At 44.2% G+C, this 72,089-nt stretch overlaps 2 protein-coding genes across 2 annotated transcripts; one reads left to right on the top strand and one right to left on the bottom strand.

Annotated features, from left to right (window-relative positions):
- Positions 1 to 39,746: 39,746 nt before the first annotated feature.
- LOC123103757 (exocyst complex component EXO70B1) lies at positions 39,747 to 42,383 on the top strand. Its single transcript, XM_044525433.1, has one exon. The coding sequence runs from the start codon at positions 40,071 to 40,073 to the stop codon at positions 41,970 to 41,972; it is 1,902 nt and encodes a 633-aa protein (XP_044381368.1). The 5' UTR covers positions 39,747 to 40,070; the 3' UTR covers positions 41,973 to 42,383.
- Positions 42,384 to 44,973: 2,590 nt separating this feature from the next.
- Positions 44,974 to 49,057, bottom strand: LOC123103758 (transmembrane protein 87B). Its single transcript, XM_044525435.1, has 5 exons — positions 48,689 to 49,057; positions 47,061 to 47,991; positions 46,816 to 46,911; positions 46,458 to 46,594; positions 44,974 to 45,492 (listed from the first exon to the last, which is right to left on the bottom strand). Exons 1-5 carry the CDS (start codon positions 48,928 to 48,930, stop codon positions 45,312 to 45,314), a joined length of 1,587 nt encoding a protein of 528 aa, XP_044381370.1. The 5' UTR covers positions 48,931 to 49,057; the 3' UTR covers positions 44,974 to 45,311.
- Positions 49,058 to 72,089: the final 23,032 nt, after the last annotated feature.

Genomic DNA, 72,089 nt, shown 5'->3' with positions numbered 1-72,089 from the left:
CTTCTTCTTCACTTTGTTCATCTTCACATACATGCTTAGCCTTCAATGCAAGATTGATCTTTGACGATGGAGTACCATGCATGGCAAGATGTTTTGTAGCATTTGCCTTTGACTCTTCAAATGGTTGGAAAGTGGATATGATGTCATCTGTAGTCATTTCCTTGAAGGCATGGTGTTGTCTTATGTCCCATAACATTTGATGGTGATATGGAGCAAGAGCATGGAGCTTAGTCATGTTGAATCCATCTTGTGTCTTGTCACACTCACACGACTCAATATCCGCGGTGAGAGTCATGAGACGCTCAAGGAGTTGATTGGGAGTTTCACCTTTCTCCATACAAAAGTTTTGCACTTGCCCCTTGGAAATTTCATATTGAGCACTCCGGAGGGTGGAGGTACCGGTCTGGGATCTTATAATACTTTCCCATAGTTCCTTGGCACTTGTGATGTGTATGAAAGGTCTCCTTTGCTTTTCAACCATACCTCTCCTTATACACATGGTTGCAGTGTCATTGAGATTCTTGTCATAAATTTCTCTTGGTGTAGGATTCTTTGGATCAACCACATGGTAACCATACTCCAAGATCCCAAGCATCTCATCATTTCCATATCGAAGATGATCCTGCATAGCAACTCTCCACAAGGCAAAATCGGAAGTGGCATCAAGTAAAGGAGGTTTCCCTTGAGGGTTATATTTCGGTTTCTCAACTTGGGGTCTTGCATAAAGTCAAGGAACACTAGAGTGTTCATTGCCTTGAGGTTGTTGACCAAGTGACGGAGTAGGCACAGTTGGCCTCGAAGCCGCACCACCCGAAAGTGGTGCAAGCACCGTGGACAACGTGGCTATCCTCATTTGGACCAAGGCCTCAAGAGAAGCATCATGCTCCTCCTTTTTCTTAGCAAGGGCCCGTTCCAGATCCTCAGAAGTAAAGGTCTTAACTTCAGAAGAAGCCTCGCCTTTATCCTTCGGATATACAACAAGGGGAGTCCCATCGGGGTTCATCTCGCTCTAGGGCGGTTAAGCCACAAGAATAGAGCATGAGGCTCTGATACCAATTGAAAGGATCGAGATGGACCTAGAGGGGGTGAATAGGTACAATTATAAAATTTTAATTATGACTTAGCAATTTTAGGCAATAATGTGGAATATGAAAGTGAGCCTAACAATTGTAAGAGTAGTACTAAGTGCTATGCAAGTAACACAAGTATGTAAGTAAGCAACCACAATATGATATAAGTAAGTGCTAAGAGACAAGTAACCACAAGTAGAGAGTTAGGGTTAGGAATAACCGCAACTCTGAGAGACGAGGATGTATGCCGATGTTCACTTCCTTGGAGGGAAGCTACGTCACCATTAGAGAGGTGGATGTCACCATTAAGGCACACCAACGCCACGAAGGCTCACCCTATTCTCCCTTTGAGACAACACCACAGAGGTGTTTCTACACCACTAGTGGTAGACCTTGGGGTGGTCTCCAAACCCTCACAAACTTATCCGGGGGTAATCACAACAGTCGATTCCTCTCCGAAAGACTCCTATCGCCTAGGAGTCTCCAACCTCCAAGAGTAACAAGATCCAAAGGGAAAAGCTCAAAACTTGCTCAACTCACGATTTGCTTCGGTCACAAGAAGGAGAGGGAAAAGATCTTTCTTTTGATTGGAACAACTCTTCGAAACTCACAAGAAGCAAATCAGGATCTAAGATTTAGTGTGTGAGCAGGGGAGAGGGAGCACTGGTGTTCTTGAGGTGTGTTTGAGTGAAGTGTCCACCTTATCTCGAAGAGGTACGGGACTATTTATACAACAAGAAAATTAGAGCCGTTTTAGACAGAGATTGACCTGCCCGGATGATCCGGAAGACCATCCGGATGATCTGGCTCAAAGGCCTGGATGATCTAGCTGAGGGCCCGGATGTAAGTGGCAGTAGAAGAGCTGCGAGGAGCCAGGATGATCCGGATGACTAGCCGGATGATCCGGCTACATCCACCATGGTTCTATGAAAATAGGGGCAAGATTACCCGGATGATCCGGGACAGGATCCGGACGATCCGGGCATAGCCCGGATGATCTGGGCAAAGCCCGGACGATCCGGCATCAATCATCATCGTTCTGTGATGGAGGGCGTACATTACCCGGATGATCTGGAGTAATGTCCGGACGATCCAGGCTTAGCCGGATGATCTGGGGCTCCGTCCGGATGATCCGGGAAAGAGTTTGTGTAGAGAAACAATAGTAGATTTTGGCTAGGGGTTTTGCTAGGGATTTATTTGGTCCTTTGTGAAAAATTCTTGTGAGACAAAGTATGAGCAAGCCTTGAACCTATACCTTAGATCCCCTCTTAATAGTGTGGGATTCCTATTACTCAAGAAATATAAAAAGAGCACAATGCTTCATCTTTGTTTGCTCCTTTCCTCATTGATAATTTGCTTGAGTAATATCTCATATGATGTGATCATGATGCACATTAGAAAAACCAGAGAACGAACAACTTGTGTATATACTTAGCAAACACGGATAGTCCCCTATATGTAAATTTGTCATCAATATCAAAAATAATCTTTAAGAGCAAGATTGCACTTTCACAGGTTCCAATCAGGTGCTTGAACAATAGGTGCAGAAATTAAGGCTTTCTTGAGTGTTTCAAAGACTTCTAAACAATCATCATAAAAAACAAAGGGAATATCATTTTGCAAAAGATTTGTAAGCGGCCTAGAAATTTTAGAAAAGTCTTTAATAAACCTCGTATAGAAACTAGCATGACCGAGGAAACTACGAATACCTTTGATATCTTTAGGACATGGCATTTTCTCAATTGCATCAACCTTAGCTTTGTACACCTCAATACCTCTTTCAGAAATTTTATGGCCCCAAACAATACCTTCATTAACCATAAAGTGACACTTCTCCCAATTCAAGACAAGATTTGTTTGCTCACATCTCTGCAAAACTCGATCAAGATTGCTTAAACAATCATCAAAAGACTTCCCATAAACAGAAAAATCATCCATGAAAACCTCAACAATCATTTCATAAAATTCAAAGAATATAGCAGTCATACATCTCTGAAAGGTAGCAGGTGCATTGCATAAACCAAAAGGCATATGTCTATAAGCATAAGTACCAAAAGGATAAGTAAAAGTGGTTTTTTTATCAGGTTGAGAAACAGGTATTTGTGAAAAACCAGAATATCCATCAAGGAAGCAAAAATGTGCGTGGTTAGATGATCTTTCTAGCATTTGATCAATAAAAGGCAGAGGGTAATAATTTTTTCTAGTTGCTTTGTTTAATTTTCTAAAATCAATTACCATTCTATAGCCTGTAACAATTCTTTGTGGAATAAGTTCATTCTTATCATTAGGAACAACAGTTGACGGTGTCCTGGACTAGGGGGTACTCACCATGTCGTCTCCCGATCTATTAGATTGGGCCGAGGCCCCCCATGGCCGTATACTCATGGGCCAGTTCGGACAGCTGCCGCATACAAGGAAGATTCCACAAAGACTTGGTGATCAAGACAAGGACTTCTCCCCACCGGTGTATTCGGCTAGGACTCTTGTTAACCTAGGCCTCTGGTGCATTATATAAACCAGGGCAAGGCTAGTCGATAGAATATACAACATACATATACAACAATCATACCATAGGCTAGCTTCTAGGGTTTAGCCTCCTTGATCTCGTGGTAGATCTACTCTTGTACTACTCATATCATCAATATTAATCAAACAGGACGTAGGGTTTTACCTCCATCAAGAGAGCCCGAACCTGGGTAAAACATCGTGTTTCTTGCCTCCTGTTACCATTCGGCCTAGACGCACAGTTCGGGACCCCCTACCCGAGATCCGCCAGTTTTGACACCGACATTGGTGCTTTCATTGAGAGTTCCGCTGTGTGATCGACAAAAGGATCGATGGCTCGCCTGCAGATCAACTCCGACTTCGGCATCTTCGTCACCAGCTCGACTGGTCACCTTGGTTCGACCAAGAATTGCGCCCCGTGTTCGGATCACCATGTTCGGATGAGGGCCTTCATCAAACATCAACTCCGATCTCTATCAAGATCACGGAGGAATCATCTATGGAGCTCGGGGCTCAACGTCAACATTGCCCTCAAGCGACCGTGCTGTTTTTTTTGGACAGCGAACTCGTATCCGCCGCCACCACCTCCTCGAGTATCTCTTTGACGATCGCTTTGGTGGAATTGTGCGGAATTGAGTCTATAACAACCCTGAAAAATTTCGCCGAGTTCCGATGAAGGAATCTCTGGCAATCCACGATATACCGGAGCCCTGTCGAATCTGGACGAGAATTTGGATGAGTTTAGGGCGTGGTGTCCATCTTCTAGCTCGGACGTTCTTTGGAAGATCCAACCGTTGATCGGCTGCGGAATTCCTATATCTACCACCTCTCAAAATTTCAGCTCGATCCGACCGTCCAAACTCGGGAACCTTCCGATTAGTGCATCCCTTTTCGGATTTGTTTTCTGCGCGAAAACAAATTTGACCCGTGTTCATCTTTTTTATGAACGGGATTTCGGACATCCCTTTTGAAGGAAGTTTTGTATGGGGTATTGTGTTTTGTTCCCGAACACATCCCACTAACTTTAAGATCTTTTGAACATGATCTTCAACATCATGCTGGTGTCATACCAGTCCGGCAATATTACTCCACGGCTGCCGACCTGCGCTAGACACGTCGTCACTTTAGCCGAGCTCAACTTCTTCGGATCATCATCTCAGCAAGCCGAACAAGAGTCCGGCATCGCGAAGGATAAATCATCACCAACATCGCCGCCCCATGGATTACACGGAGCGGGCATACCGGCATCGCCGCACGGTCGCTTCATCAAGCCGGCATCGACCACGTCACGACCTGCATCGACAGGGCCGCACTATTGCTTCTTCAAGCTGGTGTCCATCACGCCGACCTACTTCGACTCATCGGCTGACGTCGAGGCTTCGACATCTCGGCTGGACCGGGGGCTTCGCCATCTCTTCATCAACCTACTCCGGACACTTCGGCGTCACTAGCCGACCAGCTCCGTCACGTTAGCTGGGCCGAGGGCTTTCCCTCGGCGAGTCAACCTTTACCAGCATTGCCATGCCGTCGTTTTATCGCCCATCAGGCAATGGGTGTGCGGAGCGAGTCCCAATTTTGGGAATCACCTTCCTTCGAATTGCTACAACGAATAAACCAGGTGCTATTAATCCCAGTATTTTTTGCTTGTTTGGGTTCATTTTTCCAAGGAATTATTACTCTGGTTTGTCCATGATATGTACACAGGTCTATCAAATGGTGACCGCATTAACGACGGTCGCGTGGTGGTTCGATCAGTTTCCGTATATAGTCCGGCGAACGCCGCATCCGGAGCTCGGACCGACCTGTGAATTCAGGCTTTGCCACGCCTTTACTACATCACGCTGACGCCCTGCAGCAACATTGACTTCGGCGCCAGGCCATATTTCTTATATTCCTCACTTTGCATAAATTATTTATTATGCAACATTTATTTTAATTATCATTATTACTATTATCTCCGGTTTGCACTATTTTTTGTGCACAGGAAAATGATCCGGGGACTTCGGCGTCACTTTGCCGGTCTGCATTGACCGTGTTATGTCACCACTTCGGCGTGTCGAGCTCTCCGCTCCGCCACCTCGGGACCGGCTTGGGGGATGGAACCTTGCCCTGCATCAAGCTCGGACCGCGTCATCAATACCGAACACATTAACCAGCTAAGTCGCTTTCATGCTCAAAACTTTTATTTCTAACTTGTGTTCGGTTCGACCAAGAATTATACTTTTTTGGAAAAAAGTTGCTTGTAAAAAATTTCCTTGTCCAAACTTTGTTTGTGACGCATAAATTCAAATACCCCATTTACTTGGGGGCTCCCTTTATGAAGCTTTTCCTCTTGCATATGATTATACTTGTACGGCTTCGTTCCTTGTTCGTGTATTACGCCACAATATGCACCATATTAACTTAAGCGATTTGCAAGCTAGGTTGCCTCGCTCCTGTGTTTACCCCTACGTTCCCGATTGTTCGGCTAGGGAGTAAAGGGAGAACCTCTGCAATTGTCACGATCGGGTCACCCGAGCCGGACCTCAGACTGGGTGAAGCCGAAAGCTAGCGCTCTTATTGTTTTCAATGATGGTCGGCACACAACGGAACTCATGAGTACAAAAAATCTATTGCACAAATCTCATAATAACAATGAGCACCGAAGAAAGGTATCGGTGGGGGTACTATTTTTTTCGAAGATGCTTCTTACACTTTGCAGTAATATAGCATAAGTTCCCTGAGCGCGCTTTGTCTGTTACAGCCTTATGGCCTGATTGCCTGGTTATTGGAAACACCGTCGATATTCTCGACAGATGGAGTACATAACACTTTTCGCTCCTTAACCGAAGAGGGAGAAGCCGACGGTCGGTTAAGACGCGTTTAAAGTTCGGTTGAACATAGATATGATATAAGTACTTTGGTACATGGAATCATTCTTTTACTCAAGTCACTTGGGGGCTCTTAAGTTTATTTGAGCTGTTTTATAATAAGTGTTCTTCTTCTTAGTCGTTGCAAAGTTTTATTATTATTTATCACTCCTTTTTTCGACGCGAGTGTGCGGTCACTAGCCGGGGAGCCTAATTTCTCTCTCAAAGCCGCTAGAGTTTAGTTTGCTAAACTGGCCTAATGAGAAGTACTCCGCCCTTGGGATAGGAGGTTGAAGCCGTAGGCTGACCCGCTCAAAGTCTTGAGATAGGATGTATCATGTTAAAGCACGACAGAAGCACTTCTTTTTTCTAAGACCAATTTTTGGATTGGCACCGAACACTTGATCTTGTTCGGACGTCATGTTTTTACTGACGTTTCTTGGTTTTCCAAGCTTTTTGGCACTTTTAAACTATTTGTACTTTTCCAGCATTAGTCTCGCAGTGCAACGCCGGACACCTTTAGGGATTCGGCAAAACATTCTCAGATATTTCTATATATGCATCGGTTTCGAATTGTGTCTTCGGTCAATAGTTGGGTTGCCCGGCTCCTGCACTTGCTTCCTACGTTCCGTTTTGTTCGGCTAGGCGTGCAAAGGGAGAACCACTGCGATTGTGCTTCCAGCTCACATGGTTAAGCACCTTAGTGGAGAAAGCCGAAAACTGGCTGTCACAATAAGCGTAAACTGGTCAGCAATCCGATGACTATGTTACATGACGGGCCGTTCATAACATTGGCCGAAGTGTTTACGGCTTGACCCCGACTGTCGTCAAACACTATCGGAAGCTATTAACTGGCCTCCCAAACTAAATCCTCGATATTTTGCTCTTACATTAGAGCTGAGGTTAATGATCATGCTTAGCATGACAACCCAAAGAAAGGAACCGATAGCGGGACTATTTTCTTTGGAAGACATTTCTTCTGTTAAACAGTAATATAACTCTCTGCGTACCTTTGTTTATAAGGCCGTATGGCCAGATTGCCTTGTTTGTTATAAATCTTTGCCCTCATAAAGGTTTTATAAAGTAGGACAAACACTCCTCGGCTACTAGCCGAGGAGGTGGAAGCCGATGGTCGGTTAACAAAGTTTTGTACAATGCGGATCTGAGCATTAATGACGTAAAGTACTTGGATACATATAGTCATTACACATAATTTGTGATTTTACTATGGATATTGATCCTTAATTCGGCCACCCGTGCCCGCATTAAGGCTCGGGGGCTACTGGGCTTCGGGATTATTATTTACAAATATTACAGGGGCACATCGATCCCCTGATCTGGTGTTGCCACCCGACCAGTGTCTCGGGGGCTACTGCATTGCTTGTCCAATGCAGAAAATTTTATGTGCAATATAGTTTCCGAGGAGATTTTGATCCTCGGGTTGGTCGGCCGCACCCAACCTGAGTCTCGAGGACGGAGCACGCTGCTTTTAGTGTCCCGAAGTATTCTGCCGAGCTTGGACTTGATCCTCAGGCCGATGCAAATCAACCCGAGTCTCAGCGGCTACTAGGATCAGCGGTCTTACGTCATCCTTCAGGTGCATCTCGGGTTTTAGACCGATACACACCTTGAGGGCTACTGGCTATATATCTCGGTAGAGAATAAATTGCACCAAAAAAATATTCACAAAAATCGGCCCACATTCGGGATGGTGCACCACCTCGAAAGCAGTCCGGCATAAAGCTCGGGCGCTAGTGGCTGGCTCCGTAGAGGGCATTTCCGGTGTTAAGCTCGGCTAAACTCCTTCAAACTTTTTTGAACCAAGGTGATATGACACCTCGGATATAGTCCGGCATTGGAGCTCGGATAGATAGTCCGGCGTTGGAGCTCGGATACATTCCGGTGTTAGAGCTGGGAAGCGGTCCGGCATTGGTGCTCGGCTGCAAAAGATACCTCGAATACAGTCCAGGGTTAGAGCTCGGACGCAAGAGGACACTGCATCCCGGGAACAACTTCGAACCCGACGTGTGGCATAAAAATAATAAGGCATTGATAAAGGCCGGAAACTTAAAGGGGCTCCTCGGATACCCGGCGTATAAACTCGTTGAATGCATTTCGGCGATCCTCAAGATCGAAGATGAGAAGATTTGTTGAACCAGTTTTCAAGACCGACGACCGAAGATGAAGAATAGTTCGGAAGAATCGAGGAGCGTCCCTAACTTGAAGACCGGTTCAGGGGGCTACTGATGGTGTCCTGGACTAGGGGGTACTCACCATGTCGTCTCCCGATCTATTAGATTGGGCCGAGGCCCCCCATGGCCGTATACTCATGGGCCAGTTCGGACAGCTGCCGCATACAAGGAAGATTCCACAAAGACTTGGCGATCAAGACAAGGACTTCTCCCCACCAGCGTATTCGGCTAGGACTCTTGTTAACCTAGGCCTCTGGTGCATTATATAAACCAGGGCCAGGCTAGTCGATAGAATATACAACATACATATACAACAATCATACCATAGGCTAGCTTCTAGGGTTTAGCCTCCTTGATCTCGTGGTAGATGTACTCTTGTACTAACCATATCATCAGTATTAATCAAGCAGGATGTAGGGTTTTACCTCCATCAAGAGGGCCCGAACCTGGGTAAAACATCATGTTCCTTGCCTCCTGTTACCATTCGGCCTAGACGCACAGTTCGGGACCCCCTACCCGAGATCCGCTGGTTTTGACACCGACAATAGTAATACCTCCTTTCTTAGGGACACAATGAACATGACTTACCCATCTACTATCAGCTATAGCATAGATTATACCCTTAAGATCGTCAAGAGTATATCCAATATCAGCTTGGTGCTTCCTTAGGACTTTCAATAATCTTTCTTCTTCCTGTTCTGAAAGGTTAGCACTAATAATAATTGGATAAATCTTTTTCTCATCGAGATAAGCATATTTCAAAGTGTCGGGAAATTGTTTTAATTCAAACACAGGATCACCTTTACATGGAGGAGGACCTCCTAGAGTTTCAATAGGCAAATTGTGTTTAAGCAGAGGACGTTGTTCAAAGAAAATCTTATCTATTTCATTTCTTTCATGCATATGCATATCATTTTCATGGTCGAGCAAATATTGTTCTAAAGGATCAGTAGGAGGTTCAGCAATAGAAGCAAGACCAGTAATTTCATCCTTACTAGGCAATTCTTTTTTATGAGGTTTTCTACTAAACTTGGAAAAATTAAATTCATGAGACTCATCATGAAAGCTAACACCGACAGTTTGTTTCTCACAATCTATTTTAGCATTAATGGTGTTCAAGAAAGGTCAACCAAAGATAATGGGACAAAAGACATCTTGTGGGGAACCAAGAACAAGAAAATCAATGGGGTATTTTATCTTCCCACACAAGACATCAACATCTCTAACAATCCCAAGTGGTGTGATGGTGTCTCTATTAGCAAGTTTAATAGTAACATCTATGTCTTCTATTTCAGCGGGTGCTGCTATGTCATTCATAATTTCTTGATATAAGGTAAAATGAATAGCACTCACGCTAGCATCTATGTCACAAAAAACCATGATAACAGTGATCTCCTATTTTAACCGAGAGATCGGGCATGCCAACAACGGGTCTATGTTTATCTTTTTCATCGGGTTTGGCAATTCTAGCAGCTTCATCACAGAAGTAAATAACATGCATATCTATATTTTCAACCGGGTGATCCTTAGCCATAGCAACACTAGGTTGTACCTTGATTTGTTCAGGTGGTTTAGGCATTCTAATATAACCTTTATTGACCACAGTTGAAACTTTAGCATGTTCCTTCATCCTAACAGGGAAAGGTGGTTTTTCAATATAAGCAGTAGGAACAACTGGATCAACATTATGGATAATAGTTTCATCTTTTGCTATTGCTGGTTCTTTAATTTCTTCTTTAATAGGTGGGTGATATTTGAACCAGTACAAGAAGTATCAAGCATGGATCGATCATCATGAGAAAGCCGAGCATAAAAATTCTGAATGATAATTTCTCTTGAAAGCTCATGATTGGGGAATGAATATAACATTGACTTAAGCCTCCCCCAAGCTAGAGAGATACTTTCTCCTTCATGAGGCCAAAAATTATATATATAATTCCAATCACGATGAACTAGATGCATAGGATAATTTTTTTGATGGAACTCCAATTTCAATTGATTCCAAATCCAAGATCCAATATCATCGCATAGCATATACCATGCCAATGCTTTTCCCTTCAAAGATAAAGCGAACACCGTCTTCTTAGCTTCATCTCCGGGTAAACTTGTGATACATCTCCATTGTATCTATAATTTTTTATTGTTCCATGCCAATATTCTACAACTTTTACATACTTTTGGCAACTTTTTATACTATTTTTGGGACTAACATATTGATCCAGTGCCCAGTGCCAGTTCCTGTTTGTTGCATGTTTTTTGTTTCGCAGAAAATCCATATCAAACGGAGTCCAAACGGGATAAAAACTTACAGAGATTTTTTTGGAATATATGTGAATTTTGGGAAGTGGAATCAACGCGAGACGATGCCCGAGGGGCCCATGAGGGTGAGGGGCGCGCCCTGGGCCCTCTTGGCCACTTTTTAAGGAGGTTGGTGCCCTTCTTTCTCCGCAAGAAAGCCAATATCCGGATAAAAATCGTATCAAAATTTCAGCCCAATCGGAGTTATGGATCTCTGGGAATTTAAGAAACGGTGAAAGGGCAGAATCAGGGAGCGCAGAAACTGAAAGAAATAGAGAGAGAGAGAGAGAGAGATCCAATCTCGGAGGGGCTCTCGCCCCTCCGTCGCTATGAAGGCCATGGACCGGAGGGGAAACCCTTCTCCCATCTAGGGGGAAGGTCAAGTAAGAATAAGAAGAAGGGGGGCTCTCTCCCCCTCTCTCCCGGTGGTGCCGGAACGCCGCCGGGGCCATCATCGCGACAACGATCTACACCAACAACTTCACCGCCGTCATCACCAACTCTTCCCCCCTCTATGCAGTGGTGTAACCCCTCTTTTACCTGTTGTAATCTCTACTTAAACATGGTTCTCAACACTATATATTATTTCCCAATGATGTATGGCTATCCTATGATGTTTGAGTAGATCTGTTTTGTCCTATGGGTTAATTGATGATCGTGATTGGTTTGAGTTGCATGTTTTATTATTGGTGCTGTCCTATGGTGCTCTCCGTGTCACGCAAACGTGAGGGATCCCCTCTGTAGGGTTTGCAATATGTTCATGATTTGCTTATCGTGGGTGGCGTGAGTGACAGAAGCACAGACCCGGGTAAGTAGGTTGTTCGCGTATGGGAGTAAAGATGACTTGATGCCTTATAATGCTATGGTTGGGTTTTACCTTAATGATCTTTAGTAGTTGCAGATGCTTGCTAGAGTTCCAATCATAAGTGCATACGATCCAAGAATAGAAAGTATGTTAGCTTATGCCTCTCCCTGAAATAAGATTGCAATAATGATTACCGGTCTAGTTATTGATTGTCTAGAGACAAATAACTTTCTCATGAAAAAAAGCTCTCTACTAAAACTAAGTTAGTTGTGTCATTATCTAAATATCCCCTAGCTTTTATTACATGCTCTTTATTATCTTTCAAACCTATCCTATCACACCTACAAAGTACTTCTAGTTTCATACTTGTTCTAGGTAAAGCGAACGTAAAGCGTGCGTAGAGTTGTATCGGTGGTCGATAGAACTTGAGGGAATATTTGTTCTACCTTTAGCTCCTCGTTGGGTTCGACACTCTTACTTATCGAAAGAGGCTCCAATTGATCCCCTATACTTGTGGGTTATCAAGACCTTTTTCTGGCGCCGTTTCCGGGGAGCAATAGCGTGGGGTGAATATTCTCGTGTGTGCTTGTTTGCTTTATCACTAAGTGGATTTTATTTGCTGTTCTAAGTTGTTCTCTATCTTTAGTTATGGATATGGAACACGAAATACCAAAAAAATTAGGTTTACTTGCTACTTATGGAGATGGGGAACCTCTTAAAACCCTTGATGCTCATTATGTGAAAGATATTATGCACTACTTTAATAATATTGAGAACCCCATTAAAATATATAATGGGAGACACGTTGGATCAACGTGAATACTTTAGGGATTATCGCTTGACTCAAAAAGGGAAACTATTATGGGATCAAATTTATATGTTGCATTGGTATGCTCGGCAACTATGCTTGAGATATGATTATACTTGTTGCTCTAGGATGAAGGCTCCACACCTTCCCTTTTCATGCAAATTTAATGATAATGAAACCTTAGCTTCTTATGCTAATGGTATATATGATTACTATGATGTGGAACGAATAGAAGAATTTGTTGCTTTTAAGGGTGCTTGTGAAATTGAATCTTTGTTTAAAGAGTTTGAAGATTTTGATGATTCAGTTTACAGACCTGAAAATTTAGCTATCCTTAATTATTTCTATGAGAATTATAAATACAATTATGATATCGATGAATTTATTGAGAAAGTCTTCGTTGTCCGAGAAGAGAGTAATATTTTGCAGGAGTCTATGGAAAAAGAAATTGATGAAACTGTGAGCTCATTGGATGAAAAACATGATGAGGAGAGCGAAGAACAAAAGGAGGAAGATCGGATTAGCTACTCGTGCCCACCTTCTAATGAGAGTAACTCTCCAACTCGTGCATTATTTAATGTCCCTTCGTTCTTACCGAAGGATGAATGCCATGATAATTGCTATGATCCCGTTGATTCGTTTGAAATATCCCTTTTTGATGAACTTGATGCTTGCTATTCTTGTGGCCAAGATGCCAATATGAATTATGCTTATGGAGATGAACTTGCTATTGTTCCTTATGTTAAACATGAAATTGTTGCTATTGCACCCACACATGATAGTCCAATTATCTTTTTCAATTCTCGAAACTACACTATATCAAAGAAGTTTGCACTTATTAAGGATTATATTGATGGGTGGCCTTTTACTGTTGCACATGATAATTTTGATGAATATAATATGCATGTTCTTGCTGCTCCTACTTGCAATTATTATGAGAGAGGAACTACATCTCCGCCTCTCTATGTTTCCAACACGATAAAATAGCAAGAAACTTCTTATGCTATGCATTGGCCTTTACTTGATGTGCATGAATTATTCTTGTATGACATGCCGATGCATAGGAAGAGAGTTAGACTTTGTCATTGCTTGATATATGTTGCTTTGTGCTCACTACTAAATGCCAAATCATTGCTAATTCAAACTGGCTTCGATATACCTTGGGATCCGGGTGGATTCATTACTTGAGCACCTTATGCCTAGCTTAATGGCTTTAAAGAAAGCGCTACCGGGGAGACAACCCGGAAGTTTTAGAGATTCATTTATTTCTGTTGAGTTCTTTTAAGAGTTTAAAAACAAAAAAAATAAAGAGGGGAACTCAAAACTTTTCAAAAAGGAAAGTGAAAGTGAGAGAGACAAGCATTGTTGAAGTGAGGGAGTTCCTTGAACTTTGTTCATGCTCACGAAAACTTTGTGAATCTTGATTACAGAAACTTTTCAACAAAAATAATTATCCCCTTGTACAATTCCATTGTATTATAAAAATAATGTGCCAAGATTTGCCTTTAGGATGTTTACATTGCTTGTTGGTTTGTGCAGTGCAAAACAGAAATTTTGGCTGCAGTGCATGATTTTACATTTTTTAGTGGAACGTCAAACGGTTCTGAAACTTTTTGCACTGTATTTATATACAAATTTTTTATTTTTCCTAATTATTTCAGAATTGTTGGAGTACCATAAGTATGGTGAATGTTCAGATTACTACAGACTGTCCTGTTTAAGACAGATTCTGTTTTTGATGCATTGTTTGCTTGTTTTGATGAAACTATCGATTTCTATCAGTGGATTAAGCCATGTAAAAGTTATATTACAGTAGCTACAATTAAAAAACAAAATATGAATTGGTTTTCAACAGTACTTAAAGTAGTGATTTGCTTTATTATACTAACGGATCTTACCGAACTTTCTGTTGTGTTTTGTGTGGATGAGGTGATCAAGGATCAAGGAGGTCTCGATATAAGGAGAAGGGCGAGAGGCAAGAGCTCAAGCTTGGGGATGCCCAAGGAACCCCAAGTAAATATTCAAGGAGACTCAAGCGTCTAAGCTTGGGGATGCCTCGGAAGGCATCCCATCTTTCTTCAACAAGTATCGGTATGTTTTCGGTTTCTTTTCGTTCATGTGATATGTGCAAATCTTGGAGCGTCTTTTGCATTTAGTTTGCACTTTTCTTTGATGCACCATGCGGCTATGAGATAGTCCATGGTTGATTTATAGAATGCTCTTTGCACTTCACTTATATCTTTTGAGTATGGCTTTATAGAATGCTTCATGTGCTTCGCTTATATCATTTGAAGTTTGGATTGCCTGTTTCCCTACACATAGAAAACCGCCATTTGTAGAATGCTCTTTTGCTTCACTTATATTTGTTAGAGCATGGGCATATCTTTTGTATAAAGAATTAAACTCTCTTGCTTCACTTATATCTATTTAGAGAGTTGACAGGAATTGGTCATTCACATGGTTAGTCATAAAATCCTACATAAAACTTGTAGATCACTGAATATGATATGTTTGATTACTTGCAATAGTTTTGCGATATAAAGATGGTGATATTAGAGTCATGCTAGTGGGTAATTGTGGATTACAGAAATACTTGTGTTGAATTTTGTGATTCCCGTAGCATGCACGTATGGTGAACCATTATGTAACGAAGATGGAGCATGGTTTATTTATTTATTGTCTTCCTTATGAGTGGCGGTCGGCGACGAGCGATGGTCTTTTCCTACGAATCTATCCCCCTAGGGGCATGCGTCTAATACTTCATTTCGATAGCTTCTAGAATTTTGCAATAAGTATGTGAGTTCTTTATGACTAATGTTGAGTCCATGGATTATATGCACTCTCACCCTTCCATCATTGCTAGCCTCTTCGGTACCGTGCATTGCCCTTTCTCACCTCGAGTGTTGGTGCAAAATTTGCCGGTGCATCCAAACCCCGTGATACGATACGCTCTATCAAACATAAGCCTCCTTATATCTTCCTCAAAACAACCACCATACCTACCTATCATGGCATTTCCATAGCCATTCCGAGATATATTGCCATGCAACTTCCATCATCATCATAGACATGACTTGAGCATTTATTGTCATATTACTTTGCATGATCGTAAGATAGTTAGCATGATGTTTTCATGGCTTGTCCGTTTTTTGATTTCATTGCTACGCTAGATCATTGCACATCCCGATACACCGCCGGAGGCATTCATATAGAGTCATATCTTTGTTCTAGTATCGAGTTGTAATATCGAGTTGTAAGTAAATAAAAGTGTGATGATCAGCATTATTAGAACATTGTCCCATGTGAGGTTATCAAAATAAAAGTGGCCAAAGAAGCCCCCCCCCCAAAAAAAGAGAGAGAGGCCAAAGAAGCCTACAAAAAAAGAGTAAAAATAAAAAATGAGAGAAAAGAGAGGACAATGTTACTATCCTTTTACCACACTTGTGCTTCAGAGTGGCACCATGTTCTTCATATAGAGAGTCTCTTGAGTTATCACTTTCATATACTAGTGGGAATTTTCATTATAGAACTTGGCTTGTATATTCCAACGATGGGCTTCCTCAAATGCCATAGGTCTTCATGAGCAAGCAAGTTGGATGCACACCCACTTAGTTTCAGTTTGAGCTTTCATACACTTATAGCTCTAGTGCATCTGTTGCATGGTAATCCCTACTCCTTGCATTGACAACAATTGATGGGCATCTCCATAGCCCGTTGATTAGCTGCGTCAATGTGAGACTTCCTCCCTTTTTTGTCTTCTCCACACAACCTCCATCATCATATTCTATTCCACCTATAGTGCTATATCCATGGCTCACGCTCATGTATTGCGTGAAAGTTGAAAAGGTTTGAGAACATCAAAAGTATGAAAAAATTGCTTGGCTTGTCATCAGGGTTGTGCATGATTTGAATATTTTGTGTGATGAAGATGGAGCATAGCCAGACCATATGATTTTGTAGGGATAACTTTCTTTGGCCATGTTATTTTGAAAAGACATGATTGTTTTATTAGTATGCTTGAAGTATTATTTTCTTAATGTCAAATGATAGACTATTGCTTTGAATCACTCGCGTCTTAATATTCATGCCATGATTAGATTACATGATCAAGATTATGCTAGGTAGCATTCCACATCAAAAAAAATATTTTTTATCATTTACCTACTCGAGGACGAGCAGTAATTAAGCTTGGGGATGCTGATACGTCTCCGTCGTATCTATAATTTTTGATTGTTCCATGCCAATATTCTACAACTTTTACATACTTTTGGCAACTTTTTATACTATTTTTGGGACTAACATATTGATCCAGTGCATGCTACCTCTTGAGCACTGCGTTGGTTTTCCCTTGAAGAGGAAAGGGTGATGCAGTAGAGCAGCGTAAGTATTTCCCTCAGTTTTTGAGAACCAAGGTACCAATCCAGTAGGAGACCACGCGCAAGTCACCTCGTACCTACACACACAAATAAGAACCTCACAACCAACGCGATAAAGGGGTTGTCAATCCCTTCACGACCACTTGCAAGAGTGAGATCTGATAGAGATAATAATAATAAGATAAATATTTTTGGTATTTTTATGATATAGATTGAAATTAAAGATTGCAAAATAAAGTAGATAGGAAACTTATATGATGGAGAATAGACCCGGGGGCCATAGGTTTCACTAGTGGCTTCTCTCAAGATAGCATAAGTATTACGGTGGGTGAACAAATTATTGTCGAGCAATTGATAGAAAAGTGAATAATTATGAGAATATCTAGGCATGATCATGTATATAGGCATCACGTCCGTGACAAGTAGACCGAAACGATTCTGCATCTACTACTATTACTCCACACATCGACCGCTATCCAGCATGCATCTAGAGTATTAAGTTCATAAGAACAGAGTAACGCCTTAAGCAAGATGACATGATGTAGAGGGATAAACTCATGCAATATGATGTAAACCCCATCTTTTTATCCTCGATGGCAACAATACAACACGTGTCGTTTCCCTTTCTATCACTGGGATTGAGCACCGCAAGTTTGAACCCAAACCTAAACACTTCTCCCATTGCAAGAAAGATCAATCTAGTAGGCCAAACCAAACTGATAATTCGAAGAGACTTGCAAAGATAAACCAATCATGCATAAAAGAATTCAGAGAAGATTCAAATATTGTTCATAGATAAACTTGATCATAAACCCACAATTCATCGGATCTCGACAAACACACTGCAAAAGAAGATTACATTGAATAGATCTCCAAGATAATCGAGGAGAACTTTGTATTGAGATCCAAAGAGAGAGAAGAAGCCATATGGCTACTAGCTATGGACCCGAAGGTCTAAAGTAAACTACTCACACATCATCAGAGGGGCCATGGAGTTGATGTAGAGGCCCTCCGTGATCAATGCCCCCTCCGGCGGAGCTCTGGAAAAGGCCCCAAGATGGGATCTCTTGGGTACAGAAGGTTTTGGCGGTGGAAATAGGGCTTCGTGGTGCTCCTGGATGTTCTCAGGGTATATGGATATATATAGGAGGAAGAAGTACGTCGGTGGAGCAATGAGGGGCCCACGAGGGTGGAGGGCCCGCCCAGGGGGGTGAGCGCGCCCCCTGCCTCGTGGCCTCCATGATTGTTTCTTGACGTCCACTCCAAGTCTCCTGGATCACGTTTGTTCCAAAGTAACGCTCCCAAAGGTTTCATTCTGTTTGCACTCTGTTTGATATTCCTTTTCGGCGAAACTCTAAAATAGGCAAAAAAACAGCAATTTGGGCTGGGCCTCCGGTTAATAGGTTAGTCCCAAAAATAATATAAAAGTGTAAAAATAAGCCCATTAACATCCAAAGTAGATAATATAATAGCATGGAGCAATCAAAAATTATAGATACGTTGGAGACGTATCAGTGCCCAGTGCCAGTTCCTGTTTGTTGCATGTTTTTTGTTTCACAGAAAATCCATATCAAACAGAGTCCAAACGGGATAAAAAACTTACGAAGATTTTTTTTGGAATATATGTTAATTTTGGGAAGTGGAATCAACGCGAGACGATGTCCGAGGGGCCCACGAGGGTGAGGGGCGTGCCCTAGGGGGTAGGGCGCGCCCTGGGCCCTCTTGGCCACTCCGTAAGGCGGTTGGTGCCCTTCTTTCGCCGGAATAAAGCCAATATCTGTATAAAAATCGTGCCAAAATTTCAGCCCAATCGGAGTTACGGATCTCTGGGAATTTAAGTAACGGTGAAAGGGCAGAATCAGGGAGCGCAGAAACAGAAAGAAACAGAGAGAGAGATCCAATCTCGGAGGGGCTCTGGCCCCTCCGCCGCTATGGAGGCCATGGACCAAAGAGGAAACCCTTCTCCCATCAAGGGGTAAGGTCAAAGAAGAAGAAGAAGAAGAAGAAGAAGAAGAATAAGAAGAAGAATAAGAAGGGGGGCTCTCTCCCGGTGGTGCCGGAATGCTGCCGGGGCCATCATCGCGACAACGATCTACACCAACAACTTCACCGTCGTCATCACCAACTCTTCCCCCCCCCCCTCTATGCAGCGTTGTAACCCCTCTTTTACCCGCTATAATCTCTACTTAAACATGGTGCTCAACGCTATATATTATTTCCCTCTGATGTATGGCTATCCTATGATGTTTGAGTAGATCCGTTTTGTCCTATGGGTTAATTGATAATCGTGATTGGTTTGAGTTGCATGTTTTATTATTGGTGCTGTCCTATGGTGCTCTTCGTGTCGCGCAAGCATGAGGGATCCCCGCTGTAGGGTTTCCAATATGTTCATGATTTGCTTATGGTGGGTGGCGTGAGTGACAAAAGCACAGACCCGAGTAAGTAGGTTGTTTGCGTATGGGAGTAAAGGGGACTTGATGCCTTATAATGCTATGGTTGGGTTTTACCTTAATGATCTTTAGTAGTTGCAGATGCTTCCTAGAGTTCCAATCATAAGTGCATATGATCCAAGAAGAGAAAGTATGTTAGCTTATGCCTCTCCCTCAAATAAAATTGCAATAATGATTACTAGTCTAGTTATCGATTGTCTAGGGACAAATAACTTTCTCGTGACAAAAAGCTCTCTACTAAAACTAAGTTAGTTGTGTATTTATCTAAACAACCCCTAGCTTTTATTACATGCTCTTTATTATCTTTCAAACCTATCCTATCACACCTACAAAGTACTTCCAGTTTCATACTTGTTCTAGGTAAAGCGAACGTAAAGCGTGCGTAGAGTTGTATCGGTGGTCGATAGAACTTGAGGGAATATTTGTTCTATCTTTAGCTCCTCGTTGGGTTTGACACTCTTACTTATCGAAAGAGGCTACAATTTACCCCCTATACTTGTGGGTTATCAACCTGCAAGCTTAAACAATCCACAAATTTCTTTCACATATATCAAGTGCATATGAGGATGTTCGGTTCCATCTCCTACATAAGGATTAGCCAGCAGTTGTTCTATCATATCCGAAGGAATTTCATATTCAATATTTTCAGTAGGTGCAGTGGGTTGAGAGGTGACTAGTTGTGGTTCAGGTCGAGGTGAAGATACCCCGAACAAACCCCTCAAAGGATTGTTTTCCATAGTAACAAGTGACAATAAATTTCAGCACGTAGTAATAGTTTTTCCTTACCAAGAGCGCTTCACTCCCAGGCAACGGCGGCAGAAAAGAGCGTTGATGACTCACAAGTATAGGGGATCAATCGTAGTCCTTTCGATAAGTAAGAGTGTTGAACCCAACAAGGAGCAGAAGGAAATTACAAGTGGTTTTCAGCAAGGTAATGTCTACAAGCACTGAAATTGTAAGTAACGAGTAGTTTGATAGCAAGATAATTTGTAACGAGCAAGTAACATTAATAGTAACAAAAGTGCAGAAAGGTAGCCCCATCCTTTTGAGACAAAGGACAGGCCAAAACGGTCTCTTATGATAAGCAAAGTTTTCTTGAGGGTACACGGGAATTTCATCTAGTCACTTTCGTCATGTTGGTTTGATTTGTGTTTGCCACTTTGATAATTTGATATGTGGGTGGATCGGTGCTTAGGTGTTGTTCTTACTTGAACAAACCTCCTACTTATGATTAACCCCCTCGCAAGCATCCGCAACTACGAGAAAAGTATTAAGAATAAATTCTAACCATAGCATTAAACTTTTGGATCCAATCGGCCCCTTACGAAATAGCGCATAAACTAGGGTTTAAGCTTCTGTCACTCTCGCGACCCATCATCTAATAACTACTCCACAATGCATTCCCTTATACCCAAATATGGTGAAGTGTCATGTAGTCGACGCTCACATGACACCACTAAGGGAATCACAACATACATACCATCAAAATATCGAACACATATAAAATTAACATGATTACTTGCAACAAGATTTCTCTCGTGACCTCAAGAACAAAAGTAACTACTCACAAATGATAATCATGCTCAAGATCAGAGGGGTATTAAATAGCATATTGATCTGAACATATAATCTTCCACCAAATAAACCATATAGTAATCAACTATAAGATGTAATCAACACTACTGGTCACCCACACATACCAATCTATAGTTTCGGTACAAATATTGAACACAAGAGATGAACTAGGGTTTGAGAGGAGATGGTGCTATTGAAGAGGTTGATGGAGATTGCCCTCCCCGAGATGGGAGAGTTGTTGGTGATGATGATGACGATGATTGATACGTATTGAACGTATCTATAATTTTTGATTGTTTCATGCTGTTATATTATCAATCTTGGATGTTTTATAATCATTTTATAGTCATTTTATATCGTTTTTTGGTACTAACCTTTTGACATAGTGCCAAGTGCCAGTTCCTGTTTTTTCAGTGTTTTTTACATCGTAGAAAATCAATATCAGACGGAGTCCAAATGCCACGAAACTTTACGGAGATTTGTTATGGACTAGAAGGAACAAGTTGGGCCCTGGTAGCACCTGGGGGGAGCCCCGAGGAGGGGACAACCCACCAGGGTGCGTCAGGAGGCCCAAGCGCGCCCTGGTGGGTTGTGCCCACCTCGGGTGCCCCCAGGTGCTACCAGGGCCCAACTTGTTCGTCAGGAGGCCCAAGCGCGCCCTGGTGGGTTGTGCCCACCTCGGGTGCCCCCCGGACCGCCTCTTTGCTCTATAAATACCCAAATATTCCCAAAACCCTAGGGCAGTCAACGAAATATTCATCCAGCCACCACAGAGTCCAGAACCACCAGATCCAATCTAGACACCATCTCGGATGGGGTTCACCACCTCCATTGGTGCCTCTCTGATGATGCGTGAGTAGTTCTTTGTAGACCTTCGGGTATGTAGTTAGTATCTAGATGGCTTCATCTCTCTCTCTCTCTCTCTCTCTTGATTCTCAATACAATGGTCTCTTGGAGATCCATATGATGTAACTCTTTTGCGGTGTGTTTGTTGGGATCTGATGAAATTTGAGTTTATGAACAGTCATATCTTTTTATATCCATGAAAGTTATTTGAGTTTCTTTGATCTCTTATATGCATGATATCTTATAGCCCCATATTTCTTCTTCGATATTTGGGCTTTGTTTGGCCAACTTGATCTATTTATCTTGCAATGGGAAGAGGTGCCCGGTAGTGGGTTCGATCTTACGGTGCTTGATCCCAGTGATAGAAAAGGGATCCAACACATATGTATCATTGCTACTAAGGATAAAAATACGAGGTCTATATCTACGCAATAGATAAACAGATATTGTCTACATCATGTCATCGTTCTTATTGCATTACTCCATTTTTTCATGAACTTAATACACTAGATGCATGCTGGATAGCGGTCGATGTGTGGAGTAATAGTAGTAGATGCAGGCAGGAGTCGGTTTACTAATCTTGGACGTGATGCCTGTGTAATGATCATTGCCTGGATATCGTCATAATTATTTGAGGTTCTATTAATTTCCGAACAATAATTCGTTTACCCACCGTTTGCTATCTTTCTCGAGAGAAGCCTCTAGTGAAACCTACGGCCTCCGGGTCTTCTTCCTCATATATTTGCTTGCGATCCGCTTTTCCTTTGCATTTTTATTCATATATATTAAACCAAAAATACAAAAATACTTTGCTGCAATTTATTTTATTTGCGATCTATTATTTCAATCTACTACAATTTTCTGGCATCGTTACCCGAAAGGTATTGACAACCCCTTTAACACATCTGGTTGCGAGGTGTTCTTATTTGTGTGCAGGTGTTGTTTACGTTGTATTGCTTGGTTCTCCTACTGGTTCGATACCTTGGTTTCTTCACTGAGGGAAATACCTACCGTCTCTGTGTTGCATCATCCCTTCCTCTTTGGGGAAATACCGACGTAGTCCTAGCAGACAAGAGCTTTTCTGGCACTATAACCAGAGAGCGATCAAAAGGAATTTCTGGCGCCATTGCCGGGGAGGATCTTCAACATAGCCAGGTTCCTAATCACAAATCTCATCTCCTCATAATTTACATTATTTTCCATATTCCTCTCGTTTTCCTCTCCCCCACTTCACAAAATTTTCCGTTTTATTCGCCTCTCTTTCTCGTTCGCCAATTTCTTGTCAGATCTATCCTTTGCTTGCAATCATGAGTGATTTCGGTATGGCACCAAAAGATGATGGCCTTGCTCCTAAGATTGGGCGTACGTGCAATCTAGATGCTAAAACTTTTATCTTGGGGCAAGGGAACATTAGGGGAAAAGAACGTATCTAAGAATTTTTCAATTGTGTTGGGAAGCTTAGTCTCGATGATGCTCCTATACTTAAAACTACTAGATCTTATGCGGATGCTCTTTCAGCACTAGTTCTAAAACTTGAAAGTACATTTATTCGTACCCATCCTACCTTGCAAAGATTGTTTTTTGAGCTCCCCGTTATAAAGAATCATAGAGCTAAAAAGTTGGCCACTCTCGTTCTTATGAATGAGTTTGACTACATAATACGGGAAGCTAGGGAAATCTTTGACTTTTATGGTATGAATCGTGAAAAACCTGTGATAGATGAAATTATTTACAATAGTGACTATGCTTTAAGACATTTTCTTGGGGACAATAAAATCTTTGATGAGAATCTTAAAAAGGAAGCCCCAGTTCTAGATATAATCCAACAAGTCTTCAATAATGGTAATCAACATTACTCTTGGATTGTTGTGGGAAATCAAAAGGGGTATGATGAAAACCAACTTAGGATTGCAAAGGCCTCTATGGATAACATGTTCTATGTTGTGTTTACAAAGCCTCATGATGAAAATACCTCTAAGAAAGTCAAGAACAAGGATGAAAAAACTTAGATCCTTACTTTATGGATATCTAAGGGCGTAAAATTATAGCGCTTGTTGGGAAGCAACCCAATGAATAAATTTTATTTTTGCTTTTTGGTTAGCACAATTATGCTATTGTTATGATTGTGTTTTTTATGTTTTAATTAGTGTTTGTGCCAAGTAAAGCCTTTAGGATCTTCTTGGTGATAGTTGTTTGATCTTGTTGAAAAAACAAAAACTTTTACGCTCACGAAATTAATTTTCATATTTTACCAGAGAGCGATAAAATACCCACTCCACCTGCAGCAGATCAATATACAAGTTTCTCAGATCTTCCTAATTTTTCCAAATTTTTGGAGTTACAGAAGTATTCGAAATAGTCAGATTGCTACAGACTGTTCCGTTTTGACAGATTATGTTTTCTTTGTGTTGTGTGCTTATTTTGATGGCTCTATGGTTTTATTTGATGAGTTTTTGCCATAGAAATGTTGGAATACAATAGATATAATACAAAAACAAAATAAGAGTTGGTTTGATACAACACTTATAGTAGTGGTTTATTATTCTTATACTAACGGATCTCACGAAGGTTTTGTTGAGTTTTGTGTGATTGAAGTTCTTTAGTTTTGGGTTATCTTATGATGGGTGAAGGAAGGGTGGAAGAGTCTAAGCTTGGGGATACCTCGGCATCCCAAGCTATTATCCAAGAATGAGCAACCAACTAAGCTTGGGGATGCCCCGAGTGGCATCCCCGCTTTCTTCCAACAACTATCGGTATTTTACTCGAGACTATATTTTTATTCGTCACATGATATGTGTTTTGCTTGGAGCGTCTTGTATGATATGAGTCTTTGCTTGTTTTATTTTGTGATTTAAGTCATCAATCCTTGTTGGACACACCTATTTGAGAGAGCCAAAATTATGTCATGACTTATTAGAATTGCTCTCTATGCTTCACTTAAATCTTTTATGATCTAGGACTTGCTCTAGTTATTCACTTATATCTTTTTGAGCATGGTTTGCTTAGTATTTTTGAAGAAATGCTCTCTTGCTTCACTTAGATTTATTTGGAAGTTAGTAAAATTTTGAATAAATTCTCTCTTGCTTCACTTAGATTATTTTGAGAGAAAGAAATATTATGCTCATGATCTTCACTTATATTTTTTGGAGCTTGTCAAAAGTAACACATGAAAATTAGTCCCAAAGTGATAGATATCCAAGGAGGATAAAGAAAAGAAAATGTCATGAAGATCATTGGACAAAATAAACTTGATTCTTAGTAATAGTTTTGAGATATGATGATGTGATATGTGAGTTATGTTGATGAGTAATTATGCCCTAGTAGGAATATTGGTGTTAAGGTTTGTGATTCCCGAAGCATGCACGTGTAGTCTCATGTTATGCTATGATGTTGGAGCATGATTTATTTTTGATTATCTTCCTTATGAGTGGCGGCCGAGGACGAGCGATGGTCTTTTCCTACCAATGTATCCCCCTAGGGGCATGCGTAGTAGTACTTTGCTTTGAGGGCTAATAAACTTTTGCAATAAGTATATGAGTTCTTTATGACTAATGTGAGTCCATGGATTATACGCACTCTTACCTTTTCGCAATTTGCTAGCCTCTACGGCACCGTGCATTGCCCTTTCTCACATTGAGACGTGGTGCAAACTTCGCTGGTGCATCCAAACCCCGTGATATGATACGCTCTATCACACATAAGACTCATTATATCTTCCTCAAAACAGCCACCATACCTACCTATTATGGCTTTTCCATGGCCATTCTGAGATATATTGCCATGCAACTTCCACCGTTTTTGTTTGATGACTTGAGCATTTATTGTCATATTGCTTTGCATAATCATATAGCTAACATAGTGTTTGTGGCTCAGCCACCGTTCATCAATTTTCATACATGTTACGCTAGATCATCGCCAAAGGCATTTATATAGAGTCATATTTTGTCATAGGTATCGATTTGTAATTTTTATTTCTTTTGAGTTATAAGTAAAAAAGAAGTGTGATGATCATCATTATTCATTTTTAGAGCAGTGCCCCAGTAAGGAAAGGATGATGTAGACTATGATTTCCCCACAAGTCGGGATGAGACTCCGGACAATGAGAGAAAAAGAAAAATAAAAAATGAGAAAGAAAGAAAGAAAATAATAAACAAAGAGAGAAGGGGCATTGCTAGTATCCTTTACCACACTTGTGCTTCAAAGTAGCACCATGTTTTTCATATGGAGAGCCTCCTATGTTGTCACTTTCATATACTAGTGGGAATTTATCATTGTAGGACTAGATGCACACCCACTTAGTTTTCATATTGAGATTTCATACACTTATAGCTCTTAGTGCATTCATTGCATGGCAGTCCCTACTCCTCACGTTGATATCGATTGATGGACATCTCCATAGCCCGTTGGTTAGCCGCATCAATGTGATACTTTCTTACTTTTTTGTCTTATCTATATTTACCCCTATCATCATGCCCTATTTCACCCATAGTGCTATATCCATGGCTTGCGCTCATGTATTGCGTACGAGTTGAAAAAGTTAAAGCGCGTTAAAAGGAACGAACCAATTGCTCAGCCTGTCATCGGGGTTATGCATGATAAATACTTTGTGTTAAGAAGACAGAGCATGACAAGACTATATGATTTTGTAGGGATAACTTATTTTAGCATTGATATTTTGAAAGAAGTGGTTGCTTATTGATATGCTTGAGTATCTAAATTATTATGTCAACACTAGACTATTGCCTTGAATCACATAAAAGTCCGATTGTCCATATTATAAAGAAAATAATATGATATGACATGTTAAACAGCACTCCACATCAAAAAAATTGTTTTTATCACTTATCTATTCGAGGACGAGTAGGAGTTAAGCTTGGCGATGCTGATACGTCTCCAACGTATCTATAATTTTTGATTGTTTCATGTTGTTATATTATCAATCTTGGATGTTTTATAATCATTTTATATCATTTTTGGTACTAACCTTTTGACATAGTGCCAAGTGCCAGTTCTTGTTTTTTCCGTGTTTTTTACATCATAGAAAAATCAATATCAGACGGAGTCCAAATGCCACGAAACTTTACAGAGATTTTTTATGGACCACAAGGAACAAGTTGGGCCCTGGTAGCACCTGGGGGAGTCCCGAGGAGGGGACAACCCACTAGGGCGCGCCAGGAGGCCCAGGCGCGCCCTGGTGGGTTGTGCCCACCTCGGGTGCCCCCCGGACCGCCTCTTTGCTCTATAAATACCCAAATATTCCCAAAACCCTAGGGGGTCGACGAAATATTCATCCAGCCGCCGTACAGTCCAAAACCACCAGATCCAATCTAGACACCATCTCGGATGGGGTTCACCACCTCCATTGGTGCCTCTCCGATGATGCGTGAGTAGTTCTTTGTAGACCTTCAGGTTCGTAGTTAGTAGCTAGATGGTTGCATCTCTCTCTCTTGATTATCAATACAATGGTCTCTTGGATATCCATATGATGTAACTCTTTTTGCGGTGTGTTTGTTGGGATCTGATGAACTTCGAGTTTATGATCAGTCATATCTTTTTATATCCATGAAAGTTATTTGAGTTTCTTTGATCTCTTATATGCATGATCTCTTATAGCCTCGTATTTCTTCTCCGATATTTGGATTTTGCTTGGCCAACTTGATCTATTTATCTTGCAATGGAAAGAGGTGCCCGGTAGTGGGTTCGATCTTACGGTGCTTGATCCCAGTGACAGAAATGGGAACCGACACATATGTATCGTTGCTACTAAGGATAAAAAGACGGGATCTATATCTACGCAATAGATAAATGGATCTTTTCTACATCATGTCATCGTTCTTATTGCATTACTCTGTTTTTCCATGAACTTAATACACTAGATGCATGTTGGATAGCGATTGATGTGTGGAGTAATAGTAGTAGATGCAGACAAGAGTCGGTCTACTAATCTTGGACGTGATGCCTATGTAGTGATCATTGCCTGGATATCGTCATAATTATTTGAGGTTCTATCAATTGCCCAACAGTAATTCGTTTACCCACCGTTTGCTATCTTTCTAGAGAGAAGCCACTAGTGAAACCTACGGCCCCGGGTCTTCTTCCTCATATATTTGCTTGCGATCCGCTTTTCCTTTGCATTTTTATTCAGATCTATTAAACCAAAAATACTTTGCTGCAATTTATTTTATTTGCAATCTATTATTTCAATCTACTACAATTTTCTGGCATCGTTACCCGAAAGGGATTGACAACCCCTTTAACACGTCGGTTGCGAGGTGTTGTTATTTGTGTGCGGGTGATGTTTATGTTGTGTTGCTTGGTTCTCCTACTAGTTCGATACCTTGGTTTCTTCACTGAGGGAAATACCTACCATCGTTGTGCTGCATCATTCCTTCCTCTTTGTGGAAATACCGACGTAGTCCTAGCAGACAGGAGCTTTTTTGGCGCTATAACCAGAGAGAAATCAATGATTTCCTCCTCTGGGAGGGAAGTTCCCCCAGCGGAATCGCTCCGCCGGAGAGCAAAAGTGCTCCTGCCCAAATTCTGTCTCGAGACGGTGACGCTTCACCCCGAAAGTCTTCTCTTTATTTTATTTTCTAGGTCAAAATGACTTATATACCAGAAGATAAGCACCCGAGGTGGGATGGGTTGAGCACAACCCACCACGGCACGCCCTGGTGTCTTGTGCTCACCATGTGGCCCCTCTCCGATAGTCATTTGCTCCAGCATTTCTTATTTATTCCATAAAAATTCCTCGTGAAGTTTCAGCTCATTTGGAGTTGTGCAGAATAGGTAGCCTGACGTAGCTTTTTCAGGTCCAGATTTCCAGCTACCGGAATTCTCCCTCTTTGGATGAACCTTGCATATTATGAGAGAAAAGGCATTAGAATTACTCCAAAAAGCATTATTGTGCATAAAAACATTATAAATAACAGTAGATAAACATGATGCAAAATGGACGTATCAAGATGCTATCGTCACAAGCCAATCATTATAACACGGAGAGTTAACGTATGTTTTAGTTCCTTAGACCATGAGAGTATCGTAGTTACTTCTTATCGTACGATGAACTTTTGGGTTCCTCAAACTTCATCTGTAACACGATGATCATAACAAGAACTTACACGTTCATCGAAAAGTTTGACAAGGGACTAGATAGCTCAAGAGTGGAATTTGCTCCTCCGACGATGGAGAGATATTCTTAGGGCCCTCTCAGTGTGACGACATCCGTCATCGTCTCGGCAGACACGGGTGACTGTGTCATGGGGATGCCGGAACATATCAACGAGAAAGAAGGACGAATCTTCTAACAAGGAGACCGATATAGTGAGCATGAAAATGACTCAAGAGGATACTGATATATCTCACCATGGATTTTGTAAAGTACCATGAATCAAAGGGAATAACACGTTATAACCAAAGGTTCACTCGAATGCCATTTGTGTACTCATAGGGATCAATATGGACGTCCACGGTTCCGCTATCGGTCATTGAACGAAAGGGGTTTTGTTGATGTCTATGTTTTACCGAACCTCTACATGATCACAAGCTTAAGGTAATCAAGATCTAGTGAGTGTTAGTAGGACAGGAGTAATGAGGAAAGAGTTATGAAATAGTTTCATTAATTATTTGAAATAGTTTCGAGAGCAACCGGAAGCGTTTCAGGGTCACCAGAAGGGTTTTGGGGTTCACCAGGTATTACCGATAAATAATATATAGGTGGAAAAAGTTTCTGGAGATGTTAAATTAATAATAAATTCTCTAATAATAGTTAGGAGGCATTTATATTCAATTAAATATCAACGGGCCTTAAAAGGCCAAGAAGTGGAACGAATATTGGGCCACTTAGGCCAATAGGGAGACACCCCCTATCTTCATGGAGAAGGAAAGGGAGGAGGCCGAATTGGAGGGTGGTTTCCCCTCCTGGCCCACGCAAACGGGATGGGAAACCTCCCCCTTGTGGCGCCCCTCCTCTTCCTCCAGCCTATATATACTAGTGGATTTTGGCCTTTGGACATACAAGTTTTTGAGCCTCATCTAGTTCTCTAGTTCTAGTTCTAGTTGATCCAATTAGAGCTAGATCTAATCCTCTCTAGTCCTCATAATTAGAACCCCGGTGTGGTTATAATCCGTTCTCTCTAATTCTCCGGCGACAATTAGCTCTGGACAGCGAAGCGTTGCCGGATCGTGAGGACTTTACGCTTGTAAACTATGGAGAGACCATGCTTTTGGTCTTCTCTTCGAGGGATCGTCTGTGGACGGTTTGAGGGATAATTCATCTATGGTTCGAGGCACTTCAAGTACGATCTACACTGACTCTTCTTCCACTACAACTCGGAGTTGGTAACGAACCGATCCGAACCACATCTTCATGGTGTTCCCGATTGATCATAGGGTGATTTTTTTTTGTTTCTACTACTTTTCCAAATAGTCCAGTCATTTGATGATTACTTCATCTTGAAGAAGGATGTTTTAGTGAGGATTGGATTCTCTAGTTACCAGAAGCGCATGGCCACATTGCGGATGCTTGCATATGGCACAATGATACGTCTCAAATGTATCTATAAATTTTGATTGTTTTATGCTATTATAGTATCATTTTTATATACTTTTTTATATAAATTTATATTAGTTTTATGGACTAACCTATAAATTTAGTGCCCGGTGTCAGTTCTCATTTTTCTGCTTCTTTTTGGTTTCACATGAAATCAATATCTACGGAGGTCAAAATACGTTGGCCATTTAACACAATTTTTTGGGGCAACAAGAAACACAGGAAGCTTCGGAAGAGATCGAGACATGCCCCAGGAGTCCCACACAGTCACGTGTCAGTGTGGGGTCCACAGGAACCGCCTTAATCTGATTCCACCGCCATAAATCCTATAAATACCGAAACCATCTGTTGCACCCCCATAGAAGAATTTTATCGTCGCCGCAAACCACTGTTTCGAAGACATCCCATCTGGAGTCCTATCGAAGGGGGAAACCATTGTCAGAGCTATCTTAATCAACCTTTCTACCTTCATGATGATGTGTGAGTAGTTCATTTTGGACCTACGGGTCCATAGTAGTAGCTAGATGGTTCTCTCTCTTTTGGATCTTCAATATCATGTTTTCGTTCTTGATTGGGATCAACTTGATGTAATCGGTGGTGTGTTTGTTGGGGCATGATGAATTGTTAATTTATGATTAGATTGTTCATTGAACTCTGTTGAATCTATTTGGGTTTTGTTGCTGCAGAAGTAAATAGCTTTGTATGCTTTACGATCTATCTGTCTTTCTGGCCAAGTTTGATTGATTTATCTTCAGAGGTAGTTGTGCTATGTAGTGGGTTTAATCTTGTGGTGCTCTAACCACATAACAATAAGGGCCAATGCACATATTGTATTGTTGCCACTAAGAATAAAACAACGGGGTTTAGTCATATTTATTGACTTGTTCCTATCTACATTATGCCATCTCTTCTTATTATGATATTCAGTTTCCTACAAACTTAATACCTTGAGATGCATGTTGGATAGCGGTTTTGGGGTGGAGTATTAGTTCTAGATGTAGTTGGATTAACGGTCTACTTATGATGGATGTAATGCCTATATGAGAACAACCATAGTCATAAACATTATAATCTTTTCAATTGTCCAACTGTAATTTGTTTAACATGTCATTCGTCTATTTTTGAGTGAGAGATGCCACTAGTGAACCTATGGCCCCCGAGTCTATTCTCCATTAATAAATTCCTTTGCAAAATTGTTCTATCATTTTCCGTTTCACTTCACTATTATCTACCTTTATTATTTGCTTTTAAACCTGTAAGTAGCAAGACAAGGGGCTTGACAGCCCTCTTGCCATGTTGGGTGCAAGTTTTATCTTGTTTGTGTACTGTTGTTGTTTATCTTGTTAGCTTAGAAGATCCTACTGGTTCGATAAACCTTGATTCTTAACTGATGGAAAACTTTACTACTATCTACTTCACCCTCCTCTTTGGGGAAACCCAACGACTCTTGCGGAGTAGCACACGACTGCTGATTCGTGGGACGAATACATACGGATGTGTAAGAGCACGTGTGGAGATATCATGGTTAGATTTGCTACTACCATGGTCTTGGCGTTTGGACCTCAGTACCTAAGAGAACGAACTGTTACAAACATCGTGAGGCTCTTGGCAATATCGGAAGCAAGAGGGTGGCAAAGTTTGCTCGGATCTCTTGATTGCATACATTGGAGATGAAAGACTGCACAAAATCTCTACAAGGGCAATATCAGGGCCATGTTAAGAACTTCACCATCATTCTTGAAGAAGTTGCATTATATGATCTCTGGACTTGGCACGCTTTTTTCTTTGGCATGTCTGGGTCGATATCAATTTTTTGCAACGATCTCCATTGTTTGCTAAGCTGACCGAAAGAAAATCTCCTCGTTGCAACTATACCATCAATGGACATGAATACACCATGAGCTACTATCTATTTGGCGGTATATATCCTCCGTATGCTACCTTAGTCAAGACCATCTCCGAGCCACTTTCTCAGAAAATGTCTCACTTTGCTAAAGACAAGAATCATGTAGAAAGAATGTTGAGAGGGCATTTAGAGTTCTCCAAACGCATGGACCTACTAAACAATGGGATCCGAAGAGCTTGTGGGAGGTGATGACATGTTGTGTGATCATGCACAACATGATCATAGAGGATGAGGGCAAGAATGTTGCCGCAACTCTTGAATTTGGAACATGAGTGATCCTATCGAACTTCCAGAGTAGAATCCAGCCATGTTTGGTGAATTTTTTCAAATGCATCAACAAATCTAGGAGCAACTCATGAGCAACTAAAGCAAGATTTGATTGAGCATATGTAGACGGTTAAAAGGGACAAGTAGTACATATGTTATAGTTGAATTCAAGGTTGACCTGCCATAATTTAAAAACTTTGTTGGATTGTAATATTTAAATTAGAAGTACTGTTGCATTTGAAACATTTTTAGATAAACTACAACTTAATATGCGGTTATATTTCGAGCTTGTGGACTTCTACAAAAAGGCGAATGTGTGCAACTACGGTAGGATGCAGGGGCAGAGCTAGGTTTTGGACATGAGGGGGCGAAAAGCCAATGTTAACACAACTCATGGAACATCACGATATTTTTAAGTCTCATGATAGTATGATGATAAATCATAAAAACATATGTTTGGAACTACAAAAGCATGTTCTATTTTCTATTAACTTAGATTGAACTCTACAATCAGTAGTGTTGAACAAGTTGATAATCGTCGGCCATCCGACCCGATCCCCGGCAGCCCACCCGCCCCGCCGCACCACCGGACAGGGAGGCCCACCTCGGGGCCGCCGCCCCGGATCCAAGGTCCTCCGCCCTAGATCAGGTGGAGCAACGCATGCACTGCCACCACAGCCGACGATAGGACGCCGGCCAGCCGCCACACCGCCAAAGTCCAGATCTGGGCCGTCATGAACCAGATCGGCGCCGCCGCAGCCCAGATCGGGATCACACCCTCGAGCCAGGGAGCCCCGTGTCGCTCTTTGACCCGCGAGAGGGAGGAGCGCCTCCGCCGCCGCCGGCGCACGCACAGGTTAAGCCCGGCGCCTACCACCGACGACGACGGAGGGGAGGGAGAGGAAGGAGCGGTGACCTGGCGGCTAGGGATGGAGCCCCTCGGTCGCCCGCGCGGGGGGTGACAGAGGGGAGGGTTTTGTAGCGAACGTGTGGATAAGCCTACGAGGCTTTCTCCAATCGGATGGATCACGTTATCTAGATTGTCCGGAGCGGAAACAATAGTCAGCCACGACCATACTCTACATATATGGCAGTATGGGCTATTGGGCTTAAGTCTTCCATATTGAGTGTAAAACTAGTTTTTACACGGGCTTAATGATGCAATTATCTACAGCCATTAGGAATGTACAGTACACATTTGCTAAAAAAGGAATTTATAGTACACAATCTGCTAAAATCGGTTGAGGGGGGCGACCGATTGGCATGGGTCTAGCCCCTGCTCGCCCCCCTTGTCTCCGGGGAAATGTTTTCACCCGGTGCGCCGGCCGAAACGTCGCGCCGGACGCACACGGGCCTTGCGATTGTTCTCGATCGTGCACGCACGTATCCAACACGGGCCCATGTGTCCAGTGCCTTCCACCCCCTTATCCTCTCTCCCTTATCCTCTCCCATCCACACATTTTTCTACCCTATTCTTCCCCACGCTCCCTTCCTCTCTCGTCGCCTCCAGTAGCTTCTTGTTACCTCCACCTTCTAATTACCGCTGATTCAAGGTGGAAGACATAGCTCTGACGGGAGGGCAGGAGCTGCAATGGCGGAGATGGGGGAGAGATTTTTTGCGCCAGATGCGGAGATGCAGATTGTTGGCTGAGGAGCTGCTGCGTCCACGGGCTGAAACCGGCATGGCAGCATGCTGGAACCGGCAAGGAGGAGTGCTGCCACGGTGATCACGCGATGCTGGAACCGGCATGGCAGCATGCTGGAACTGGCAAGGAGGCCTGCTGCCACGGTGGTTGTGCGATGCTGGAACCAGTAGGCCGATTTGCTGGAACCGGCACCCGATTTGTTGCGTACGTTGGAGCACGACAGCACCGCTGCAACCTACTACAATGGCGGACATGAAGAAAGCTGGAACCAACAGGCCTATTTGCTCGAACCGGCTGTCGGTTTTGTTGCATACGGCGGATGACGGAAGCTGGAACCAGCGACAGTCATGTTGCGACGGCCGCGGCGACGAGCCACCATTGCTGGAACCATCATTTTTTTGCTGGAAGCAGCGATTTATTTTGCTACTACTCGGTGACGACGATTCATGACTTTGCTGGAAACGGCAAGTATTTTTGCTCGAAGCATTTTCGTTTTTTGTTGGAAGCATGTTATTTTGCTTTTCTGGATCCTTTTCATTGTTCTTGTGCCATGCCACTTTTTGTGTTTTTGCTGGAACCATGATTTTGTTTTGTTGGAACTATGATTTTATTTTGCTGGAAGCAATGGTAACAAATCTTGCGGTGATTTGGAACCGCCAATGTGGCCGCCCGTCGACAGACGACGGCCACCGGCAGTTGCCCGTCCATGGGGAGCGGCATCAGATCGGGGGCACACACTAGCCACCTCGTGTGCAAGGATAGGGGAGTCCAGCGACAGCGAGCGTTCTGTGCGGCAGAGGCGCTGGTGTGCGTGCGAAGGTTAGGGAATAAAAAGATCGGACGACTGCGGGCTGTTAAATCAAACAGCAGGGGGTGGACCGGCCGAAAGTTTCGGCCGGCGCACGGGCGCCTAGCACCCGCCTTGTCTCCGCCCCTTGTAGGATGGCCAATTTTCACATTAGTGTCCGTGGACTGATTTCATCGGTTTGCGGACAGATGCGGTGTTTGATTTAAGGATCAACGATGCAGATGCCCTAAGCAATAATAATTTTCTAAGTTTTAAAGAAATGTGATAGGGAGAATGGTTTGAACTTTTAGATAGAGGATCTCCTAGTGATGCTTCTAGGCTGGCGCTTGTTGGGCGAGTTGAACCTAGGATGGTTGCCGTCAGTCAGGCACCGGAAGGAAGTCCTGTTGTTGCGGCTGGTGTGCAGTCCAGTCAGGATCCAACCCGTGAGCTGTCGGTCAGCTTGCTTTCATGGCTGTCTTCTCACCACAAATCCCTAACAGTAGCATTATATCCATGTTCGTTAACGCATAATCAATGGCGTAACGTTGTGAAAAGAAAAATATGAATGAATAGCTAATGGCGTAACGACGTGACTTGCCCCGGCCGAGACGAACGTAACGCAGGCCAGCTAAAAGGAATCTGCACTAGAGCTCACGTCCCTTACTCCTCAGGACTGCGCACAGGACGGTTAGGCAATCTACAATCACATAAATTGACATCTCAAACATCTCAAACATCCCAACTATCTACTACCCCCTCCGTTCCACAATATAGTGCACCCGTGTTTTCTAAGATTTGAGTTTGGTCATAAATTTAATCAATGAGACCGATTGCGACGGGAACAAAAATTATACCACTGAATTCGTTATTTTGATACGAATTCAGTGGTATAATTTTTGCTCTCATCGCAGTAGGTCTCGTTGGTTAAATTTATGATCAAACTATGAACTCGGAAAGCGCGAGCGCACTATATTATGGAACGGAGGAAGTATAAGGTTTGCATGGTTTGTTGGAGGGATAATGACGGCGGCGCGCCTTCGACTCATTCTACTGTTTATACTCGTAGCTAGATGGTCTACGGATCTAGCTATAATTTTTACTTTTAATGTTTTTTATTGCCTTGATAGATGATGAATAGATTGGAACATTTTTTCAAAAAGAAAAACATCCGCGGACCCGTACGGTCAATGTCCAGTCATTCCACTTTGAGTCCATGTTAGTCTGTGCACGCGGCCATGCTCTTCATTTTCCGTCTTATACATCGGCTCACATTCATAAGATTCATGGAAATGGAGAAAGAGAAAAAATGTCAAGGGTGAGCTAAATCCTACACGACGCATCGCCCGGACACGACCAGGAATCCCCATATTTTCCCCATATATGGGCTGGGTATGAGGGCTTGCGGACATCCTGAACATACGGCGACAAAGTGGGATCTAGTCGGGTCATTATTTTCCTTTTCTCTCATGTCCGGATAGTGATCGGGTTGTCCATCCGGATGTTTGTGGAAGATTCGAGGGGACCGGTTGTATATACTCTTTGGATTCCTTGCCTTTCGTGGGCGCTGGTTTGCCTCGTATCCAATGGTCTTAGGGTCATGGAAGTGCGATGGAGGTATTCTGATTCAGTTTTTGGTTTCTTTTGAGTTTATTAGTGGTTGTGTTTTGCTCAGAAAGGCGAGACGATGGCGATTTCTTTGGAGATGGAATGTGGTTCTTCCCATCTGCTGCCGCCTTGAGGGTGTGTTTAGCGTCATTGAAAGATGTGTTGAGTGTGTCTTCGGTGGATCTTGTGGGATTTGATCTATGATTGTCTTTGATGGATCTGTTTAGATCCGATCTTTGTCCTTCAATGTTCATGTGTTACAAGTTAGATCGTTTCGATACACGCTTCCTTTTGTCGGCGACGGTTGCTATTCTATTGCGCTAGTCCTGTAAGGTCTTAGAACAATGGTTATTCGATCATGTACTATAACAAAGTTTGCCCGGTTCGATTAGGGAGAAGAGATGGTGGATGCGTCTTCGGTTTGCTCTAATGTTTTGTAGTTGTCGTTAGGTGGTCTACAGACTTGATGAGTAAGGCCAACTCCAACTCGCAACCCCATTCTGTCCGGCCGCGTCTGTTTGGGCCGAAAAAGACACAAATGGCGGCCCAACACGCGCCCACAAACGAACATGCGTCCATTTTTTGTCCACTCCGATCCATTTTTGGCCCAAATTTGAGTCACGTTTGCATCGAAACGGACAACGCATGGACGGGCAGGACGCGAGCCCTTGTCCTCCCCTGACTTGCCCGCCCGTGGCACAACGCTCCCATTTCCCATTTCTTTCCCAAAAAACCCTCCCGCCCCTTCCCGTTCCATGGCCAATGCCCAGAAGCAACCCGCCGCCACCATCCTGGCCGCCACCTCCGCCTGTCACGTGACGAAGAAGAGGCAAAAGAAGCAGAGGTCAGAGCTCACGTCGGCATAGCTCGACCGACTCGACCGAGAATCGACCAACAGAAGAGCCCGAAGGTCCGTTCAGGCAGAGTCAAAAGTTGTTGCCGAGTACGCCCTCGAGGCCACCGCCGCGCAACACAAGGCCGCCGTTGAGGACAACAAGGTCATCATTGCCAAGGCCACGCAGGCAGTGACGACGTGCGTCCTTCTCAAGCTAGGGTTGTGCCGACCCGCACCGGCCACTCTTTTCGACGCCGCCATGGCCCCGGAGAGCACACGCTCGTCGACCATTTGCCCTCACAGGGCCAGTCACCGAGCTCCTCCGTAACACCGCAAATGGTCAGTGTTCATCTGTCATACTCCCATGCTGCGACCCGGTTCTTCATGTCGTCGGACGGCAGCATGATCACGGCGGCCACACCCGCCCCCATGGCCGTCATCGACCTCAACGTCATGCCTAGGTCTAGTGGCGCCGGTCAATCGGCCACCGGGATGCAAAGGAAGCAGCTGTGGTTGATTCCTACGGCCAACATTCCAAACACATGCAACCTGTTCAATGGAACGCCCAACCCAACGCCAGCCCAAGACGACCCCGACTTCAACGCTTTCATGGAGAACATCATCTACGAGGGCCGTGGCCAAACCTTACACCCCCAACGGCCAAGGCCAAGGCTTTCATCCCTACGAGACCCAAAGCGAAGATGGTCGCGACCAAGATGAAGAGAATGACAACATTGGCCATGGAAACCATGAAGAAGAGGCCGACGACCACGGCAACTCGTGGCATGATGACCTTTATTGCAAAGACGAAGAAGGGGGCGTAGACATTGAGGATGAGCCATTGTTTCTCGACGAGCTCACCCAAAGAGTCAATGCCTAAAAGAGAAAGCAAAACATTAGCACGAGATCATACACTAAAGATGAGGACATGTTGATTTGCGAGAGTTGGAAGGAAATAGGGCAAGATCCCAAGACCGGCGCCGAGCATAAATGTGTCTTTTGGCGGGGGGAGAGTTCATGCGACCTTTCATGAACGTCGGAAGTTTCCGCCCTACAAGTTTGTGAGCACCCGTGCCATCAACTCAATCCAAAAGAGATGGGGGTTTATCCAATAAGAATGCAACAAGCTTTTGTGCCGCGCTTGAGAGCGTCGAAGCCCATCCCATGAGTGGCCTAGGCGTGGGCAACTTGGTATGAACTTTTCTCTTCATTCCTATGCCATGTTCATGTTTGTTGCATTTTGTGTCCTTCGCTATTACATTGTGGCCTTCTCTTTGATCGTGCAGGCATTTCAAACTTTGGAAGCCTTCAAGGCCCAACATGCGAACAAGCCATTCACTGTCATCCATTGTTGGACACTCGTCAAAGATTGTCTCGGGTTCAAAGATCAATATGATGCTCTAAAGAATAATGAGGGTCGACGGCCGTGAGTGGGGACGGAGATGGGGTGAAGAGACCGAGGGGCCAGACCAACTCAAAGGTGGACGAGAAGCGTGATGCGACATCTTTCACCTTGCAAGAAACTTTGCAAGGCATGATGACCGAAAGGAAGCAAAGGGGACGAGGAAGCACCAAGAAAAAGGAGGATCAAATAAAGGCCTACATGAAGCTCCAAACAAAGAAGCTCGACATGGAGAAGCCCATCAAGAGGAGGAAGCTCGAGATCAAGGTGGACGTCCAAACGAAGAAGCTCGAGATCGTTGGCCACCAATGCAAAGACCGAAGAAAAAGAGGTGGTGCTAGGTTTCATGACTGTGCACTTGAGCAAGATGTCCCCGAAAAGAATAAGTTGGTTCAAGAATATGCAAAAGGGGATGATCGATGGAGGCGAGTGAGACGACTTGTGCGCTGACATGAACTATGAAGGCTGCGAGACATGAACTATGGTCATTTTGTTGGGCAGGTATGTGTGTCGGCCGTTGGCTTTGTTGTGAGCGTGAAACTATGAGGATTATTCATTTTGTAGGATGGCATGTGTGCCGGCCGTTGGCGCTCAGGCCGACATGAACTATGGCTGCTAGCATGAACACTGGTCGCGGCGCTAAATTTCAGTTTTCAACTTTTTGCAAAAACTTCAGGCGGCCGGACGAATGTGTCCGCTTGTTGAACACACGACGAGCGTAAATGGAGAAATGGAGAACGTCGTCTTTTTGCAAGATCCAAACGATGAGAATCCGGATAAAACGAAGGTTTTGGCCTAAGTTGAAAGTTTTTCTTTTAAATGCCCTTCCGAGTGCCGACCCGCTGGCGGGGCAGGCGTACCCCCTTGTTCGATGCATCTCTGACAGGTGGGCCCAGCATTCAGCTCATGGTCGTCAGCTCGTGGCTCTGGAGGAAGAAAAATTAGTATAAAATCTGATTCGGCCTTGGCTAATCCGCGCAATAATTATCGCGAGGGGAGGGAGCCCGAACGAAACGACCAAAGCAAAGCGAAAGAGAAGAGAAATCGGCCGGTCTTCCCTCGCTGGACTAACTAGCGAGTAGAGAGAGAGAGAGAGCATCAGAGCAGGCGAATCACATCGCAGAGCCAAGGCAGCAGCCTCATCGCCGCCGGTGGTTCGCTTCCTGCCGCCCCACCAAGCCCCGAATCAAAGCCGGGGCTGCGCCTCCCTCCCTGCTATTGGTGTTGGTTTATCGCGCGGCTGGCCGGGGGCGCTGTCGTGTGCTGCGGAGAGGAGGACCGGAGGGGGCGGAGCATGGACGGATCCGCCGCGGCGGAGCTGGAGAGGGCGGAGAGGGTGGTGAGGCGGTGGAACTCCACGGCGTCCGCGCCCGCGGGCGGCGGGGGCGGGGGCGGGGGCGGGGAGGACCAGATGCTGTTCGACGGCGGCGGGGACCGGGCGGAGGCCGAGCGCTTCCTCCAGGCGGTGGACGACCTCCGCCGCCTCGCGCCGCCGTCCCCCGGCAGCCCGCGCCGCACCTCCTCGGCGGGGGCCTCCGGCGCCGTCCAGGTCGCCATGGCGCGGCTCGAGGACGAGTTCCGCCACGTGCTGGCGTCGCGCGCGGTCGACCTCGAGATCGAGGTGCTCGCCGACCTCAGCTCTCTCTCCATGTGTAGCGACCGCTCCAGCTTCTCCGACGTCGGCGACGCGCCGCCGGTGGACGACGACTCCGTCGAGTCCTCCGTCGGCCGCCGCAGCAGCTACCGCTCCATGCGCAGCATCCGCGAGATCGACCTCCTCCCGCCCGAAGCCGTCACCGACCTCAACGCCATCGCCTCCCGCATGGCCGCCGCCGGCTACGACCGCGAGTGCGTCCAGGTCTACGCCTCCGTCCGCAAGCCGGCCGTCGACTCCGCCCTGCGCCGCCTCGGCGTCGAGAAGCTCACCATCGGCGACGTCCAGCGGCTCGAGTGGGACGCCGTCGAGGTCAAGATCCGCCGCTGGATCCGCGCAGCCCGCGCCGCCGTCCGCGGCGTTTTCGCCAGCGAGCGCCGCCTTTGCTTCCTCATCTTCCACGACCTTCCCGTCTCCAACCCCACCATCGCCACCCCCGCTCCCACCACCACGTCCGCCGCCCCCTTCGTCGAAACTGTCAAGGGCGCCGCGCTGCAGCTCTTTGGCTTTGCCGAGGCCATCAGCATCGGCCGCCGCTCACCGGAGAAGCTCTTCAAGATCATTGATCTGCACGATGCACTGGCCGATCTGCTTCCTGATGTCTCCGATATCTTCGCCGCCTCCAAGGCCGCGGAATCCATATATGTGCAGGCTACCGAGATCAGGGCGCGTCTGGCTGATGCTGTCCGTGGGATACTCTCCGAGTTCGAGAGCGCCGTTCTCCGTGACCCGTCCAAGACTCCAGTACCCGGCGGCACCATCCATCCCCTCACTCGCTATGTGATGAATTACATTGTCCTCATTTCAGACTACAAGACGACACTTTCTGAGCTGATCGTGTCACGGCCATCAGCTAGCTCGCGCGTTTCTGCTGAGGGCAATGAGCTCAGACCGTCATTTCCTGATCTGGACCTTCCTGATCCTGACAGCCAGCTACCCCTTTCTGCTCATCTCATCTGGACTATTGTGGTTCTTGAACACAACCTTGAAGGCAAGGCATCACTCTACAAGGACCCGGCACTCTCTCACTTGTTCCTAATGAACAATGTGCACTATATCGTGCACAAGGTAAAGGACTCGCCTGAGCTCTGGGGACTCATTGGCGATGTGTACCTAAAGCGGCTCACAGGTAAGTTCCGGTTGGCAGCCACAGCTTACCAGCGCAGTGCATGGCTTAAGATCCTGAATTGTCTAAGAGACGAGGGTCTCCATGTCAGCGGTGGCTTTTCATCAGGAATATCCAAATCAGCACTTCGGGAGCGCTTCAAGTCTTTCAATGCTGCGTTCGAGGAGGCACATAGGGCTCAGTCTGGGTGGTATGTGCCTGACACACAGCTGAAAGAAGAGCTTAGGATCTCAATAGCAGAGAAGCTGCTCCCAGCATACCGGTCCTTCCTTGGTCGATTCCGGCATCATATTGAGAATGGGAGGCATCCAGAGTTGTACATCAAATACACAGTTGAGGACCTTGAGATATCTGTGATGGATTTCTTTGAGGGGTCTCCACCTCCGCCGCATAATAGGAGGAGATCCCATGGATGAGAGATTGCTTGAAGCTTGCAGTAGTCGTATCACTTGGTTGGGTGTTGTTGCCGAGCATTCTTTAATTCTTCGGTGAAGCCAGTGCAGGCAGTCGGGTATGTATTTTGTTTCACTCTCACGAGACTTAAGGGTGTAGTTGGTGATGATTTCTTCTACTAGAGGTAATCTGAAACAGAATCAGGATCATGTTGACGCTGTCAAAAGTCTTGGTGTTTCTTCCTCAGTTGGCGATCTTGTGCATTTGTTAAAGTGTTGTTGTAATTTTGTGTAGCAGCATGTTCATATAGGAATGTTCTTTTAGTAATGTCGCATAGTTGTAAGTTGTAATTTCCTGGTCTTCATTTGACCTTTAGCTGGGTGTCCTGCCTTCCTCTTGGTTGAATCAAATATAAATACGAAGATTGCACTTGATAGATTAGATATAAAATCAGCTGTGCTACTTGTGTTGCAATTTTATATTATGTAGGATAAAGTTCTTGCCTCAAGTTTCAGTTTTGAGGTTTCCACCCCAGGTCCCTTTTCCAGTGAAATACCAGTATCTATCACTCCCCTGTCTTGAATTCTTGATAAATAAACCCTATGCTCTAGCAGATGGCAGCGAATTGATCAATGTATCATCTTGTTGCACTCGGCAGTAGACTAGAGTATCAGAGCTTTGATTTGGGCTGGTATTTAGTTACATAGAAAAGAAGGCCCTGTACCTGTTAACCAGTGGTGCAGCCATAATATGCTCATCATGTCTTTGTCCCTATTTAGTGGTTGATAAGTTGCTTACTGTGTGGATCTACTGGTGTGCTAACGATTTCATTAACGATCATAGAAAAGCAAATATAAGTACGAAGGTAACAGAAAGGAGGCTAGAATATTAATAATAATATTCAGATTCTGCTATATCTGTTAAACCTTTCTATCATGTACAATTTAACACACAATTCATCGTTCCTGGCTGTTACCTGCTATCACATATTACTCCCTGTGTAAAGAAAGATGAGAGCGTTTAGATCACTATGATGTAAACACTCTTAGGGCCTCTTTGATTTGTACGATTTTTGAAAACATGGGAATAGGGAAAGTATAGGGTTGGAGTGGCATGCCCACCTGAATACTAGTACAGGATTAGCAATGAGTGCTTGATGCCACAGGAAAAACAAAGGAATTTTGAAAAGAGGTTGGAGTGGAGGTTAGATTTCCTGTGAAATGTAGTACAAAAGATTCCGTAGAAAAAATTTCTATAGGATCCAATCCTATGAATCAAAAGACCAACATAGGAAAAAATCCTAAGAATTTCAATCCTTCAGAAGTCCTATTCCTTTGAATCAAATGAGCCCTTATATTTCTTTACGGAGGGAGTACGTTACAAGAGCTCTGAAAGGAAAAGGAAAGAAAAAACTATATTTTCCAGAATACAAACATGCGAATATTGGCAAGAATCAGGTTAGGTCACTCGTAGGGTGCATAACGAGAATACAGTTGAGCGAGAAGCAATGAGAGACATTTGTTGGCATGCATACAGCTCACAGCTTAAATACTCCGCATTATCAACGTCCCTGCCCCAACATTGCCGAATGCAGAGGCCGGCGCAACGGACACTGATTGCATCATCATCATAAGCAGCCAGGCCAATCATTCCCTCCCCTGTCGTGTCGTTAGAACAGATCCAGCACATGCTAACCGAATAACCGATGCCGCATCACGTAACAGCAAGGGAACCCCAACGAACAACCGACCCAATCGGCAGTTCCGGCAGGGGCAGAGCCGAAATGTTCTCAATTCTCAAGCGGAAAAGCAGGTGCGCTATAATGTGTTGTGCTACTGTATGTTTTAGTTCTTCATGTATAGGATGGTTTTTGTTGAGCAGAGCTGGGACGATGCCATCTGAAAGCCCGGACCGACCCGGGACGGGAGGCGAATGGCATTTGGTTTCGTGCGTGCGGTGCCAGGGGCGACGACGGGTGCCGGAGAGAAGTCAGCGGGCGCCCGTGAGGGTGAGGCGTGCCAGCCAAAATCCCAGCGTCCAGGGGTGCGGTCAGTGCGCGCGGTCGTGCGGCTCGTGAGCCGGAAAAGGCGAGGGTGCTTCACAGGCGGCCCCGGTCGTCCGTGCGGCGTCCATGGGTCCTCCTTTTCCGAGAAGAGTTTTCCAACCGCAGGCGCAGGTGGTGCCTGCCGTGATCGATGCCGACGGCCGGCCGTTCCTCCGCTGTAGGTGCGCCATCTGGATGTGGAGGCGCGCGCACTCGTCGTCCGTCCGGCGTCACGACGGTGATCCCACCGAAAGCAGGACCGGGATGTCCGCTCAGCGATCGTGCATGTTCGTTCGCTTCATCGCTTGGTCTAAATTCCTCGACACGGCGGCCGGGTATATTCTCCGATGACGAATACAAGCCTCGGTCTGCTGCTGCTGCTTTGCGCATCCTCCCTTTTTTCGGCTCTTATTGTTCTTTCCAGGACGTGCGGCCGCAAAGGGTGCTTCTGCTCGTGCGTAATTTATTTATTTTTGTGTGGATTCCACTATTGTACAGCTGATTCAAGGGCAGTCAAGACTCAAGAGGGGGTACGGATTTCTTGCTCCTGGGCTCCATGGAGACTGGTTTTGGAAAGGAAAAAAAAACAATATTCATATTTTGAAGTTTAAAAAGTACGCGTGTGTATAGAGGGATGTATACTAAAACCACGACGCTTATTTTGGATCGACAGGGTACTACATTTCTGTAAAAGTTCATGATGAAATATGTTTTAGCGTGAGCTGCACAATAAAACAAGATCATGGACTTTTAGGGCAAATAGTGTGTGTGCTATTTTCGCAAAAAAAAAGTGTGTGCTAGAAATACATTTTTTTTCTGATCAAACTGAATCTACAAGCTATACATGTAGGCTCACAAACTTCAACAGCAGGTAAAGGTTTTGCTGCTGTCCGTAAAACATCTGAAAATTGTGAGGTTTCAGTCTTTCAACGACTACACTAACCTTGGGATGCTGAAACCAAAAGGGAAATCTCAACACATTTGTAGCAACAAATAATTGCACTCGCAGAAGTACTGCCAACATTCGTGTTCACATAAACTAGAAGCAATACGAGATCTACCAAAGAGAAGTATCATACACCATACATCCCCTATAACGCCACACATGAACTGTTCCTATCATATATAATCATCCTTACAGTGATGCATGCACTGTATGAAAAAACCAATGGAGGAGAAGGATTTAACAAGGAAGAAACCCCTCCAAGGACCGTATCCCAACGACTAGAATTAGCACGGCCGATCCCTCTGCTAAATACCAAAATTGTTCTAGCATATCCACTTCAAAGGATCTGATGAGGCGGCCTCATCAGATGCGTCACTCCCTTTTGTTTTCTTCGTCGTCTTCGTCAAAAGATGTCACACTGTCTGCGCTCTTCGTCGCTTTGGTGTCTGTTGACGAAGCTACGCTCCACCCGTTGTTGGAAACAATGGGCCTTGGCCTTATTAATGACAGGCTGTCCTCTCGATCAAACTTTTCACTTGCATCATTGGTAAATCTGTAATGAAAAGCCCAAGAGCTTCAGAGAACATATCCGTTTCTATCCACAAAGATCTACATTGCACTTTGGTTAGCTCAAAATTCTTACATGATGCAGCAAGTGTTTACATGAGAAAAAAAGACAAGTTGTAATGTAATTTTGTTGTACAATGTATAGCAGGTTTTGAGAAATTTTAAAATTGGGTTTTTATCAGTTATGCCACCGGTTGTGTCCCACTACTCAATTTTGCCACTAGAAATTTCAACTGCTCAAAAATGCCATCGCTTCATTAGACACATGCTCAAAAATGCCACTAAACACCATTATTGTGATCTCAAATCTCTTTTGCCATGTTATAATGACATAAATACCTATGAACCAACATGCCAGCTCTCCCTCTATCTCACTACAATAAAGTATGGGGCCCACTTGATCCCAACAGCGTTCTTATTTTCCTGTAAAATTATTCGCTTGGTTACTCCTGACAAGTGGGGCCACACATATCATTGTGAGATAGAGAGAACTGACATGTGGGTCTAGACTTATTTTTGTCATAGAACATGGTCAACGGGTTTGACGTAAAAACAACAATGTCTAATGGCATTTTTGAGCAAACATCTAACAGAACGATGGCATTTTTGAGATATCTAATGGCATTTTTGAGCAAGCATCTCACGGATTGATGGCATTTTTGAGCAGTTGTAACTTCTAATGGCAAAACTGAGTAGTGGGACACAACTAGTCCTGACAACATTTTTTGAGGTTGCACGTTTGCATTTGTGACAAAATGGCAGTAGCAGGCAACACTTCCCAACAATAAATGGTAGCATGACTGAAGAGACAGCTTAATGGCATGCTTCCAAATTTCCCGATATTCGTAGAACAGATGATTGGTACTGCAATTCTACTGCTAGGAAATCGCAGTGAGACAGTAAGGCCAATGTATTAGCCAGGTTGAAGTCATCAAAAGAGTAGGATAATACCTCATTGAGCTCTGAGAAGGCGCCCACAGGTAGGAAATGACGCAAAGAAGTGAGAATGATAGGGCATGCCAGAAAGCAGGAATTATCCATGCATACTGCCACCGCTCATTGAACACATCTGTCGATTTGAAGTAAATCTGCAAAAAGTTACAATTCTACTATCAATGAACAAAAAGTAGACACATAACCAAGTGAGATGTAGTACATTGCATCTGAACAAAAAAACTGCCAGATTCTTAAAAATAGAAAGGTACAGATATGATTTAAAAGAATACTCCCTCCACAAAGGGTGAAGACAATGACTAAACAATATTTGGTAATCCAGAATCCAAATATAGTTTTTAATACATCACTATACCTCATAGCCAATCCAGCCGATAGATACCAGAACAGTAATAGCCAATGCAATAGTGAATTTCCTATAAATGTCAAGTTTGGCCATCAACCTTCTTGCCTATAAAGAACACAACAAAAAAGATCATGAATGTTCAGTGCATTTTCTTAAATTAAACCGGGTACAGAAGAAAAGAAGGATAGTGCACCATAACAGATACTGCAAACGAAATAATAGAGAATAGCGAGCAGAAAAGAGGTTCTGCTCACCTGAAGTTGGCTAAGGGTCTTGGCTAGAGAAATAAATATCCAAACAATGAATGAAGCATCCAAGATAGCCACTGGATAGACCAAAAATAGCCGAGCTTTTCCAGACAGATCATTCACAGTACCTAGATTTTCCACTAGCTCAAGAATTTCTGTAGCTACAAAGAATGTTCCTCCAAGCATGACCACTTTCGATGTCAGACCACCCAAAGTAGGCCTCACAACTCCATACCCCATCGAGACAATGAGAATAATAAGACGAGCCACTGTTCTTTTAATAGTCCCAAATGTTACAGCCCAAAATGTGATGGCCTTTGCCCGAACTCCAGTCTCATTGAACTCAGCATATTCAAAATACCACAATGCCATCTCAAGCATACCCAATGTAATAACAAGAGTAATACAGTTCTGAAGTGGAAGAACCTCTCGCCAGAACTTCATGTATTGATAAAACCAATAGATACCAAGTATCACGAAAGCAAATGACATCAGCCCAAAGAAGTTCTTAAGAGGTGCCATCCGACCTGGAAGGTAGCCAGTAGGATTTTTCCATATGGTTTTCCCGTCGATTTCCAGTCCAGCAAGTGCCGGGTCACAGTGTATAAAGTACATATTGTACATCCCAGTTTTCTTTACTGGAATGGTCCTTGAAGGCAGCGTTGCAATCAGATCACTTCCATCAAAAGAAGCAACAAACAACTGTGGCCAGCCAGGATTCACCTGCGATGGGCGGTAGATGACAGAGCCTTCAACACAAGCTCCCAACTTTGCAAGATCTGATGTACAGCAAATTGCTTTTTGACCACCATATGCTGATCCACCAATCATTTCACGATCTTCTATTTCAAAGACAATTATCTGAACCTTAGATGAAGTAGTTTCTTTCACAGAATCATTAGCCTCCTCTGGCCTCCTAAACGTAATCTTGTCAAACCTGAAAAGTGGAGGAAATATGAAATTCGAGCCTACAGGAAGGAAGGATGGCAGCAAGATAAGCACCTAATTATAGTGAAGCAAGCTAGTACTAATGCAATTCGAAATGCTCAATTAAAGTAGCAACCAATAAATGATGAGTGCAAAATGCGTGTGCCCATCTCTACTAAGAACATGCTAGTATGCATTTCCATAACAAATTTAAATTGAAGGAACAGGGTGTCATTTCCTATGCTTTTTAGTTTACTGGCGCAAACACAACTTGGAGAAAAATTAAAGTTTGATTGACCTTGCTCCTCGACAAAGTTGTGCTGCCCATGACTTGATATACTACTAGTACTAACTTCATATAGCCCTCATTAAGTATGCCAGCTACACGCCTACACCAACTCATGCCATAAATTGCAAACTAATCAAGCGTAGTAATTAACTCAACAATGCACATGTAGCTAGAATTACTCAGCGGGAATGGTGCCCCTCTCAGCACAATTTCCGTGAAGATCCAATTGCGCCCTCTCAGGAGCACCTACCCACTTTGACCCATCTATACTACCAAAAACCATCCAAATGCCCGACAGAACCCCGGGGACGACGGGATCCAAGATCTCATCTGCAAACCGAGGCTCCGCTACACCGCGGCCGGCTGTAAAGACGATGCAAGCAAGCCACTGGGGAGCAAAAACCGCGAGACAAACTACCGTATGAAGGCGTCGGCGGCGGCCTCGTCGTCCTCCTCCTCGGCGGTGGCATTGGCGGGGGAGACGGGGGCGTAGAGGCCCTCGCTCCCGGCGTGGAGGATGAAGGCATTGCCCTTGTTGAGGAAGCTGAGGCCGCTGTACTCGTGCACCGAGGCCTCGCCGGTGCGGAGGAGCGCCGCGACGGAGACGGCGACGGCGAGGAAGAGGGGGAGGGCGCGTGCGGCCGCCGTGTCGACGGCCATGAGGCGGGCGGCGTAGGGGAGGACACGCGAGGCTGGATCTGGCCTGCGCGAAGCTGATGAGTGAAGTGGGTCGGCGGAGTTGGGGGAAATGGCAAAACCGCAAAGGCCAAGCGGAGGGAGCCGCTGTCGCCTGGGGTAGGAAGGAAGAAATTGGGGAGAAAGGCTGTGTCGGCGACTGCACTGGACCAAGTTAAAATGGTTATTCTTTTTTTTATGGTTAAAAATTGGTGTTGGTCAATGACAGGCTGATAGCACTAAAAGAGTTCTTAACTCAGTTCTTAATTAGGTCCATCGCTCCAGGAAAAAATCATTGGTTGCTCTTCGTAGAAAACAAAAAAGGTTTTTATTTAATTTGGCTCCACCGGAAACTCGGTTGCCGAAAATTGCAACATGATGGTTCCGTAGAACCGCTCTGGAAATGGCGTGAACCTGCCAGGAGGGCTCCATGGTGTAGAACCGCTCCCCCGCCTTCACAATCTAGCACGTTCGACATTGCACCGCTTGCGTTGACCTTCGTCCAGTTCTTCTCAAACGGGCACCACTTCTTCGTCACAAGGCGCTTAACTGTGCTTGCTTCTTCATAGACTGTCCTTCATTCCTTCAACAAGTACAACACTTGATATTAAATGAATGTACGATCTTCAAACTTCTTAGACTCCCTTGTGTCGTTCCTTAATGATACTTTGTTTTTGTGATTCGCAAATGGAATAGAAAGTATCCACACCTATCTCCCCAGAGGTGACCCTGGGTTATCAAACCCACGAGAGGAAGGTCCCCTTGAAGCTAGGGTCTCTGACAAGATTTTGCTAAAGAAACAATTTCAGCTTTTGACCGGATTGAAATCAACAACCTTGAGTTGAACACTTATAATAAAAATAGGTACGGGTATGAGGTCTTAATGCTCGAACCGAAGTGAGGGATGTGTCCAAATTAAATCTTGACCAGAACGCGCCGTACATCAGGAATCAGTTGTCCAACCGAAGGCCTATTCGTCTCACGGGGTTGCCTTGATAATTAAGATTATAATAATCAGACAAGAGATTTGGGTGTTTAATGACTACACCTCCTAAATCCCCAGAGATAGGATCCGTGTTACCGTACTAAACCCTTCTGTCAATAGTGTTCAGAATAACACTTCACAGTCTCCCTGCCTTTAGCCTCCCCGTGGCTCGCTCTTCATGATCCTAGGTACCTGCAGGGATGAAGAATGCAGACGAGACAAGAGACATATATAGAACAATTTTATATCACACATACGAGACGTTAATTCAAAGCACTTCCATTGATCCCCACAACAAAATACAAAGGTTTGCAAGGCTCTTGCCTCAACATATACCTTACCAAACTACTCACACATGGAGATCAGATCACACGAAGAACGCATTGAAGAACACATCATGGAGATTGATTGATTGATTGATAATATGTATTACAATGGATGCCACGTGCGATGCACGATTACAAGTATGATCTAGTGGAAGATGAACTATGGTGGTGATGGTGACTATGGAGATGGAAATGGCGGCGGCTAGGGTTGATGGAGATGAATGAGGATGACTCTGTTCTGGCTTCGTTCGCGGATGTTTTGTTGAGATTTCGGCCTCGACTCCTTTATAAAAGTTGTTCAGGTGGATGAGAGGCCTCATTTTCCATGCCATACGACCTCTTGTGCGAGCGGTCATGGTCACATGGAATGTCGTCTTTGGTGTTGTTTCTTTTGGTGCACCGAGGCCTTGCTAGTGCGGAGGAGCGCAACGACGGCGACGACAAGGACGAGGGGAAGGAGGAGGGCGTGTGCGGCCGCCGTGTCGGCAGCCATAAGGCGGGCGTGTGGAGGGAGGGGGAGGGGAGGACACGCGAGGCTAGATCTGGCCTGCGCGAAGTTGATGAGTGAAGTGGTCGGCGGAGTTGGGGGAAATGGCAAAGTTGCAAAGGCCAAGCGGAGGGAGCCGTTATCGCTTGGGGTAAGAAGAAATGGGGGAGAAAGGCTGTGTCGGCGACTGGACTGGACCAGCTAAAATGGTTATTCTTTGATGGTTGAGAATTGGTGTTGGTCAATGATAGGTTGATAGTACTAACAGAGTTCTTAACTCGGTTCTTAATTAGGTCCATCGCTCCAGGAAGAAACCATCGGTTGCTCTTCGTGTGAAACAAAAAGGTTTTTATTTAACTTGGCCCCACCGAAACTCGATTGCCAAAAATTACAACATTTGGTATAACCGTGCAATTAAAAAACACAGTTGTGGAAAAAACGTTACCACCGCTATCGTATTTTTTCGAATGATTTGATGCATTTTATTAAAATGACTTTGACACACTCCTAGGTTGCCACCGTAATAACACACTCTGACGGTATCTTGAACCAAGTTTTACAAAGTTTATTTATGTAGGCTTCACTGAACGAATTATGCAGGACTTTATTCACTATTTGTGCACCATTTGACCCTAAACTCCTCAAGTGAAAAGGGAGTAACTCCTTATCCTCTTCAACAATTGGCTCAATGGTTGAGGGATCCTTCGTCTTGTCGTTGATCCTGTGGATGTCTAGGAGTCAGTTCCAGGGTCAGCATCATGACACCAAAATCTCATGCCAACTAAATAGCCCACCTGCATGCCAAATTTTGACCAGCTTTGGATTAATAATGGAGGGGGAAGTGGCATGATCCTACCAGGAAGGCTCCATGGTGGTTCTGTAGAACCGCTCCCCCACCTTCACAATCCAGTGTGTTTGACATTGCACCATCTGCGTTAACCTTCGTCCAATTCTCCTCAAGCGGGGACCGCTTCTTCGTCACAAGGTGCTTAACTGTGCTTGCTTCTTCATGGACCCCCTTCATTCCTCCAGCAAGTACAACACCCGATCTTAAATGAATGCAGGATCTTCAAATTTCTTGGAATCCCTTGTGTTGTTCCTTGATGATACTTTCTTTTTGTGATCACAAATGGAATAGAAAGTATCCACACTTTTTTCCAGAGGTGACTCTGGGTTATCAAACCCACAAGAGGAATGTCCCCTTGAAGCTAGGGTGTCTAACAAGCTTTTAAAGAAACAATTCTGACTTTTGGTCGGATCGAAATCAACAACCTTGAGTTGAACACTTACAATAAAAATAGGTACAAGTATGAGGTCTTAATGCTTACAACATTCTATTTGTGCTGGGACCAAATAAGAACTTAATTTGTGTGCTGGAAGTCACCCACTGAGATGTGCTTGTTACGAACCGAAGTGGGGGATGTGTCCAAATTTCATTTTGACCGGCACGCGTCCTGCATCAAGAATCAATTGTCCAACCGAAGGCCCTATCCATCTCGTGGGGTTGCCTTGATAATTAAGATTATAATAGTCAGACACGAGCTTTGGACGTTTAATGACTACACCTCTTGGATCCCCGGAGATGGGATCCGTGTTACCATACTAAATCCTTCTGTCACTAGTGTTCAAAAGAACACTTCACGGTATCTCTGCCCTTAGCCTCTCCGCGGCTCACTCTTTATGATCCTAGGTATCTGTGGGGATGAAGAACACATACGAGATAACAGACATCTATGGAACAATTTTATTTCACACATACGGGACATTAATTCAAAGCACTTTCAGTGATCCCCACAACAAATACAGAGCATTTCAAGGCTCTTGCCTCAAACCATACCTTATCGAACTACTCACACATGGAGATCAGATCACACGAAGAATGCATTTTTTACAGAAAGACTGTAAGGGAACCCCCTACAGTATAATTGATGCAACAAACCCAAATTGCAAGTACTATGCCTTGAACCTGGGTGTGTGGGAAGGCATCAACCCCTTCCCACCACTAGGCTATGCCTTAGTCTGCCACAAAGAATGCATTGTAGAACACATCATAGAGATTGATTGATTGATAATATATCTTACAATGGATGCCATGTGCGATGCATGATTACAAGTATGATCTAGTGAAAGATGAACTATGGTGGTGATGGTGGCCATGGAGATGGATGAGGATGATTGTTCTGGCTTCGCTCGCGGATGTTCTATTGACATTTTGGCCTCGACCCCTCTATAAAAGTTGTCCAGGTGGACGAGAGGCCTCGGTTTCCATGACATACAACCGCTCATGCGAGCGGTCGCGGTCACATGGAACATCGTCTTTGGTACTGTTTCTTCTGGTGTGCCTCCTCCTGATTTCTTCCATCTCCTCCTTCACTCCTTTCCATGTTCCCAGTGGATTTCATCCATATTTTTGTCCATTTCATGTAGGAACACAAAAAGAGAGGATTTGTGGAATCCTTTGCATTCATTAGTCATTAGTGGTAATATCGGAGCGAATATCTCGGTTTAAACAAATGGTAGTTGAGTGTAAAAATATCACTCATCAACTCCTCAGGCTTAAACTTGATCGTCCTCGAGCAACATAGAGAGAAATTCAAATCATAAGGAACTCGGTCGTTTAAACTGAAATAATGAGAAAGTTTTGGTTCACTTATGATCGGTACGCCTAGATACCCTCTACTTCTTGACCTGAAACTTAGCAAAGTTGTAGAAGTGGCATGGTTATTATGCAAGTGTTAGTGAAGCAAAGATAATCAACTCAATTTTTTTGATCTACAGATAAAACAACTTTGAAACACTCAATTATATTCCTCTAGGTAACACTTGTTTGCAGGAAATGCACGTAAAAGTTTTCTTTGGATAGAGCCATTAAAACATAAATTATAGAGTGAAAGGTATGTAAAGAAACATGATGCTAGAGTGTTCATAAACATACCCACAAATGTCTCATCCTGAAGGCTCTCAAACACTTCGTTTCAATCTTTGTTTGTTGAAACTTTAGTTGTCACGTGAAAGGATTATGCCAAATAAGTGATCATGCATAGAGTTTCGTTGTGGCTTAATTTTGGAACTATGGATCTTTGATGTATGTCTCTTTTGAGATCTTGTGATCAGTTCCCATTATTTACCACATACGCACACATTCAAGAGAAAGCTGAATAATATTCGATTGTAGTGTTGCCACTACGTACGGTAACAAACTCATAGCCGAAATCCGAGTCAAAGCTCTGGTGGATCGTTCGTTGGACAACAGAGTCCTCAACATAACATCAAGAGAGGTGACAAAGCCGCAGTTACACACATACATGTCCATATAGTAGCAGGGCCATAGCACGAGCGAGAAGCTAAAGCACCATGTAAGTGATACAACACAGATTTTTGGCATAATCTCGTTCACCCTTCAACTAAGTTCCCCTAGACAATTTAATCCACAAGTGCTATCAAATCTATTAAAATTAACACTATGGGGTTGAGTTTCTAACATCATCTTCTCTACAATTTTTCTCAACACCCAAGTTTTTGAAGACTTTCTCTTGTGCATGGTTAATCTTAGTTATGATCATTTCATTTAAAAACAGTCCCATGACAAGTCTTGGTTATCTAGATTAAATAGAACAAAAACTACAAAATATTTCAGCTACTAGAACAAAACCTTCGTTTAATTATCAAGACTTACTCCCTCTTGCACACATCACACATACTACTGCTACATCTACTCTAAGAATTTCAAGTGTAAAAGACGGGATCATAGGACATACCTTCACGGTCATGAATTTACACACTTCTCTTCCTTATGCTTGCATTCCTCATTGTCCAGCGTAGATCAACTCCTTTGAAATATAAATAAGAATGCAAAAGAACTCCAAAGGGTCAAAAAGAAAAAAGAACAAAGCAAAGATTATTCTATTTTCTTCGTTTTTTGGTTTTTGAAAACTAAATTGCAAACGAAAAATTGCAACGGCAAAAACAAAAACTAAAAGGCAAAGTGTTGGAATAGGCTAGCACGGGTATTTTGAAACTTAACAAGCTGAAGCACAACCTCATTATAATTTATTCAAATAATACCGCTACATCTTGATGTAGACGTGGTAGTGACCTCCCCCAAGGTTAAGCTTTTGCAAGCCCAAACCGGTGCGATCATTGTGTCGGTTGGTCAGGAGCTCATCCTTGGCTCTAGTTGGAGAAGCTTGAACTCATGTAGGTGGACGTGTCTCGAAGGGACGTGGAGAGTCTACTCATAACATTGATGGAGCCTTGGAGACTATAGAGGTCCGCATAGGTGTTGTAGGCTTCTTGTTGTGGCTATTCTTGGGGCTCCTCCTCCTATGTGGCGAGCTCTTCTTCATCTACTTGTTCTGGTTCGGGGCCTTCTTGGTCAGAAGCTACATCTCCTTCCCGTGGCATATAATGCAATTGTACATTTTCTATGGAGAAACAGTTAGGCATAGGAGTGGGCAAAAAGTATGCCACTCCAAGAATTCTGATGCAATGATGACCATGACTAACTACTACCATTCCAGTGCTAGTAAGAACACGGATATTAATAAGGTTGTTACCGACAATGGGGCAAAGGTGATTGTAGTTGACGCCAAGGGAGTTGGCCAACCCGGTGATCACTCCTCCACACACGATCCGGGCCATAATGTCACAGATGTGTCTTTTTTTGTAGTGTCTCCTTGTGCATGATTTGCTTGATGCATGAGGTGTAGCAAAAGTATTGCCCCAAGCTTGGGCGAATAACCAACATCAAGGTTTGCTGCTTTCCAGAGAATTAGCATATTCTCATCATTCACCTTAGAAACTTTTCCTCGTGCCTAGAATGAGTTAGTGATAACATAATAGAAATAATGTATAGCAGGACTTTTAATGCAACTGGCTCTTTGCCTAGAGCCATGGCGGCTCACCTGTTAGAAGGATTGCCTCGGGTGCGGATTAGTAAACTCGTAAACATAGCGAATGTCATCATGGTTGTTGGGGAAGCCAAAATGAGTACATCACTCATCAGGAGTGATGTTGAAGTCCTGGTCCAAGAGACAGAAAGTGACCCGCTCCTCATCATATGCATTTGGCATAAGACCAAGATCATGCGAGAGAGTACTAAGAAACCCAAGCATCATGCATTAATATGTCTCACATCCCTGGCAAACAAAATGGTGTAACCCAACATTATCACAAAGTAAATTGAAATAATTAGTAATACCTAGCTTGGCGAGTGTTGACTCACAAGCCCACTTGGTTGCTTTGATCTTCCTTGCACTAAGCTTATGGTATTTCTTCCTTGCTTCACGGTCGGTGAAGACGACCCCTGAGTGAAAACTTGTTGTTTTTGTTGTTGGGGAACGTTGCAGAAAACAAAAAAATCTACGTTTCACCAAGATCAATCTATGGAGTCAACTAGCAATGAGAGGAGAGTGCATCTACATACCCTTGTAGATTGCGAGCGGAAGCGTTCAAGAGAACGGGGATGATGGAGTCGTACTCGCCGTGATCCAAATCACCAATGACCAAGTGCCGAACGGACGGCACCTCCGCGTTCAACACACGTACGGAGCGGATGACGTCTCCTCCTTCTTGATCTAGCAAGGGGGAAGGAGAGGTTGATGAAGATCCAGCAGCACGACGGTGTGGTGGTGGATGCAGCAATGATCGCAGCAGGGCTTCGCCGAGCTTCTGCGAGAGGGAGAGGTGTAGAAGGGGAGAGGGAGGCGCCAAGACTTGAGGTGCGGCTGCCCCTCCCTCCCCCCCTTTATATAGGCCCCCTGGGGGGGGCGCCGGCCCTGGAGATGGGATCTCCCAAGGGGGGCGGCGGCCAAGGGGGGTGGAGTGCCCCCCAAGGCAAGTGGAGGCGCCCCCACCCTAGGGTTTCCAACCCTAGGCGCAGGGGGGCCCAAGGGGGGGTGCACCAGCCCACTGTGGGCTGATTCCCCTCCCCACTTCAGCCCATGGGGCCCTCCGGGATGGGTGGCCCCACCCGGTGGACCCCCGGGACCCATCCGGTGGTCCCGGTACAATACCGATGACCCCGAATCTTTCCCGATGGCCGAAACTACACTTCCTATATATAATTCTTCACCTCCGGACCATTCCGGAACTCCTCATGACGTCCAGGATCTCATCCGGGACTCCGAACAACTTTCGGATTACTGCATACTCATATCTCTACAACCCTAGCATCACCGAACCTTAAGTGCGTAGACCCTACGGGTTCAGGAGACATGTAGACATGACCGAGACGGCTCTTCGGCCAATAACCAACAGCGGGATCTGGATACCCATGTTGTCTCCCACATGCTCCTCGATGATCTCATCGGATGAACCACGATGTCGAGGATTCAAGCAACCCCGTATACAATTCCCTTTGTCAATCGGTACGTTACTTGCCCGAGACTCGATCGTCGGTATCCCAATACCTTGTTCAGTCTCATTACCGGCAAGTCACTTTACTCGTACCGTAATGCATGATCCCGTGATCAACCACTTGATCACTTGAGCTCATTATGATGATGCATTACCGAGTGGGCCCAGAGATACCTCTCCGTCATACGGAGTGACAAATCCCAGTCTCGATTCGTGCCAACCCAACAGACACTTTCGGAGACACCTGTAATGTACCTTTATAGTCACCCAGTTACGTTGTGACGTTTGGCACACCCAAAGCACTCCTACGGTATCCGGGAGTTGCACAATCTCATGGTCTAAGGAAATGATACTTGACATTCAGAAAAGCTACAGCAAACGAACTACACGATCTTTGAGCTAAGCTTAGGATTGGGTCTTGTCCATCACATCATTCTCCTAATGATGTGATCCCGTTATCAATGACATCCCCATGTCTATAACCAGGAAACCATGACTATCTGTTGATCAACGAGCTAGTCAACTAGAGGCTCACTAGGGACACATTGTGGTCTATGTATTCACACATGTATTACGATTTCTGGATAATACAATTATAGCATGAATAATAGACAATTATCATGAACAAGGAAATATAATAATCATTTTATTATTGCCTCTAGGGCATATTTCCAACAGTCTCCCACTTGCACTAGAGTCAATCATCTAGTTACATTGTGATGAATCGAACACCCATGGAATTCTGGTGTTGATCATGTTTTGCTCTAGGGAGAGGTTTAGTCAACGGATCTGCTACATTCAGGTCCGTATGTACTTTACAAATTTCTATGTCTCCATTTTGAACACTTTCACGAATGGAGTTGAAGCGATGCTTGATATGCCTGGTCTTCCTGTGAAACCTGGGCTCCTTGGCAAGGGCAATAGCTCCAGTGTTGTCACAGAAGAGAGTCATCGGCCCCGACGCATTGGGTATGACTCCTAGGTCGGTAATGAACTCCTTCACCCAGACTGCTTCGTGTGCTGCCTCCGAGGCTGCCATGTACTCCGCTTCACATGTAGATCCCGCCACAACGCTTTGCTTGCAACTGCACCAGCTTACTGCCCCACCATTCAAAATATACACGTATCTGGTTTGTGACTTAGAGTCATCCAGATCTGTGTCGAAGCTAGCATCGACGTAACCCTTTACGACGAGCTCTTCGTCACCTCCATAAATGAGAAACATGTCCTTAGTCCTTTTCAGGTACTTCAGGATATTCTTGACCGCTGTCCAGTGTTCCTTGCCGGGATTGCTTTGGTACCTTCCTACCAAACTTACGGCAAGGTTTACATCAGGTCTGGTACACAGCATGGCATACATAATAGACCCTATGGCTGAGGCATAGGGGATGACACTCATCTCTTCTATATCTTCTGCCGTGGTCGGACATTGAGCTGAGCTCAATTTCACACCTTGCAACACAGGCAAGAACCCCTTCTTAGACTGATCCATATTGAACTTCTTCAATATCTTATCAAGGTATGTGCTTTGTGAAAGACCTATGAGGCGTCTTGATCTATCTCTATAGATCTTGATGCCTAATATATAAGCAGCTTCTCCAAGGTCCTTCATTGAAAAACTCTTATTCAAGTAGGCCTTAATGCTGTCCAAAAGTTCTATATCATTTCCCATCAAAAGTATGTCATCTACATATAATATGAGAAATGCTACAGAGCTCCCACTCACTTTCTTGTAAACGCAGGCTTCTCCATAAGTCTGCATAAACCCAAACGCTTTGATCATCTCATCAAAGCGAATGTTCCAACTCCGAGATGCTTGCACCAGCCCATAAATCGAGCGTTGGAGCTTGCACACCTTGTCAGCATTCTTAGGATCGACAAAACCTTCCGGCTGCATCATATACAATTCTTCCTTAAGGAAACCATTAAGGAATGTCGTTTTGACGTCCATTTGCCATATCTCATAATCATAGAATGCGGCAATTGCTAACATGATTCGGACGGACTTCAGCTTCGCTACGGGTGAGAAAGTCTCATCGTAGTCAACCCCTTGAACTTGTCGATAACCCTTAGCGACAAGCCGAGCTTTATAGATGGTCACATTACCATCCGCGTCTGTCTTCTTCTTAAAGATCCATTTATTTTCTATGGCTCGCCGATCAACGGGCAAGTCAGTCAAAGTCCATACTTCGTTTTCATACATGGATCCTATCTCGGATTTCATGGCTTCCAGCCATTTGTCGGAATCTGGGCCCGCCATCGCTTCTTCATAGTTCGAAGGTTCACCGTTGTCTAACAACATGATTTCCAAGACAGGGTTACCGTACCACTCTGGTGCGGAACGTGTCCTTGTGGACCTACGAAGTTCAGTAGCAACTTGATCTGAAGTTTCATGATCATCATCATCAACTTCCTCTCTAGTCGGTGCAGGCACCTCAGGAACATTTTCTTGAGCTGCGCCACTTACCGGTTCAAGAGGTAATACTTCATCAAGTTCTACCTTCCTCCCACTTATTTCTTTCGAGAGAAACTCTTTCTCTAGAAAGGACCCATTCTTGGCAACAAAGATCTTGCCTTCGGATCTGAGGTAGAAGGTATACCCAATAGTTTCTTTAGGGTATCCTTTGAAGACGCATTTTTCCGACTTGGGTTCGAGCTTTTCAGGTTGAAGTTTCTTGACATAAGCATCGCATCCCCAAACTTTTAGAAACGACAGCTTAGGTTTCTTCCCAAACCATAATTCATACGGTGTCGTCTCAACGGATTTCGACGGAGCCCTATTTAAAGTGAATGCGGCAGTCTCTAAAGCATAGCCCCAAAATGATAGCGGTAAATCGGTAAGAGACATCATAGATCGCACCATATCTAATAGAGTGCGATTACGACGTTCGGACACACCATTACGCTGAGGTGTTCCAGGCGGCGTGAGTTGTGAAACTATTCCACATTTTCTTAAGTGTGTGCCAAATTCGTGACTCAAGTATTCTCCCCCACGATCTGATCGCAAGAACTTGATTTTCCTGTCACGTTGATTCTCAACCTCACTCTGAAATTCCTTGAACTTTTCAAAGGTCTCAGACTTGTGTTTCATTAAGTAGACATACCCATATCTACTCAAGTCATCAGTGAGGGTGAGAACATAACGATAGCCACCGCGAGCCTCAACACTCATTGGACCGCACACATCAGTATGTATGATTTCCAATAAGTTGGTTGCTCGCTCCATTGTTCCTGAGAACGGAGTCTTGGTCATTTTACCCATGAGGCATGGTTCGCACGTGTCAAATGATTCGTAATCAAGAGACTCTAAAAGTCCATCTGCATGGAGCTTCTTCATGCGTTTGACACCTATGTGACCAAGGCGGCAGTGCCACAAGTATGTGGGACTATCATTATCAACCTTACATCTTTTGGTATTCACACTATGAATATGTGTAGCATTACGCTCGAGATTCATTAAGAATAAACCATTCACCATCGGAGCATGACCATAAAACATATCTCTCATATAAATAGAACAACCATTATTCTCGGATTTAAATGAGTAGCCATCTCGAATTAAACGAGATCCTGATACAATGTTCATGCTCAAAGCTGGCACTAAATAACAATTATTGAGGTTTAAAACTAATCCCGTAGGTAAATGTAGAGGTAGCGTGCCGACGGTGATCACATCGACCTTGGAACCATTCCCGACGCGCATCGTCACCTCGTCCTTCGCCAGTCTCCGCTTATTCCGCAGCTCCTGCTTTGAGTTACAAATGTGAGCAACCGCACCGGTATCAAATACCCAGGAGCTACTACGAGTACTGGTAAGGTACACATCAATTACATGTATATCACATATACCTTTTGTGATGCCGGCCTTCTTGTCCGCTAAGTATTTGGGGCAGTTCCGCTTCCAGTGACCACTTCCCTTGCAATAAAAGCACTCAGTCTCGGGCTTGGGTCCATTCTTTGGCTTCTTCCCGGCAGCTTGCTTACCGGGTGCGGCAACTCCCTTGCCGTCCTTCTTGAAGTTCTTCTTACCCTTGCCTTTCTTGAACTTAGTGGTTTTATTCACCATCAACACTTGATGTTCCTTTTTGACTTCTACCTCTGCTGATTTCAGCATTGAATATACCTCGGGAATGGTCTTTTCCATCCCCTGCATATTGAAGTTCATCACAAAGCTCTTGTAGCTTGGTGGAAGCGACTGAAGGATTCTATCAATGACCGCATCATCCGGGAGATTAACTCCCAGCTGAGTCAAGCGATTATGCAACCCAGACATTGTGAGTATGTGCTCACTGACAGAACTATTTTCCTCCATCTTACAGCTGAAGAACTTGTCGGAGACTTCATATCTCTCGACCCGGGCATGAGTTTGGAAAACCATTTTCAGCTCTTCGAACATCTCATATGCTCCGTGTCGCTCAAAACGCTTTTGGAGCCCCGGTTCTAAGCTGTAAAGCATGCCGCACTGAACGAGGGAGTAATCATCAGCACGTGTCTGCCAAGCGTTCATAACGTCTTGGTTCTGTGGGACGGGTGCGTCACCTAGCGGTGCTTCTAGGACAGCTATGAGGATGATCCTCAAGTTCCGGACCTTGTCCGTATAGTTGCTGCCATCGTCTTTCAACTTGGTTTTCTCTAGGAACATGTTGAAGTTGAGGACAACGTTGGCCATTTGATCTACAAGACATATTGTAAAGATTTTAGACTAAGTTCATGATAATTAAGTTCATCTAATCAAATTATTCAATGAACTCCCACTCAGATAGACATCCCTCCAGTCATCTAAGTATAACATGATCCGAGTTAACTAGGCCGTGTCCGATCATCACGTGAGACAGACTAGTCAACATCGGTGAACATCTTCATGTTGATCGTATCTTCTATACGACTCATGTTCGACCTTTCGGTCTTCTGTGTTCCGAGGCCATGTCTGTACATGCTAGGCTCGTCAAGTCAACCTAAGTGTTTGCATGTGTAAATCTGTCTTACACCCGTTGTATGTGAACGTTGGAATCTATCACACCCGATCATCACGTGGTGCTTCGAAACAACGAACTGTCGCAACGGCGCACAGTTAGGGGGAACACTTTCTTGAAATTATTATGAGGGATCATCTTATTTACTACCGTCGTTCTAAGTAAACAAGATGCAAAAACATGATAAACATCACATGCAATCAAATAATAGTGACATGATATGGCCAATATCATATAGCTCCTTTGATCTCCATCTTGGGGCTCCATGATCATCTTGTCACCGGCATGACACCATGATCTCCATCATCGTGTCTCCATGAAGTTGCTCGCCAACTATTACTTCTACTACTATGGCTAACACGTTTAGCAACAAAGTAAAGTAATTTACATGGCGTTTCTCAATGACACGCAGGTCATACAAAAATAAAGACAACTCCTATGGCTCCTGCCGGTTGTCATACTCATCGACATGCAAGTCATGATTCCTATTACAAGAACATGATCTCATACATCACATATATATCATTCATCATTCATCACAACTTTGGCCATATCACATCACATGACACTTGCTGCAAAAACAAGTTAGACGTCCTCTAATTGTTGTTGCAAGTTTTTACGTGGCTGCAATAGGGTTCTAGCAAGAATGTTTTCTTACCTATGTAAAAGCCACAACGTGATTTGTCAACTTCTATTTACCCTTCATAAGGACCCGTTTCGTCGAATCCGCTCCAACTAAAGTGGGAGAGACAGACACCCGATAGCCACCTTATGCAACTAGTGCATGTCAGTCGGTGGAACCTATCTCACGTAAGCGTACGTGTAAGGTCGGTCCGGGCCGCTTCATCCCACAATACCACTGAAGCAAAATTAGACTAGTAGCGGTAAGAAAGTTGACAACATCTACGCCCACAACAAATTGTGTTCTACTCGTGCAAAGAGAACTACGCATAGACCTGGCTCATGATGCCACTGTTGGGGAACGTTGCAGAAAACAAAAAAAAATTCTATGTTTCACCAAGATCAATCTATGGAGTCAACTAGCAACGAGAGGAGAGTGCATCTACATACCCTTGTAGATCGCGAGCGGAAGCGTTCAAGAGAACGGGGATGATGGAGTCGTACTCGCCGTGATCCAAATCACCGATGACCAAGTGCCGAACGGACGTCACCTCCGTGTTCAACACACGTATGGAGCGGATGACGTCTCCTCCTTCTTGATCCAGCAAGAGGGAAGGAGAGGTTGATGAAGATCCAGCAGCACGACGGCGTGGTGGTGGATGCAGCAATGATCGCAGCAGGGCTTCGCCGAGCTTCTGCGAGAGGGAGAGGTGTAGCAGGGAAGAGGGAGGCGCCAAGACTTGAGGTGCGGCTGCCCCTCACTCCCCCCTTTATATAGGCCCCCTGGGGGGGGGGGGCGCCGGCCCTGGAGATGGGATCTCCCAAGGGGGGGCGGCGGCCAAGGGGGGTGGAGTGCCCCCCAAGGCAAGTGGAGGCGCCCCCCACCCTAGGGTTTCCAACCCTAGGTGCAGGGGGGCCCAAGGGGGGGCGCACCAGCCCACTCTGGGCTGGTTCCCCTCCCCACTTCAGCCCATGGGGCCCTCCAGGATGGGTGGCCCCACCCGGTGGACCCCCGGGACCCATCCGGTGGTCCCGGTACAATACCGGTGACCCCGAATCTTTCCCGATGGCCGAAACTACACGTCCTATATATAATTCTTCACCTTCGGACCATTCCGGAACTCCTCGTGATGTTCAGGATCTGATCCGGGACTCCGAACAACTTTTGGATTACTGCATACTCATATCTCTACAACCCTAGCGTCACTGAACCTTAAGTGTGTAGACCCTACGGGTTCGGGAGACATGTAGACATGACCGAGACGGCTCTTCGGCCAATAACCAACAGCGGGATCTGGATACCCATGTTGGCTCCCACATGCTCCTCAATAATCTCATCGGATGAACCACGATGTCGAGGATTCAAGCAACCCCGTATACAATTCCCTTTGTCAATCGGTACGTTACTTGCCCGAGACTCGATCGTCGGTATCCCAATACCTTGTTCAGTCTCGTTACCGGCAAGTCACTTTACTCGTACCGTAATGCATGATCCCGTGATCAACCACTTGATCACTTGAGCTCATTATGATGATGCATTACCGAGTGGGCCCAGAGATACCTCTCCGTCATACGGAGTGACAAGTCCCAGTCTCGATTCGTGCCAACCCAACAGACACTTTCGGAGACACCTGTAATGTACCTTTATAGTCACCCAGTTACGTTGTGACGTTTGTCACACCCAAAGTACTCCTACGGTATCCGGGAGTTGCACAATCTCATGGTCTAAGGAAATGATACTTGACATTCAGAAAAGCTACAGCAAACGAACTACACGATCTTTGAGCTAAGCTTAGGATTGGGTCTTGTCCATCACATCATTCTCCTAATGATGTGATCCCATTATCAATGACATCCCCATGTCTATAGCTAGGAAACCATGACTATCTGTTGATCAACGAGCTAGTCAACTAGAGGCTCACTAGGGACACATTGTGGTCTATGTATTCACACATGTATTACGATTTCCGAATAATACAATTATAGCATGAATAATAGACAATTATCATGAACAAGGAAATATAATAATCATTTTATTATTGCCTCTAGGGCATATTTCCAACATTTGTGCAGTGTTCGTGGATGAACTTGAAGCACCATGAGCGGAGTGGACCTCCTCATATTCTCTTGATCCTCAATACAATGGTCTCTTGGAGATCCATATGATATAACTCTTTTTGCGGTGTGTTTGTTGGGATCTGATGAACTTCGAGTTTATGATCATATCTATGTTTTTACATCCATGAAAGTATTTGAGTTTGTTTGATCTCTTTTATGCATGATCTCTTATAGCCTCGTATTTCTTCTCTGATATTTTGGATTTTTCTGGCCAACTTGATCTATTTATCTTGCAATGGGAAGAGGTGCCCGGTAGTGGGTTCGATCTTACGGTGCTTGATCCCAGTGACTGAAGGGAACCGACACGTATGTATCGTTGCCACTAAGTATAAAAAGACGAGATCTATATCTACCGCCATATAGATAAACAGATCTTGTCCACATCATGTCATCGTTCTTATTGCATTACTCCGTTTTTTCATGAACTTAATACACTAGATGCATGCTGGATAGCGGTCGATGTGTAGAGTAATAGTAGTACATGCAGGCAGGAGTCAGTCTACTAATCTTGGACGTGATGCCTATGTAATGGTCATTGCCTGGATATCATCATAATTATTTGAAGTTCTATCAATTGCCCAACAGTAATTTGTTTACCCACCGTTTGCTATTTTTCTCGAGAGAAGCCACTAGTGAAACCTACGGCCCCCGGGTCTTCCTTCTCATATATTTACCTTGCGATATACTTTTCCTTTGCATTTTTATTCAGATCTATTAAACCAAAAATCCAAAAATACCTTGCTACAATTTATTTTATTTGGCGTTCGATCTATCAATCTACTACAATTTACCTCACGTCTGCTTGCCTATCTTGAGGCGCCGTACCCCGGAAGGGATTGACATGTTGGAAATATGCCCTAGAGGCAATAATAAAATGGTTATTATTGTATTTTCATATTCATGATAATTGTATATTGTTCATGCTATAATTGTATTAACTAGAAACCGTAATACATGTGTGAATACATAGACCACAACATGTCCCTAGTAAACCTCTAGTTGACTAGCTCGTTGATCAATAGATGCTTATGGTTTCCTGACCATGGACATTGGATGTCGTTGATAACGAGATCACATCATTGGGAGAATGATGTGATGGACAAGACCCAATCCTAAGCATAACATAAGATCGTATAGTTCGTCTGCTAAAGCTTTTCTAATGTCAAGTACCATTTCCTTAGACCATGAGATTGTGCAACTCCCGGATACCGTAGGAATGCTTTGGGTGTGCCAAACATCACAACGTAACTGGGTGGCTATAAAGGCACACTACGGGTATATCCGAAAGTGTCTGTTGAGTTGGCACGAATCGAGACTGGGATTTGTCACTCCGTGTGACGCAGAGGTATCTCCAGGCCCACTCGGTAATGCATCATCATAATGAGCTCAATGTGACTAATGAGTTAGCCACGGGATCATGCGTTACGGAACAAGTAAAGAGACTTGCCGGTAACGAGATTGAACAAGGTATAGGGATACCAACGATCGAATCTCGGGCAAGTAACATACCGATAGACAAAGGGAATTGTATACGGGATTGATTGAATCCCCGACATCGTGGTCCATCCGATGAAATCATTGTGGAACATGTGGGAGCCAATATGGGTATCAAGATCCCGCTATTGGTTATTGGCCAGAGAGATGTCTCGGTCATGTCTGCATGGTTCCCAAACCCGTAGGGTCTACACACTTAAGGTTCGGTGACGCTAGAGTTGTTATTGTTGGAAATATGCCCTAGAGGTAATAATAAATTGGTTATTATTATATTTCCTTGTTCATGATAATCGTTTATTATCCATGCTATAATTGTATTGATAGGAAACTCAGATACATGTGTGGATACATAGACAACACCATGTCCCTAGTAAGCCTCTAGTTGACTAGCTCGTTGATCAATAGATGGTTACGGTTTCCTGACCATGGACATTGGATGTCGTTGATAACGGGATCACATCATTAGGAGAATGATGTGATGGACAAGACCCAATCCTAAGCCTAGCACAAAGATCGTGTAGTTCGTATGCTAAAGCTTTTCTAATGTCAAGTATCATTTCCTTAGACCATGAGATTGTGCAACTCCCGGATACCGTAGGAATACTTTGGGTGTGCCAAACGTCACAACGTAACTGGGTGGCTATAAAGGTACACTACAGGTATCTCCGAAAGTGTCTGTTGGGTTGGCACGAATCGAGACTGGGATTTGTCACTCCGTGTGATGGAGAGGTATCTCTGGGCCCACTCGGTAGGACATCATCATAATGTGCACAATGTGATCAAGGAGTTGATCACGGGATGATGTGTTACGGAACGAGTAACGAGACTTGCCGGTAAAGAGATTGAACAAGGTATCGGGATACCGACGATCGAATCTCGGGCAAGTACAATACCGCTACACAAAGGGAATTTTATACGGGATTGATCGAATCCTCGACATCGTGGTTCATCCGATGAGATCATCGTGGAACATGTGGGAACCAACATGGGTATCCAGATCCCGCTGTTGGTTATTGACCGGAGAACGTCTCGGTCATGTCTGCATGGTTCTCGAACCCGTAGGGTCTACACACTTAAGGTTCGATGACGCTAGGGTTATAAAGGAAGTTTATATGTGGTCACTGAATGTTTTTCGGAGTCCCGGATGAGATCCCGAATGTCACGAGGAGTTCCGGAATGGTCCGGAGGTAAAGATTTATATATGGGAAGTCATGTTTTGGTCACTGGAAAAGTTTCGGGTTTTATCGGTAATGTACCGGGACCACCGGGAGGGTCCCGGGGGTCCACCAAGTGGGGCCACCAGCCCCGGAGGCTTGCATGGGCCAAGAGTGGGAAGGGACCAGCCCCTGAGTGGGCTGGTGCGCCTCCCATAAGGCCCAAGGCGTAGCTAGGAGGAGAAAGGGGAAACCCTAGGCGCAGATGGGCCTAAGGCCCACCCTAGGGCGCGCCCCCCTCTCCCCCTCTTGGCCGCCCCCTCCATCCCATCTAGGGCTGCCGCCCCCTAGGGGTGGGAACCCTAGAGGGGGCGCACCCTCCTCCCCATCTCCTATAAATAGTGGGGGTTTTGGGCCGCCCAAGACACACGATTTGATCTCTCCCTGGCGCAGCCCTACCTCTCTCCTCCTCGTCTCTTGCGGTGCTTGGCGAAGCCCTGCTGGAGTACCACGCTCCTCCACCACCACCACGCCGTTGTGTTGCTGCTGGATGGAGTCCTCCTCAACCTCTCCCTCTCTCCTTGCTGGATCAAGGCATGGGAGACATCACTGGGCTGTACGTGTGTTGAACGCGGAGGTGCCGTCCGTTTGGCACTAGGATCTCCGGTGATTTGGATCACGCCGAGTACGACTCCTTCAACCCCGTTCTCTTGAACGATTACACATAGCGATCTACAAGGGTATGTAGATGCACTCTCCTTCCCCTCGTTGCTGGTTTCTCCATAGATAGATCTTGGTGGCACGTAGGAAAATTTTGAATTTCTGCTATGTTCCCCATCAGTGGAATCATGATCTAGGTCTATTGCGTAGATTCTATGCACGAGTAGAACACAAAGTAGTTGTGGGCGTTGATTTTGTTCAATATGCTTATCGTTACTAGTCCAATCTTGTTTCGACGGTATTGTGGGATGAAGCGGCCCGGACCGACCCTACACGTACTCTTACGTGAGACTGGTTCCACCGACTGACATGCACTAGTTGCATAAGGTGGCTAGCGGGTGTCTGTCTCTCCCACTTTAGTCGGAACGGATTCGATGAAAAGGGTCCTTATGAAGGGTAAATAGCAATTGGCATATCACGTTGTGGTTTTGCGTAGGTAAGAAACGTTCTTGCTAGAAACCCATAGCAGCCACGTAAAACATGCAAACAACAATTAGAGGACGTCTAACTTGTTTTTGCAGGGTATGCTATGTGATGTGATATGGCCAAGAAGAATGTGATGAATGATATGTGATGTATGAGATTGGTCATGTTCTTGTAATAGGAATCATGATTTGCATGTCGATGAGTATGACAACCGGCAGGAGCCATAGGAGTTGTCTTTATTTTTGTATGACCTGCGTGTCAACTTAAACGTCATGTAATTACTTTACTTTATTGCTAAAGCGTTAGCCATAGTAGTAGAAGTAATAGATGATGAGACAACTTCAAGAAGACACGATGATGGAGATCATGGTGTCATGCCGGTGACAAGATGATCATGGAGCCCCAAGATGGAGATCAAAGGAGCTATATGATATTGGCCATATCATGTCACTATTATTTGATTGCATGTGATGTTTATCATGTTTATGCATCTTGTTTACTTAGAACGACGGTAGTAAATAAGATGATCCCTCATAATAATTTCAAGAAAGTGTCCCCCCTAACTGTGCACCGTTGCGACAGTTCGTTGTTTCGAAGCACCACGTGATGATTGGGTGTGATAGATTCTAACATTCACATACAACGGGTGTAAGACAGATTTACACATGCGAAACACTTAGGTTGACTTGACGAGCCTAGCATGTACAGACATGGCCTCGGAACACAAGAGACCGAAAGGTCGAGCATGAGTCGTATGGTAGATACGATCAACATGAAGATGTTCACCGATGATGACTAGTCCGTCTCACGTGATGATCGGACACCGCCTAGTTGACTCGGATCATGTAATCACTTAGATGACTAGAGGGATGTCTATCTGAGTGGGAGTTCATAAGATGAACTTAATTATGCTGAACATAGTCAAAAGGTCTTCGCAAATTATGTCGTGGCTCGCGCTTTAGTTCTACTGTTTAGATATGTTCCTAGAGAAAATATAGTTGAAAGTTGACAGTAGCAATTATGCGGACAATAGAAAGCTTATGTCCTTAATGCACCGCTCAGTGTGCTGAACCCCAAACGTCGTTTGTGGATGTTACGAACATCGGACATACACATTTAGATAACTACATGATAGTTCAGTTAAACGGTTTAGAGTTGAGGCACCAAAGACGTTTTTCAAAACGTCGCGGAACATATGAGATGTTTCGAGGGCTGAAATTGGGATTTCAGGCTCGTGCCCACGTCGGGAAGTATGAGACCTCCGACGATTTTTCTTAGCCTGCAAACTAAGGGAGAAAAGCACAATCATTGAGCTTGTGCTCAGATTGTCTGAGTGCCACAATCAGTCGAATCGAGTGGGAGTTGATCTTCCAGAGATAGTGATGTTTCTCCAAAGTCATTGCCACTAAGCTGCTAGAGCTTCGTGATGAACTATAACATATCAGGGATAGATATGATGATCCGTGAAATACTCGCGATGTTTGACACCGCGAAAGTAGAAATCAAGAAGGAGCATCAATTGTTGATGGTTAGTGAAACCACTAGTTTCAAGAAGGGCAAGGGCAAGAAGGGATACTTCATGAAACGGAAAATCAGCTGCTGCTCTAGTGAAGAAACCCAAGGTTGAACCCAAACCCGAGACTAAGTGCTTCTGTAATAAGGGGAACAGCCACTGGAGCAGAATTACCCTAGATACTTGGTAGATGAGAAGGCTGTCTATAGAAGTATATTGGATATACATTATGTTAATGTGTACTTTACTAGTACTCCTAGTAGCACCAGGGTATTAGATACCGGTTTGGTTGCTAAGTGTTAGTAACTCGAAATAAAAGCTACGGAATAAACGGAGACTAGCTAAAGGTGAGATGACGATATGTGTTGGAAGTATTTCCAAGGTTGATCAAATATCATACGCTCCCTCTACCATCAAGATTGGTGTTTGCGTTGAGCATAGATATGATTGGATTATGTCTATCGCAATACGGTTATTCATTTAAGGAGAATAATGGTTACTATGTTTATTTGAATAATACCTTTAATGGTCTTGCACCTAAAATGAATGGTTTATTGAATCTCGATCGTAGTGATACACATGTTCATGCCAAAAGATATAAGATAGTAATGATAGTACCACCTACTTGTGGCACTGCCACGTAAGTCATATCGGTATAAAACGCATGAAGAAGCTCCATGTTGATGGATCTTTGGACTCACTCATTTTTTGAAAAGTTTGAGACATGCGAACCATGTCTATTGGTGTATATGCATGAAGAAACTCCATGCAAATGGACCGTTTGGACTCACTTGATTTTGAATCACTTGAGACATGCAAATCATACCACATGGGCAAGATGACTGAAAGCCTTGTTTTCAGTAAAATGGAACTAGAAAGCAACTTGTTGGAAGTAATACATTTGGGGCGTGTAGTGGATATCGTTATGTTCTTACTTCACAGATGATTTGAGTAGATGTTGAGTACATTTACTTGATGAATCACGAGTCTGAATTATTGAAAGGTTCAAGTAATTTCAGGGTGAAGTTGAAAGATCGTCGTGACAAGAGGATAAAATATCTATGATATGATCATAGAGATGAATATCTGAATTACGAGTTCGGCACATAATTAAGACATCGTGGAAATTGTTTCACAACTAATACAGCCTGGAACACCATAGTGTGATGGTATGTCCGAACATCATAACTGCACCCTATTGGATATGATGCATACCATGATGTCTCTTATCGAATTACCACGATAGTTTATGGGTTAGGCATTAGAAACAACCACATTCACTTTAAATAGGGCACCACGTAATTCCGATGAGATGACACCGTATGAACTATGGTTTAGAGAAACCTAAGCTGTCATTTCTTAAAAGTTTGGGGCTGCGACGCTTATGTGAAAAAGTTTCAGGCTGATAAGCTCGAACCCAAAGCGGATAAATGCATCTTCATAGGACACCCAAAACAGTTGGGTATGCCTCCTGTCTCATATCCGAAAGAAATAAGGGATTGTTTCTAGAATCGGGTCCTTTCTCGAGAAAAAGTTTCTCTCGAAAGAATTGAGTGGGAGGATGGTGGAGACTTGATGAGGTTATTGAACCGTCTCTTCAACTAGTGTGTGGTAGGGCACAGGAAGTTGTTCCTGTGGCACCTACACCAATTGAAGTGGAAGCTTATGATAGTGATCATGAAACTTCAGATCAAGTCACTAACAAACCTCGTGGGATGACAAGGATGTGTACTACTTCAGAGTGGTACGTAATCCTGTCTTGGAAGTCATGTTTCTAGACAACAATGAAACTACGAGCTATGGAGAAGCGATGGTGGGCCCGGATTCCGATAAATGGCTCGAGGCCATAAAATCCAAGAGATGATCCATGTATGAAAACAAAGTGTAGACTTTGGCAGAACGGCTCGATGGCCGTAAGGCTGTTGAGTACAGATGGATTTTAAAAGGAAGACGGACAATGATGGTAAGTA

This window comes from Triticum aestivum, chromosome 5A (assembly GCF_018294505.1).
Source record: "Triticum aestivum cultivar Chinese Spring chromosome 5A, IWGSC CS RefSeq v2.1, whole genome shotgun sequence".
Classification (NCBI taxonomy): Eukaryota; Viridiplantae; Streptophyta; class Magnoliopsida; order Poales; family Poaceae; genus Triticum; species Triticum aestivum.
This window is presented reverse-complemented; position numbering and strand designations above follow the sequence as displayed.

Excerpts from the sequence above, each read along its gene's own strand:
- LOC123103757 (XM_044525433.1), top strand. The coding sequence starts at position 40,071 with ATGGACGGATCCGCCGCGGCGGAGCTGGAGAGGGCGGAGAGGGTGGTG.
- LOC123103758 (XM_044525435.1), bottom strand. The coding sequence starts at position 48,930 with ATGGCCGTCGACACGGCGGCCGCACGCGCCCTCCCCCTCTTCCTCGCC. Across the intron at positions 47,992-48,688 it reads GCCGCCGACGCCTTCATACG|GTTTGACAAGATTACGTTTA; the intron begins GTAGTTTGTCTC and ends TCCACTTTTCAG. Across the intron at positions 45,493-46,457 it reads CCTTCTCAGAGCTCAATGAG|ATTTACCAATGATGCAAGTG; the intron begins GTATTATCCTAC and ends TTTTCATTACAG.